This window comes from Cupressus sempervirens, chromosome 1, assembly GCF_028749045.1.
Source record: "Cupressus sempervirens isolate cs-2001-9-10 chromosome 1, ASM2874904v1, whole genome shotgun sequence".
In the NCBI taxonomy this organism is placed as follows: domain Eukaryota; kingdom Viridiplantae; phylum Streptophyta; class Pinopsida; order Cupressales; family Cupressaceae; genus Cupressus; species Cupressus sempervirens.
This window is the reverse complement of record NC_143118.1, coordinates 196,933,466-197,005,554: the sequence shown is the minus strand read 5'-3', so window position 1 is coordinate 197,005,554 and position 72,089 is coordinate 196,933,466. Positions and strand designations below refer to the sequence as shown.

Sequence of the window (72,089 nt, the reverse complement as noted above, 5' to 3'; positions counted from 1 at the left end):
GGCAATGCTAATCGATTCCTCGGGAGTGCTGGCAGTCACACATTTCCCATATCATCATAATGTTAATACTCAGCATGGCAGGGCGCGCATACACCTTCCTCAAAACAAAATTACCAGTATAAGTTGCAGAAGCCCAAGAATTGAAGGGTTAGAAGGAAGAGGTGAAGCTCGAGAGGCAGAGAAAGAGAAAGATTATGCTTGGCTGTTGCAGCGATGCACTGCCTTGCAAGCCTTGACACAGGGAAGACAGCTTCATGCCCACCTCGTTAAAACAGGACGCAACTCCGACACTCATTTGGAAACACAGATTATGGTTATGTATGCTAAATGTGGTGTTCAGGCAGATGCATACGAAGCATTTGTCAAAATAAGAGAACCCAGTGTTGTTTCATGTACAGCTTTGATTGGGGTTTATGCTCGAAATGGATGTGGCGAAGAGGCATTTGCACTTTTCATTGCAATGCTGAAGGCGGACATCAAACCAAACCACTTGTCTTTCGCCAGCGTGCTCACGGCATGTGCCTCTGCAAAGACGAAGGCATTGGGATGGGGTAAGCAACTTCATTGCTGTGTGATTAAAAGCAGGGGTATATTTCTACCCATGGCCGATTTGTGCCTAGAGAGTAGCCTTGTTGACATGTATGCCAAATGCGGTAGCCCGACGGATGCACGCCAAGTGTTTGACGTAATGACTGAAAGAGATATAATCTCTTGGACTGTGATGATTAGCGGCTATGTTCAACAGAGTCAGGCTGGGGAAGCCTTGGAGGTTTATAACCGAATGCTGCTCAGCAAGATGAAACCGAATCAAAATACCTTCACTAGTGTTCTCAAGGCTTGTGCGGCCATAGGATTAACCGCATTACAGCAAGGTAAGCAAATACATGCCACGATTGTTAAAAGCACGCTTGAAAAAGATGTTTTCGTAGGAAGTGCTCTTGTTGATATGTACGCTAAGTCTGAAAGTTTGCATGACGCGCGCCAGGTGTTTGACAAAATGCCTGAGAAAGATGTGGTATCTTGGAATGGATTGATCTCTGCCTACGGGAAGTATGATACAGGCATACATGCTTGCCATATGTTTGTAAGCTTGCTGCATTCAGGTGTTAGTCCAAATGAGTCTACCCTTGTTGCTGTTCTCAATGCATGTGCACGCTTGGCAGCCCTGGAATTCGGTAGGCAGGTTCATTCTCATTTAATTATGAGCGGGTTTCAGAATAATGTTGTTTTGGGGAATTCTCTTGTGGATATGTATGCTAAATGTGGAAGTCTTGTGGACGCGTGTCAAATTTTTGATGAAATGCCTGTATTAGATTTGGTTTCCTGGAATACAATAATTCAAGGCTATGCGAAACATGGAATTGGAAAGGAAGCACTCCTAATTTTTGACAGGATGCAAAACGCAGGCTTTAAGCCAGATTACTTTACTTATATTGGTCTTTTATCTGCGTGCAACCATTCTGGTCTAGTGGATGAAGGTTGGCACTTGTTTTACTCTATGAGTAGAGAGTACTCCATCACTCCTACAGCTGAGCATTATGCCTGCATGGTTGACATTCTTGGACGTGCGGGGCGCTTGGGTGAAGCATGCAACTTTATTAACAAAATGCCATTTACACCTGGTGCTTCCATTTGGGGAGCTTTGTTGAGCTCCTGCAGAGTTCATGGTAATATTGAGCTAGGTGAGCTTGCTGCAAAACATCTTTTTGAGTTAGAACCAAAAGGCTCCGGATCATATGTGATGTTGTCCAGCATGTATGCTGCACAAGGCAGGTGGGAAGATGTAGCAATTGTAAGAAAAACTATGAGAGATAGAGGGGTGAAAAAGGAACCAGGATGTAGCTGGATTGAAGTTAATAAAATCGTATATAAATTCTTTGCTGGCGATAGATCACACCCACAAACAGCTAAGATATATGCAACATTAGAGAGGTTGGATTTGCAGATGAAGGAAGCTAGATTCTTTCTTAATACTAGCACCATGTTTCATAACGCGGAGGAGGAACAGAAAGAACACCTTCCTGACCACCATAGCGAAAAGTTAGCTATCGCATATGGGCTGATAAGCACACCATCTGGCACACCACTTCGAATATTCAAGAATCTTCGTGTGTGTAATGATTGTCATGCTGCTTCGAAGTTCATTTCAAAGATTGCTCAAAGAAAAATTACTTTAAGAGATACCAACCGCTTCCATCATTTCACGAATGGTGTGTGTTCTTGTGGAGATTACTGGTAGTTCTAAGCAAACAAACTGCAAGGAAAAATAGCTCTTGATGACTTTCCTGTTTCATTGTTAACGAGGAACTGTAATGTAAGAGTTTATAGGACTACTTGTATATTACTGTTATAGGGAATTTTTCCTCATTGTCAAACTTCATTTGTGCACCCATGGCGACCTAGTTTAAAATGCCCAAGTCTCTGTCTTCCTCCCAGTCCCGGTACTTTGCCCATCGGAGTGTTGACTTGCTATAGGCAGTTATCGCTCATCTCCGCACAGCAATCAAATGCGAGTGTATGTGTTTTCTATGCTTCTTGGCAAAAAATGTGTTTCGCACTACATCACTGTTGGTGAGATTTGCAGGCATCTTCAACGTGGTATAATTCTTATGTATCTCACATTCAGTAGTTGATGGCATGTACAAGGACACTTGAATGTGCTACATCATTAAGAACCAGTTTGGTGAGCCCAGTCTGTCTTGGAGCAATTCCTTTGCAAAGACGAATTTAAATGGCTACATGATCATTTTTCATTTGGTGAAGGCAAAATAGCTAGAAGTAAAATTAAAAAGCTTGCATGTTTGACCATAGCGTTGCACCCTGGCTATTAACCTTTGACAATAAGCTTGGGATATTTGATCTGCATGGTCTTCACGGATCGCAGCAGTGAAAATAACGACGAAGGTACTGCCTTCGATGAGCATTTGACCTCATGACTTTATAGTCTAGTGGTGATTATGTGGATGAAGGATCTATGTCATACAGACTTGTTAACTGTTAGGTTGTCGTTGCATCAAAAAATTGATTTGTTAATGTCCAATACAACCACTAGAATTAAATAAGATATAGGAGGCTATTAAACCATGTTACAATCTAATGAGGGATGTCAATCCAGTGAGGGATGTTAATCCACTGCCAACAATTCCCCTCCCAGCGTTATTCGTCATAGCCTACAAAGCTTCAAACGTGTGACCAAACTCTAATACCACTTGTTAATTGCTAGGATTGTCATTGCACCAAAATATTGGCTTGTTATGTCTAATACAAACACTAGACCTCTAAAAAGACATGGGAGGCTATTAAACTATGTCATGAATCCAACAAGGGACATTGGCCCGTTGCTAATAGGACTAATGGTAAAATGGCTTACGATCTAATTATGAATTGCCACATGCTCCACATGATGAAGTTGTCTCTGGCATTTATTGTGTACTCACATGTGTTCTATATGAAGGCATAAGAGCGTGTGGGCTATAATGTCACAAAATGAAGGTATGGGTTGTTGACTTCAATGGTTTTTAACATGAGGAGCATTTACAATTTGGCATACAATGTTAGAGAGAAAGGTACTTGGGTTCTTTTATTTACTAAGCACTTTTATCTACTAAACACAGGCTTGCCTATATCTCATGCCTTCACAATGATATCAAAAACAAGTTATGTGTAGGCAATGTAAGGAAACTTGCAAGAAAAATATTATTTTTTTGCACATAATCCATAATAGATATGAAATAAATGTGAAATTAAAATCCATATGCAAAAAAATAGACAAAATACTTACAAAAATGTGATACAAGATACAGTTTGGGAAATCCTCATTGAGTGAAAAAACTCAACTTTCAAAAGCATCCATCACCATGTATTATTCTGCAAAAAACATCATTGCAATACAACCATGGAAGTTGTCAAAGTCATAGTCACAACCAAGCAATCCATGTGAACAAGCATGAATCCACACCTCATGTCAAGCATTCAACCTTCACAAATGCTCTTTTCGCTAATCTGTCAAGTTTTTTCTTACTCATTTTCATTTTTCTCTTTTCTTTCTCTACAACTACCCTTTTAGTTGTTTATATAGAAGCAAGTCTCACAAAACCACCAAATAGTCTTACATAAACCATGTGCTAAAACCATGTGCTACCTAAACCATTGACTTCACATTTGATATTGAACATTTAATTATTTTCTCCAATATTAAATAATTACATCAAATAATAAAAGAAAATAATACAATATAACAATATTATGCAATGTGTGCAACACCCATAATTTCAACAATCTTCCACTTGCATACATTGCATAGTTTCAACCTGTAGTCACATTAATGAACAATAGAACAATCTCTCCTAGCACATCGACATTATGGATCAAAGTACACCAAGTGCTCCATCCTAGTGCTTGCAACAAAATCAAAATATCCAGCTTCTCAAACATGAATGAAGTTGCCTCCTATTATGCCACTGACATTAGACTTACATAGAAGTCATCCAAAGAAAAAACCACCCAACCTTTCACATTAGAAGATCATAAAATCTTGTGCCAACTAAAATGTCAAGCACAAACACCTAATCCAAAGGTAATCACATGTATTCGTAGCTGTTAAAATCCATAGCTAAAATAGCACCCACAACAAATGTTAAACCCATCCAACTCTCCATACTTCAAAGGTATACCAAATGAATCTCACATCATCAACATATCTAATCTATAACTTGCGATCACAAGCCTCAAAAGCAATACTTGCCACATATATATCAAGAAGCTCCCACTACAAAAGATAATGTCAAATCTGTAACTAATCCACTCATGACATCTCAAAGAAGTCAATGCATGTAGTATCAAGGGCATCCACAATACATAAACCAATAACCTGCAAGAACAACTCTCATAACAAGTCTTCAATGCTCTCTCAAGTTCTTCACAACCAACAAAGGAATGAGATAAAAGAATAACCACGTCATCTCTCACATGATATACATGAACGAAAATTAGTGATCACAATCTCCAGCCAATCTCAAACCCAATCTAACTAAAACCAAACATCTAGAAAGATAACCAAGACCAAAGGAAAATCATGCAAATAATTTGTATCATGTCCTTTTACACACACCTCAAGATGTAAATTGTGTCAAGTAAGATCTCTTTCATAAAACCCCAACCAAGAACCATATCATATCACTAATCATGGATGTAAGTCTCTCACAAGAGCAAACTCATAAACCATTTCTAAACCAAAGAATAACCCTTTTTAATCCAAGTAATGTGCCCAATATAAAACCATCTCTCAAACTCAACCAGCATAACAACAACATATACACAAGGAGATAACTAATGATGAGCTATCTCTCAAATGAACCCTCCAGAACTAGCTCATGTACCATAGCTCAAGATTCATATCAATGAAAGATAAGCAAAAATATAATGCACTTGAGAGAAATAATGGGCTATACCTCTTAAATAATAAATCGTCGAGTAGTCCAAGAGTGGGGAATGGGAATGTTTATCAAAATATCCAACTCTCCAACCAACACTCATCTAAGAACAATCTCCTCTCAAGCCATATCAAGTGAATGCCCCTCAGACTTCTTGTTGAAACCAAATAAATGTCCCAACAAATACTTCTCTAATCTAAGAGAAATTAACATCACCACCGTCTCTAAGTATTCATGAGCACCTGTAATCAATCAATATATGCCAACTCCAAATGCAATATAGCAATATCATGAAGTATCCAGCAAATGATCAATGTACACAATACCAATAAACTAAACCAAGATCAATGTCAGAGTTTCAACCATGGTCTCAAGAATATAAACATAAAAACACGATCTAAATCATCTCAAAAGAGACAACATGCTCTATATGAACATACCATAACATGTCAAAACTCTAAACATGTATGAAGAGTATACCATGACATAATACTGAAAACATCCTAACACCAAGGATAATATGTCAAATGAAAGCATAAACCACTTCTTTACCAAGAACTCCATGAGCTCTCAAGATGCAACCATCTCCACACACCATGCAGAAAATCATCTCTACATACCATGAAGAACTATCTTTACACACCATAAAGAACCAAGTGCACCATGTAAATGTCAAAGGCGCTTCTATAGCAATAGGATCTAAGATAAACTTCCAACATTTGCAAACACTCAATAAATATATCAATGCTAATAACTCTCACTCAATCGTGGTACCGAGTCACCCATGGCATCATAACATCCATCTCCTACATGAGGATCTTTCAAGTCTACATACACAACCAAAGTGTCGGTACTTGAAATCAAGATCTCCAAACCAAGAAAATATAAACCAAACTAAGAACTAATCTTGCACTTCCACTTCATCACTATCACAAGCTCCCATTAAATCGTGTATCCAAGCTATCCATGACATCATAATGAAAAAATTGTCCTCTAACCATGATAATCAATCAAGGCATTAAACCATCAAAAAACTCAAAGTTCACATCATGAGCTCCCCAAAAAAAATTAGATAACCATAATCCTAAACTAAAAAGATATACCACCATAACCAAATCAAGAATCCAAAACAATGAGCACTAAGGATGTACTTGTATATCCAATCATGTCATGTCAAAATCTATGGCACCATGATCACATCTATGAAATGAGTATCTAACACTCAAAGTGTCCAATTGTAATATGTTAGCATAAAATAGTCAACCACAATCCTCTACCATGATTGTGCCTAATGACAACATGTTGTCCCTACTACATGAAGGAAAAATCAACAAATCATGTGACTTAGGGCATAGACAACCTAAATCCAAACCACCAATATGAATATGCATCAATAATGAAATATCAATGGGCAAAGATAACTCATATCCAAGCCATAAATGCAACCTGTAAGTATAGACTGCTTACAATACTACACAACTTGTAAACCCAACAACTCATCATACATTTCCAAATCAAATACTGATAACTTTATCATTATGAGATCACTCTGAAAATATAAGCTAAGTATACAATGACATCAAATCACCAAATCTTCAAAATATATGATATCATAAACTCACAATGTTACCATACTCAGTATTTATCATAAACCATTCAAATCAATATATTACCAAATAAACCATGTCAAACCTACACAAAATATAAACCAATATGTAGAGATCTCCAAGAGCTTTATGTTGACTACTCGAAGTCCAAAATCTGACTCAGTATTCCCAAGTTACGCTCAAATTTATGCTCAAAATAAACAACATCTAACTTTCAGGCTCTTAAAACCTAACAAAATGTCAAAATCGCAAGATTAAACCTGCAGCAAATTGTAATGCTCTAAATTAGTTTTCCAACAAGTGTAAAAAGTCTAAAATTCAATAGCTTGAGAGAAAGTTATGGTCATTTTACCAAGATGGTCTTTGAACCATTTTCACTGCGATTTTTTCTTTTTTTACAAAAATTTCCAATGGGATTAAATTTGGTGGTCATCATGAGTTGAAACTAAAAACTTTTGCCATTTTCTATTAGCATAACCAAACTAGGAAATATTATATATCAAAATTTATGGAAAAACCAACCCAGATCAAATGGTGAGGTTTGTTTTTTCCCAAAAACGTCATTTTTGCAAAATCTCCTCAAAAACCCTCATTTAAATGAAACATTTGAAAAAAAATCTTTTGACCAATATTTCACATGCCCAAAATCTATCAAAATCTCATCATAGTTGTAAATCTAAAACCCTCAAATCTGCAATAAATAACTTACAAAACTCATATATATTGTCTTTGCTTTTATCCTTTCATGTATTCTCGTGGATTCAATCTAAAGTTACAACAATAAAACCATAGCTCTAATACCACTTGTAAGAAAATTTGCAAGAAAAATATAACTGTTTCCACATAACCTATAATAGATATGAAATAAATATACACCTAAAACTCACATGCAAGAGAATAAACAACATTCCCACAAAAATGTGAGACAATATATACTTTGGGAAACCCTCATTGAGGGAAAAAACTTAGCCTTCAAAAGCATCCATCAACATGTATTATTTGGCAAAAAACACCATTGCAATACAACCATGGAAGTCTTCAAAGTCATAGCCACAACTAAGCAGTCAATGTGAACAAGCATGAATCCACACATCCTATGTCATGCTTTCAACCTTCACAAATGCTCCCTTGGCTAACCTATCAAGCCTTGTCTTGCTCGATTTTCATTTTTCCCTTTTGTTTTTTTCTCTACAACTACCCTTGTAACTACTTATATAGTAGCAACTCACACAAAACCATCAAGTGGTATTACATAAACCATGTGCTAAAACCATATGCTACCTAACCCATTGACTCCGCATTTAATTGTTTTCCCCAATACTAAATAATTACATCAAATAATAAATAAAATAATACAATATGCAATGTGTACAACACCCATAATCTCAACAAGCAATGTCTATACAGACATCATAAGTGCCTCAACAAGACCATTTATTGATATTAAATAACCGATTTGTATTCTATTTTTTTATTTTAATTATTTGATGTCAAAAAAAAGTCTTATCAAGGCACTTTTGATGTCTATATAGGCAGTTTCCCAACTGTACGATTATTGTTGGCAATGACAAAAGGATAAGGACCCTCCTATGCTTTAGTCATTTTGCTCTTGGTTTTGAAAGTGTTGGCTCAAAAGGAATGTGAAATATACTTTAGCAATGCATAAATGATTCATAGTGGTTGAACTACCAATGTGCAAAACTTTTAAGGGATCTATCTCTACAACAACAAAGAGGGGAATTCCAAGTGACTCTAGGTGGCATATTGGGTCCTCTTAGTCCATTTGGTGTTTGGCTCAACCACATGTTTGAAGTTTCTTAATCATGTAAATCAAGTGATATGGCATATTTCTATTTCTATTGTACCATGGGTAATGGATAAATGTTGTAGGAGCCTTCATATTGCTCTTGCATATTTCATCATCAAACATTGATGTTTTTTATTAAGGTAAAATGCGTTTTGAAGGGACCCTAAAACCCTACACAAAAGAGGACTAAAGATTTATAACATTACAACCCATAAGGAGAGACATGACAAAATAGACCAAGGTTAGCTAGAAGACAAAAAGCCAGCCAATAAAAAACAACAACAAAAGGACAAGACCCAACAAACAAAGAACCAAGACAAAATCAAACTCCAGACGACACAGACCCACTAGCTCAAATTCTTTAGAAGCTTAACAGCCTTCAGCTCAAGTTTATCCATCCTATTAGTTGATTGCTTGATTTGCTTGATATCCACAATGGCGATAGAAGTCATCTTCTTGGTGTTGAATAAGGTTCTCTTTCCCGGACCAGTGTAACTATCAACTTGCTCCTCCTTACCATCTAAAATCTTGACAATGGCCTTTTCCTCAGAGGTACCCTCCAACTTGTTGATGAGGTTTTTAATATGTTCATTAGAGACTTTCAATATATTAAATCTATGATCAGTGATTCCTTTGAGGGTATTCTCAATGCTTGAAACATTGTCATCCAAATCTTAATCTTTGGTCTCCATCTTGTAAAAGATAGCGATATCCATCACAAGCCTCATATTTTCCCTAGCTCCCTCAGCACTATCAGTCTCCTTTTGATTATTAACCCTAGTCTCAAGGACATTCGTCCTTCCATTGATCTCATGAAACAACCACTTGATGGACCTAAAATTATCCACCAGGCTATTCCTAGGAGTAAGAAGGACATCCATCTTTGGTTCTTTGTTAAAGTCTCTCAGAATTAACATACAGGGGTCAATAAGTTGTTTGGGATCAACATCACCAATCTTCTCACCCCTAACAACCAAGTTCATCTTCTCTCTAGCAATTCCCAACTTCATCATGCTCGTATCAGTATTTTTAAATAATTTCCTTCACCATTAGGGGGACATCTCTAATAGGGGAATGGGAGGGGTTGTCTGTAGCAAGCTCATGGGAAGGCTCTAGAGGAATCTCTTTGGAAACCTTCTTACCCTCTCTCTTGGGAATGTTCAAGACAACCTTCTTCTATTGTTTGTTCTTCATAGTAGGGGAAGGGGAACCCTTTTTCTTTATGTGATTGTTCAACTCTTTTCTATCTGTCTTAATATCCTTTTCCTCTTTATTTTACTCCTCGTCATAGGAAATAACTACCATAGTGATTCTTCATTTCTTACCTTCCTTCTTGGCAATCTTCAGGGGATGCTTGGAAGAGGTTCCATATCTTTTGTCTTTGGTGGTAGTGGCCTCAAGGTCCTCAGAATGCATGCCTTCACTATCCTTTGTCTTCAAAAAATCCTGATGGGAATCAGAATCTTCATACTCTTCCCTAGACTCCTCTATGTCCTCAATAGCTTTCCCCACAAAATGGACCTTAATATATTCATAAATAAGAAGTATGAGGCCATCATGCAGATGAGGGTTGATAACCACCCTTTCCCTAATCCTATTGATAATGGTATTCGTAGAAGTCTACAAATAAAAAGGAATGGAGATTTTGATAGAATGTATGAAATGATTCAAAATAACAAAGCGATGGGTGCAAATACGAGAAAATCTCTCGTCCACAATGACATAATAAAGAATGGCTCTCAGCACAAACCTCCTAAGCTTCTTTATGGAACTAGGAGGATAATACTTCTTATCATCCTTAATCAAAGCATTGTGTTCCTCATCATCCTTAGGAAGCTCCTCAGCAATAGACTCAGAAATCTTCCTCTCTTTGTAAAACTTCTCATCAAACATTGATAATGACAACTCTTGTCATTGATTCTTATAGTGATTGAAAGGCTTTATGTCAACCTACTAATATAAAGCAGTAATTTTCTAATGTAATCAAAGGAATAGTGTAGAAAATTGAGAGGTACATGAAAAACATTCTTATGATTAAAAAATTCTATTGTGAAAATTCAAGTTTAAATGTCTAATTGTTGATAATGTGTCTATTTATAGAAGTAAATATGATGATTTCTTTAGAATGCAAAGATGGTAGATGGGGTGTTGATAAAAATCTTGGAGTACCAACGTTTTGTGAAAATAAAAGGGGGCACTAATTGCGTATCCAAATTCATAATCAAAATGTGGAAAGAAAATAAAAATTTAGAATTATATTTTAAATTGAGAAATATCTCAAATAGAACAATAAAGAATGTAATGAAAGTTATAATCGTATGCAAACCTAAGATGTGCTCTTGGATGAAATGTAGGCACTCAAATTAATAGCATTCGCCTATAAAATGTTCATTCAAGCATTTTTAAATAAATGGGTTCATATATAGAATTGGAAAGGGAGATGTGAACAGTATAGATTCAATCTTAATAGATTGTTGAGATCAAATGATAGAAAATAGGTATATTCATTGGCTAAGAATAATCATGGAAGATATAATTAGTTAAGGATAACTATGTTGGAAATTTTATGACAAGTTACTAAGAGGGGAGGAGTGAATCAGTAACTTCTAAAACATTTATCTAAATTAGTAATTAATCCTTTATATGAATTTTGATCTAACTTCATGCATGAGAAAACTGAAAAACATGAAAGCATACACAATGCTTTGACACAAGATTTGGTGACCCAAAAACCTTCCAACTAGAAAGTAAAACTAGGGTGCGAATGATACCCAAAAGCTTTAGTACTGCAATATAAATTTGGCCTATTAAGGCTTAGAATGATCACTTCTGATGATTTGCCCTGTTAGGAGCAATAAGGATTGTTAGGTCCACCTTGCAAAAGGATTTACAAACATACAATGAAGTATGCACTCGGTAAAGAGATTTATATAAGACTATTAGGTCTACCTTGTTAAAGGATTTGACTAATCCACCTATTAGGATGAAATAGTAGTTGATCTCTGATCTACAACTTGGTTTGTTGAATAAGATTCCTCTAAGTGTACAAATCACCTATTGTGATAGATGAATCTTTGATGTTCCTTATACCCTTTGTAATTCACTCTTCTACTCTTCTATGATGATTACATTACTTCCTTACTTGATTATTTGGATGTGATACAATACATTATATATATCAATCCGATTACATAATTACAAAGTCGGTCACAATACAAGTTTACACAAATATCATGAAGTTGGCCAAAGTGTAGAAACTCAAGCTCTGAAGACTGACTCAGTGAGGTTCTGATACTCAGCATCCACTATCAATGCTCGGCATTATCATGCACTTAGTAGACATAGAAACTCAGTCCATACTAATCACTTCCAAGTAGTCTTGAACTCAGTCTACATTGGTGACTCGGCGGACACTGTGAAACTCGGCATATATATTGTCTCTTGATTCATACTATATGGCTCAATAAATACTGTCACCTTGACCTCGGTATAAATCGAGTCTCTTAGTTAACACTAAGAAGCTCAGTTAACACTAGACTTATATCACATCAACTACGAGCTCGGTAAACACTGTACAACGTAGTTTTCACTGGTAATCTCAGCATATACTGAAATGCTTAGTTTACATTGTTGTTCATCAACTCTGTAGTAACTACTTGGTTCAAACTAAAATTTGTCCATAGGACTCAGTAGCAACTGAAATGTTTTGTTAACTGTACAATATGCTTGGTATGAACTCACAATCTGAATAAGTGTATGTCACTAATAACAAACATTACTGGAATGTCAACAATCTCCCCCTTTGGCATTAGTGACAAAAAAACTTATTAGTCAAAATTGAATTATCCACCACCTTATATCTCCAACTTGGTAGAGTATACTATTTTTGAGATTTTTCAAAACTTTTTTTGTAAGTGGTACATTCCTATACATGGAGATGCTTTCTCCATAGTATAATATACAGTATACTATAAATACAATATACATTTTCTTTACACTCTTCTTACAATTTTCTCCCCCTATCTTTTTACATCTTTCTCCTCATGACTTCTATAGTTTCTTCTTGTTTATATCATCTTCTCCCCCTTTTTGACATTAATGCCAAAGATTTATACTATATATATTTACATAGTAATGTCAAAATGAGACAAGAATTTTGAATGTACCTTTAGTATGAGTGCTAAAGTATTGTCTCGGTTCTCTTGCAAGACCCTACTTGTGTGCAATGCCACCTACACTTCTGCTAATATTTCAATCATGCGGTCTACAATAGAGAAATTATTATCATGAATGAGAGTTTTTGAATATGTAATATGCTTTTGTAGTTCATCCATGTTAGGGAGAATCATATTTCAAATATCTACTAAAGTAGATCTGATTCTGGCTTCTTCTCTAAGCAATTTTGCCTATATATCTGTCAAAAACCTGATCTTTTTGAAATGGGCAGAGCTTGAACTCGGGTCAAGCTGCAATTGTTGAGCACTTGCCTTAAGATCTTCATCAATCTTAAATAGTTTGTCTTTTATTTCCTTTGTAAAACTTGGAATGTCACATAATTTACCAAAAAGTAAAGTTACTTTAGTACAAGAAGTTTCCAAAGAACTTAAAATAGTAGATAACTCTACTTGGTAAATGGAAATCTTTTGAGCAATAAGTTCTAAGACCTTATTCTCAGACATTTTCTCTACTTTCTACAATAACTTGTCTTGTCCGTCTAAATCTTCATTATACTTCTGGACTACTTCTGTCAACTGATACAAAACTAGTTGAGAAGAATCAACCTCTACACCTAAAGCCTCTGTCAAAATATTATTGGCATCCTTAATGATTTTAAATTCTTTGTCTCTTTCCTCTTTTAGCCTCTATTGCTTGGCTTTCTTTTGAAGTAATCCTCTGAAGGTCTGCATTTGATTAGGATTGAGTTTTGAAATATCCTAAATAAGGAATCTCAATTTCCTCATCAAGATCTACATCCTCCTGCTTTTCTTTACTGTTACCCAAAAATTTTGTTCTTGGTTGAGGCTTGCTCTCAACTATCCTTGCACTTATTGCATGTGTTCTTGGAATGGAAACAATAGTTCAAATAGTAGGGCTTGCTGCGAAAATTGATATTGTACTTATTGTAGAAATACTAGTGGTACAAATACCTAAAGTATCCAAAACTATTGTATCCAAAATTGTTGAAGAGGGAAGAGTCTATAGCTTAGTGGATGAAGTAGTTGACATTTCATTCAATGATGTGTTGAGCTAAACTAGTGCAAAGATTGATTAGATGTTTGTGCTTGTAGTGCTAGTCACAATCAATCCTATTGAGGCTATCTCTATGCTTGGTGTTGTCAATATTTTTCTTGGAGAATGAGGAAGTGAGGCTATAACTGCTGCAACAATCTTAACTAGGTCAATTTCCTCAATATCCTATGTACCTTTCTTGGTAGCCTCTTGCTCTTGTTCCTCTTCATCATCCTCATTATCAAAATGTGTTACTTCCTCATCATCTTTCTTTTCATCCTTTTCTTAATCATCATTATCTTTGTCACTTGTACTTACTGGAAAATCACTTAGTTTATGTAGAAGATATGCATTCTTCCATGAATTTGTTGCATTCTTCACAACATGCTCTATTTCATTCAACAAAATAAGATAGGTATTGAATCTTAAAGTCAATTTTTCTTCATTTTTCTTTAGAAATTCTTTCACTTCCTTATCAGTCAAATTTGGCAAGAGTTGCTTCAAGGTTTGCTCATGAATGTGCTTTGCAATTTTCATTGCTTGTTCCCATCTTGGCTTGATTTTTTCCATTAATGCATTGGGAATCTATTGAGTGAGCTAGTTAGGTGAGTATTTCCATTTTCCCATCTTGGATATCAACATATCTTCTATTTGCTTCTTCTCATCAATTGTTCTTATCTCATACTTAAGTGATTTGAAGTTTGTGATACCTGCACCTGATTCCATTGATTTCATCTTCTCCTCAAATGTGGGTGGAGACCTCTTGAAAATTATATCTCCTCCTTCTTTATCTTATTTCTTGTTGGAGGATCTTCTGGTGAATACTATAATGGTTTTCTTGGTAGGCTTAGCAATGATTACCTTACTCTTTTTCTTTAGTGGCTCCTCTTCCTTTGATTCTTCTTCCTCTGCTTCTTCATCAGTATAACTTGTTTTCAACTTAGCAATTCTCTTCTTGCTTTTTTCAACTACCTAAGGGAACTTGATCCCCTATTCTATCTTGGCCTCAGCCTCATCAGGTGTACCAAAATATGCAGCCTTGGGGTCAACTGGTTCATTAATTAGTGCCTCAATTATATCTTTTGTTTCATCAATGTTTACCTCATATCATAGAGGTTTCACCCATGCAATTCTAGGCCTAACTGCCTGAATGTATACCTTATCACTATCCACCATAAAACAAATATAATCTTTATAGTCCTCAACTAGTTTCTTGGGGATCCAATATCTGTTATTCATTTTCTCCTTGAATGCATTGAAATAATTATCCATGATACTAGTGTAATTTTCTCCCATTTTAGCAATATATTTGTTAATCTGATAGAGTACTGGCTCTTTCCTCCAAATGATAGTACCTTTTGATGGAAAGAAATTCTAAACATAAAAGAATAAACATGTCAAAAGTGAGCCAAATATACATGGATTGTTCTTTGATGTCCTAATGCTCTCTATGTTTTTTTTGAATTGATTCAACGGTAGCTCGGCAAGGTCAAGAGATAGGTTATTCTTGACCACCTTGTATGCTAGGTCAACTGCTTCACATGACACATTATTCAACCTAATTGAACTATAGATCTTGTGTGCAATGACATGAATGTCGAACTTCAACTCCATGTTAGTGACACTGCTAATTTTTATTCCCCTACCATCCCACTTGGCTAGGATTTTCTTCTCTAGTTCGACTCAACCTAGAGTTTTAGTCATTTTCACTTTAGGCAACATAGGGAGACAAGTGATCCTATGGATCATCTTCTTGGTAATCAATATTGGTTTTTCCAACCACAACTGTCCATTGTGCACATGACTAAGGATAAACCTAATCCACTTAACTTGGAAGTCACGGGGCATGTGAGGAATATGGGTTAAACCTTTAGCTTCAAGATGTTGGTGCTCAGGTTCCAAAATTCCATCAACACATAACTCCTTTAAACATTCATCTATTTCAAGTGTACCAATATCTTGAATCACATATTTAAAATGAGAAAAAATATCATTGATCAACAATACCTTAGGAGGGATTTGCAACTATGCTCCACTCGAATCTAGGGTTTTAGTGACGGTAGGAATGAGCTTGAATCTAGTGCTTTCCATTCTACACCACAAACCAACATGTCTAATCCTCATTTTTCTTTGCTACTGGTAGCTACCATCTTCACTCAAATAAAAATTCACTCAAATCACTTGAATGTTCTTGAAGATTGCTATGCACAATTTTCTCTCAAAAATTCACGATAAAAATGACTTCAATTTCTTTCCTTTTATCAAATTTCCCATAAATTATTGGTATGAATGTTAGATCAAATTGACAGACTTTCATCCACTTCACTTGCATTGATTACTCGGTAGAGTCTTTTATCATTCAGTAGCCATATAAAACTTAGTTACTCCTAACCTCACTTGGTTGAGTCTGTGACCCGACGTCACTCGGTAAGGAAGGTAACTCGGTAGTAACTAGTACCTCTTACTCAGTGATCCCTTTGCATCTTGAATGCTAATATGGATCTTTTGTCCTGTCAACTGGAACTTATTTAGATGTCTTCTTTGGTAGCCTAGTTCCATTTTTCCTTTGAGAATTTAAGTGGAAATGGTGGAGTCACCCAATTCTTGAGTAAGTTTATCATCATTGCTCAAACTTGCATTCTTGGTAGACTTTGGAACCCATTATTGTCTCATTCTTTTTTTGATGTCATCAGCTTTTTCCTTCTTTTCATCTTCTATTCTTCCAATATTCATATAGTTCTTGGCAAGATGACCAAGTTCTATACAAATGAAACATCTTTTGGTAGTATCTCTTTTCCTCATGTGATGCTTTACACAATTCATTCCAATGTGTCCAAATTTTTCAAAGTAATGACATCTGCACCAAGTGTTATAGTCTCAACCAAATATAGCTTTCACAATTTGTTCTATTGGATTCAATATCTTGGTTTTGCATTCTAATGACTTGTGCCCATGCTTCTTACATTTATGACATTTAACTTCAAATTATGGTTTCTCTTTGCATTCATTTTCTCTATGATTATGTTGATTACAATTGTAGTACCTTTCCATTGAATTTTACTTTCTCATTGCTTCAACATTTGTTTGAAGTATGACCTATCTTACCACAGTGATTGCAATTAGGTTTTTGGTTCCTTTGAGCTCCTTTCTTGGATGATTCTCCTTCTTTTGTATATCTAATTCCTATTTTTCCTTTTTTTTCTGAAGTAACTTTGTTCATTCAATTGATTCGTGTCTACTTGGGATTTCAACATTCTTTCATTGGTTTGTCTTTCAATGTTTAGATCATTTTGCAATCTTTCATTCTCTAATTTTAGGTTCATGATTTCTTCATTTGAATTAGTGAGTTGATCAATGAAGTTTGATTGCTGAAGGGATAGGTGTTGGATTTCATTGTTCTTTCCTTCTATCTCTTCGCTTATCTTTTTTTTTTCTTCCATGACTTCACACAATCTCGTTGACTAAATTTCTTGCTCTTTTTTTAGTTTTCTTACTTCTTCTTGAAGAGTACTATTATTTTCCAATAGTTCTTTGATTGCTTCATCTGAATTGTTTGGGATGATGTCTTCAAAAAAAATTTCAATGTAGAGTGAGTCATTCATCTGGATTGCAAGATCTTTTCTTCTTTTTAGGGATTGGGAGAGTTGCTCTTTTTCTTTCTTGAGTTGGCCAATGGCCAATTCCAATTCTAGCTTTTCATTGTCAATAGCTTTGTCAAGTCTGAATACCTCTATTGACTTTGATCTTTGCTCAATATGTTAAACTTTTCACTGAGAACCACAATGCTCTGATACCAATTGTTGAAAATATTATGACAAGCTAAGTTAGTAAGAGGGGAGGGGTGAATCGGTAACTTCTAAAACTTTTAACTCAATTAGCAATTAATCCTTTATATGAATTCTGATCTAACTTCATGCATGAGAAAATTGAAAAAATGAAAGCATACACAACACTTTTACACAAGATTTGGTGACCCAAAAGCCTTCCAAATAGAAAGTAAAACTAGGGTGGGGATGATACCCACAAGCTTTAGTATTGCAGTATAAAGTTGGCCTATTAAGGCTTACAATGATCACTTCTAATGATCTGCCCTGATAGGAGCAATAAGGACTGCTAGGTCCATCTTGCAAAAGGATTTATAAATATAGAATGAAGTATGCACTCAATAAAGAGATTTATATAAGACTGTTAGGTCTACCTTGTTAAAGGATTTGATTGATCCACCTGTTAGGATGAAATAGTAGCTGATCTCTGATCTGAAACTTGGTTTGCTGAATGAGATTCCTCTGAGTGTACAAATCACCTTGTTGTGATAGATGAATATTTTTTGCTCCTTATATTGCTCTAGCCTTTCTAATTTTCTCTTCTACTCTTCTATATATATATCCAATTACATAATTACAAAGTCGACCACAATACAAGTTTACACAAATATCACAAAGTTAGCCAAAGTGTAGAAACTTGAGCTCTGAAAACTGACTCGATGAGCTTTTGATACTCAGCATCCACTATCAATTCTCGGCATTATCATACACTCGGTAGATGTAGAAGTTTGGTCCGTACTAATCACTTCGAAGTAGTCTTGAACTTAGTCTACACTGGTGACTCGGTGGATATTTTGAAACTCGACATATAAACTAAGTCTCTTGATTCGTACTATATGGCTCGATAAATATTGTCACCTTGAGCTCAATATAAATTGAGTCTCTTAGTTAACTTTGAGTAACTTGGTTAACACTAGACTTATATCACATCAACTATGAGCTTGGTAAGCACTGCACTACTTGGTTTGCACTAGTAAACTTGACATACACTGAAATGCTTGGTTTACAATGTTGTTCATCAACTTTGTAGTAACTACTCAGTTCAAACTGAAATCTATCCATAAGACTTGGTAGCATCTAAAATGATTTATTAACTATACAATATGGTCGGTGTGAACTCACATTCTGAATAAGTGTATGCCACTAATAACAAACATGACTGGAATGTCAACAAATTATCTCACATTGTTATTCATTTTGGACAAATAGGTTTGCATGGGGTAAAAATAGTGGCAACATAATAAGGGGGGTTATAAAGGAACATTGAATAGTTATTTTGGAGTTTATTAACAATATATATTATATTTATTTTGACACTAGATAAATGAATAAAAAAATTATTTTATAATTATTTATTAAAAAAAAAAACTTATGGAGACAGTCATCTTATTAAGGGTGGTAATGAAAGTGGAATTTGGAAGGGGACCAAGGAATGAGAATGGATTATAACTAGGATAGAACATTAGGTGATGATTGAAAATAATTGTCTATAGAAGTACTTGAGGCATAGGGATATTGCAAATTTTTTTTTATAGCAATATTGTAAGTTTCTTTTTAGCACCAAGAAACATACACATGTATACATGAACAATATATTCTCTCACTTCAGAGATTTTATCTAATTTAGATTGCAAGTAATGTTGAGTAGAGTACTTGTATCAACAAAAATGTTGTTGTAAATTTAATTATACAAATAGTAGCATTGTTATTGTAACAAGTGACATCAAAAAAAAGATCTTGGACATAATGGTTGACTATGCATGTAAATTTCCTAAAGAGGACAACGTTTGTGAGAATTATGGATTCTCTATAATATTTTATAGGTGTCTAGTTTAGTAACTTTTTAGCATCAAATTTAGTATGTCTACTATTAACTTTATGACATTTATTTATTTGTTTGTTTGGGGGGTGCCTTTGTGACCTCGCCCAATGACCTACGACCAGTGGCATGTGTGAGCTAGGGCAAGACTAGTCCCCCATGAATGAGATTAGTCCCTTCCAAGATGTCTCAACTCTTAAATCTGGGAGAGAGTTTATGCCATTTATTATTTATAAAATTCAAAGGTGTTACCTAGTAAAAACTCATTGCCATAGTTTGGATGTCTCCACAAATGATCAGAAGTTTGAACAAATTATGAAACACATTTCTAATGTTACATTTGACAATTATTCTTAATTAGTTAAAGATTTTAGTAATTGTAAAATATTTTGTTTATCTTTAAAAAGCTTTTTTCAAAATAGTACATGGGATTTCTTTAAGTGGGTGGATTATTAAAGTAGATCTAGATGTGAAATTTGTTTAGATGTATTACATCTAGATGAAAATACAAGATTAATGTGATTTTGGGCTTAAGATCAATTCTTTGTTTTGGATTTCCAAGAGCATTTGCTTCTTTCTTCAAATTGTAACTCCATTAACTAGTGAATTAACATACTATTAAACTCTTAAATTTAATGTCCTTTTTTGCTTCCTTTATATAATATTATAGAGAAGAACTCACTTAAGACAATAGAACAAACTTGTGCCGAATTATTTGAGATCTCTTGCTCAATACACTTTAGACATGTGTGCTTGTTTGAATTTTCATGTTATAAATAAGTAAGAAAAGTCTTAAGGAAAATTCTTTCAAAAAATAAAGTAATTTTACATCTTTAATTGCATATGTAACAAGTTTTCAATCTAATAATAGAAAAATCTTATATTTAGGAGACCATTAAGCTATATGACTATTTATTTATAAACAACTAGGATATCCTTGCACATGGGGTATGGCTAAGCTATGTTCCAGAATATAATTTATTCTTTCATTTATTTGTGATTTTCTTGTCAAAGACTTTTAGGAATACCTTTGTTAGTTCTACATATAGAAAGAGTTGCCTATAATCAATTGGTTGGTAATCAATAACAACCTAATCATAAGTCTTATCTTTTTATGCTAAGTAAATGTGGTTGCCCATGTTTAGGTCTTGAGTGTCTTCATTGGGTTTTCTTAATTAATTTGGACAAAAAAGCAATAACATTGTTACTAAGAACACTAACGTTAATTGCTAAAATAATTTAATGTTAAGGATCATTATGTGGGAGGTGTTACCTTTATGCACCATCACCAATAGAATGGCATTATTGCTTGATTAATTTAATCTTAACCTAAAATACCATATATATTATTTGTTTTTTTTTATAGTAAATTTTATATGTGCACACTTTGGGTATGGTAGTTTCTCTCTACATAATTGTTGGTGAGATTTCAAGAAGTTTAAACACGATTTAAGTCTTATCTAAGTCATATTCAATAGTTGAAGGTAGGTACGTGGACACTTGAATGTGCTTCATCATAAAGAACCATTTGTAGTTTGCAGGTAGGGCCATGAAATTTGTGTTTGGTGAGCCTTGTCTGACTTGGTGCAATTCCTTTGCAAAGATGAATTCAAATGGCTACAATATGATAGTTTTTCATTTCATAAAAGTAGAATGGCTAGACAACATACTAAAAAACTTGCATGTTTGGCTATAGCATTGCACCTTTTGGCTATTGACCTTTGGCAATCAACTTGGGATATGTGATCTACGTGGTCTTATACAGATCCCAATAGTGAAAATAAGGACAAAGTCATTGTCTTCAATGAGCATTTGGCCTTATGACTTCATTAGTCTAATGGGGATCATGTGAATGACTCATATGGACCTATGCCATGTGGTCTAATGGTAAAATACCATTTGAACTAATTTTGAAATGCTACATGTTCCACATAATGAAGTTGTCTCTAGTATTTTTTGGATGGTTAGGTGTGTTTTATATAAAGGCATAAGAGCTTGTGGGCCACAATGATAGAAGCAAATGTATTGGTTCTGCAATATATTTTTGGGATTGATTGTGTAACTTTTTTTTTAGCATCAACATTTCAAATCATACTTTCAGATCCATCATTAAGATGAAAGAGATCGAGGAAACATAAAAATATAGGTTGTTCACTTTAATAGGTATTTAACATGAGGAGAATGTGGCCCCACAATATTAGAGAGATTGATAGTTGAGCTTTTTAATCTACTTAGCACAAGCTTGCCAATATCTCATGGGTTCACAATGATATCAAAAACAAACCATATCTACAATTATTGTTGGCAGTGACAAAAGGATAAGGGCCCTCATATATGCTTCACTCATTTTACTCTTGGTTATGAAAAGTGATGGCTCAAAAGACATGTGAAATATAATTTAGCAATGTGTAAATGATCTATATTGGCTGAAATACCAATGTGCAACACTTTTAAGGGAATTCATCTATGCAACAACAAAGAGGGAATACCAAATAAGTCTAGATGGCATATTTGGTGGCCCTCTTCATCCATTTGGCATTCGGCTCAACCACATTCGTAATTATGTAAATCAAGTGATTGTCCTATTTCTATTTATACTATAAAAATGGAAAAATATTGTAGGAGCCTTCATGTTGCTCTTGCATATTTCATGATCACACATTGATGTTCAAGTGACCAACTTTTGTCATCGATCGTTCTAGAGATTGGAAGGTTTTACTAATAGAGAGTGGTAATTTGTGAACATAAGCAAGGAAATGGCGTACAAAACTAACAGCTAGATGAAGAATGTAATGACACTTCTAAATTTTTATTATAAAGAGTTCAAGATGTAAATTCTAATCATTGACAATGTGTCTAGCTATGGAGATAAATATAATATAGTGTGTCTTTTTTTAGAATGCAAAGATGGTAGATAGGGGAGTTATTGAAAATCTTGGAGTGTCAATATTTTTTGGGGTTGAAAAAGGGCATAAAGTGCACATTTAAATTTTGAATCGAAATATGGAAATAAAATACAAATTTAAGAATCTTATTTTGAATTGAGAAATGTTTCAAATAGAAAAAAATGTGAAAGTAAAGCATAAATATGAAAGTTCTTTTTCACATGAAAGAACATAAGATGTGTTAGATGTACCCTTTAATGAAATATAGACATTCAAATTAATAGAGTGCACCTACAAAATGTTTATTCAAGGGTTGATAAGTAGAATTGGAAAGATGAATGTGAACAATAGATATCCAATCTCAATCAATTGTTTAGATCAAATGAGTGAAAATGAGAATATTTGTTGGCTAAGAGTAATCATGGGAGTTACAAATTGTTGAGGATAATTATCTCCTATCATTATTCATTTCAGATGAATGGGTGGCATTGGGTAAAAATAGTAGCTCATCATAATGAGTAGGGTTACAAAGGAAGTTTGAGTGGTTATTTTGGAGCTTGTGATAAATGGATTCTATATTTATTATGCCAGAGCATCTTGGGTACTTTGGCAATCTTGCATCAACCAAAAAGATTTCCTTTTATTTTTCTTGTATGTTATTTATAGAATGCCCTTTGTTGGTTGTGTCCTTTCTTTTTGTGTAGTTGGCTACTTAATGTGGACCTATCATAGATCATGATCCTATGTTTATAGAATCTAATTATGTCATATGGGGGAGTTATCCTTCTCTTTGTTCGAGTCATGCTTATTTTCTAGTAGCATGAGTAACGTGTGGGTTTGGCTTCAATAAGGTTACATGAGGAATAAAGACTTTATGTGGCCTTGGGGATCTCTTCTTGGATCACATGTGGACCTCTTTTTGTCTCCACAAACATTAGTATGCTAGATTTTGAGGTCATTGATTTCTCCTTTGGGGGAGGACCTATATTTTGTAATAAGTTGCTTGACATTTCAACTTGTGATCTTGTTGGCTATATAATTTGAGATCTAAGATTATGAAATTGGAATGGAGTTAGATAGAGGGAAGATAATACTTTTTGGCTCTATAAGCCTGAGCTTCTAAGCTCATATATTGTAATTTGAATATTTACAGTTGCAACTAGGTAGGTCTTATGCTTGGCATGTTGAAAGAATATTGTCTTCTCATATCTACATTGGAATCTTTATAATTTCTTATGCTTTCTCCTATATTGTTGGCTTCCATCTATAACACTAGAAAGGGTAGCTTGGGAGTGGTTTTGGACCCTCAAGGCCTTGTCTCAAGTCATATCAGAGTTGAAAGTTTCTTTCTTTGCAAAGTTTGGGATCATGGAGACCATTATTATGGATTCATTGTAGGGCGAAACACTGAGTTCTTGACTTATGAATGGTAAAAGGTTATGATTCTTGTAGGAACTATTGGAAAAATGGTTCAAGGTAGAGGAAATGTAGATAATTCTACTATGGACATGTTGAGACAAATTGTAGCTAGACTTAAATTTGTTGAGACAACACAGAGAAGAGGAGCACATCTTGATGATGTTAGTGATGAGGAAGAAATAGCGACACCTAATCTCGAACCTGAGGTAGAACAAGATGAATAAAGATGCTTGAGAGCCTTGAGTAGAGAGAATTCTAAAACCTTTTATTTGAACTTTTTTGTTATAGTGGAAAGCTTGATATTGATTCCTTTCTGGATTGGATCTTTTTGATTGAGAAGTATTTTGATTATTAAGTATTCCTAAAGATATAAAGGTGGGGATAGCAAGCACAAAGTTGAAAGGACATGCTTCTCTTTGGTGGGAGCACTTGCAAATTGATAAATAGAGAAGAGGAAAATAAAATATCAAGACTTAGATGAAGATGGTTGGTAAGTTAAAAAAATAAATTCCTTCTTGTTGATTATCAATTTAATTTGTTAAGAAGAATGCAAAATTTAAGGCAAAAGGACATGACTATGAAAGAGTATTGTAAGGATTTGGCTTAGGCTAGAATTCACCCAAGACCAAGGAACTCAAACACAACCACAATAGTAGACCAAAGAGAGAGTATGATTAGAATGATGATATATTCATCCAATATGCCATATGCAAGTACACTAGGAGTGTTTGTATATAAAGGCCTTTGGAGAGCTTCTAGAATACATAGAAGTTAGCAACATGATAAGTCATACAACCAGGCACATGTCCACTAGATATGGGTTATCCTCCATTAAGCATGGAAGTAAGTGTGAGGGTGAGAGGATAAGCCTACAATGGTGTATTAGGCAAATTAGTGTTGTAGACAACATGTGCTAAATTAGGAGTGCAAATAACGATGTTGTCAACATGACATCTTAATGAATGATGCAAACTCTAGTGTTGTAGACACCATGTGCTGAAATAGAGTTGCATACTTTTATTTTGTCAACATGACAACTCATCAGAGTACAAAAACTCCTAAGTGTCTCATCTAAATAAATAATAAAATAATGCATTAACCTAAGTAAACTAAAGTAAGTGTAAATAGTAAATATGTATTTACACCACCACCCCCCCTTAAGTGCAACTCAGGGGAATGCCCTTAAGCTTACGAAATTTAGGATGCAATGCATGATGGGTCCTGGCTACTAGGCCATGTTAGGTACCCATGTACATAATGAAATGCAATCTCTCATAAAGTAGAGAAAGAGGGAAAACCTCATGGGAAAAACCCTCCCCCAAAAAGAGAGATAAAACGATGTATGGATGGATGGAGTAATCAAGACCCCCCCATTATGACATACATCCAATATATACATAAGAGAATGATGAGAGGAGGAAGAGAGATAGGATAGGCTTCCCCCCCAAAGAAGAATGCTTGCTAGTGACTGCTCCAATGAAGAAGTTGATCCAAGACTGTAGAATGGTGTTCCTCCCCTTAGGAAGAAACAATGCCAATGGTACAAATGAGATGCTTCCTCTATGCATGGAAAGAATCCCATAGTTAAGTGATGTCTCTAAAACTAGCTCAATTGGATGAAGAACCTATATCAAAGAAATGTCTATCTCCTCAGCTAATTAAGAAACCCTCTGTAACTGTTGATCATAAGTATCCACAATCACTTCAACCTATAGCAATTGATCATGTAGAGAATGAAAAAGAGGGTCGAATGGGGCCCTCATGACAATTGAAGAAGGTGTTTCTGCATCAAGAAGAAGAGGCAGAACATCAATACTGTCTCATAAATCTATCACTGAAATTGGACCTAGAAGACTAGATGTACCCTGTTGTGCTAGACCTATCACTATGGCAATATATGCATGTGGACTATACTGATGTAGTGACTTCTCGCTACAACTGTCGATAGAATCCCATGTGTCTAAATCTGTTGAAGCACTATCGCTGGTGTCACTATCAGTTTTCACATGATATGATGTGTGGAGAGGATTAGAGGACAAGCTTGGTGAGCTTTCCTCAAAGTGTACATCCTTCTCCACAAAAATTTGATGTGTCTCTGGATCCAATAGTCTTTATGCCTTCACATTGTCTTCATAACCAATGAAAGTACAAGGTCGAGGTGACTGTGCCTTGCATCCCCTAGAAGATCTATTTGCCGATGCAGGACAACTGAAGACTTTGAAGTGTGTCACTATAGGTTTTCTGCCACACCATGCCTCAAAAGGAGTCTTTCCATCTAAGGCTGGATGAGGAGATCTCTTAAGAATGTGAGTGGCATTACTAATTGCTTTGACTTCAAATGATGGATCTAGAGACTTGGCTTGTATCATGCAACTTGCCATAGACTTAAGAGTGTGGATCCTCAAAGCTACAATATCTATGTTATATGGACTAAATGTTGGAGGAGTCTGAAGATCAGTGCCCTCAAGTATGCAGAAGCCTTTTAGTCTTTTGTTCACATAAATGCTTCCATTGTCCATTCTTAGAACTTTGATGGCTTTCCACGATTTCTATTCAAGATGAGTCTTGAAGTAGAAACTTGTCCAACACTTCATTCTTATGATGAAGAAAGTAGACCAAAGTGTATCTTGAAAATTCATCAATGAAGGTCAGTATATAGTGACCCTGGTTGACTGCAAAAGGTCCTACTAATACCATGTGAACTATCTGTAGAAAAGCTGGTGCTCTTGAAGACTTCCCTTTATGTAACTTCCCCCCTAGATGTATATCCACTAAATCTATTGAACATTAACCATGGGAAAAGTTGATGTTGGGTAGACCTTTGACCATTCTATTTGTGCAAATTTGTTGAAGATAGTGGAAGGAAAGATGTCCAAACCGTTGATGCCATAATTGTATTTGAGAATTGGATTGAGATAACAAGGCCTTTGAACGAGACTTGGGTACAAAATGGGAGAAGGAGTACAACCTTTTGTTACGATTCACTTTCCCCACTGCAACCAATGAGTCATCATTTAGATTGTGCACCTATACTGAGTCAAGAAGGAACTCAACTCTATGTCCATCTCTGAGTTGAGTGATTTGGTAGATTGATAGGAGATTAGAACTTAGGTTTGGAACATAGAGAACATCTTGAAACTCTTCATTTTCAATTTCCATGTTTCCTTTTCCTTCAACTTCCATTTTGGTATCATCTCCCACAAAGATGTGTGGTACCTTTGACTGCTTCATCGAAGAAAAATCCTCCTTTGAAGAACCCATGTGATAAGAGGTGCCTGAGTCAAGAATCCATTCCTTTGAAGAATTTTAATTTGCCATGAGTGCTTTCCCTTTGCCTTTTGAATCTGAAGAAGACCTTTTATCCTTATAAGCATTAGGCAATGGAACATTATGTTTCTTCATGATGTTGGTCAACTCATCATTCTTTTTAAGATAACACTCATGTTCTTCATGACCCATTTTCTTGCACTAGGCACACTTTTTCTTCTCCTTATTATTGTTGTCCCCCTTCTTGTTGGAATTTGAGGAAGACCTGCCTTGTTGATTGGATTGTGGTGTTGTCTTTTCTGCATCCTCTAATTTGTTCTTCCAATTCTTCTTCTTTGTCCAGCTGAATTTTGAGAACCCTCATTGTTGGCCACTAATGCTTTAGACTCAGGTGAATTGAGAATCCCCATTGACTTCAACTTATTTTCTTCTGTATCCAATAGATCAGCATATTCATCAAAAGTGACTTTCTTATAGGTAGACCCTAAGGTAGTCTTTGATGTTTTAAAAGAAGGAACAAATGTGGAATACTATGATGGCAGCTTGTTATGTATGAGATAGATCAATCTGTCATCTTTGATAGAACTCCCACAATCAGTAATCTTTGTCCTTAGTTCATTCACCTTAATGATGAAATCTTGTATAAAATCAGATCACTTAGGATCTAAGGAGACAAGCTCGTCTTCAATTTTGAAAATATCCTCTTCAGACACTACCATATAGGCTTTTAAGGGTATCCCAAGCTTCCTTGGATGTAGAACACTTCTTAATTTGATACATGATCTTATCATCAACCCCCAAACATATATCAACTAAGGCTTTCCTATCCATTGCCACCCAAGCTAAAATATCACTTGCTAATACATTATCACCTACTGGTTTAGGAAGAGTACCATCTATATATTGTGAAACTCCATTGTGCATTAAATGATACCACATTTTGATGGACCATGTAGCATAGTTATGTGGAGTTAATTTTGGAAACTTAAAATTTTCCATAATGCAAAAAATGAAAGAAAAGTGCAGAAAAGAGAACACAACACCAAGAACACCCCCCCTTTTCACTAAATCAAGAAACCCCCCCAAAAGAGATGCTTTTGGCACTTTATTAGTAGTGTGATTACAATAGCCACTTGCCAATTTTGGCCTTCATGGACTTCTAATTTTTCTTGTTACAAGCTCTTAATGGATTACAAGTTTGGAACTTTACAATGTGCTACAATTCTAAAGCATTGCAAAGCAAAGAAATGCCCTATTCTTGAAAGTGACACTTTTGTCCACACAACCCTATAATTTGACTAAAAATCTGAAAAGTAGATTAAAAATAATGCACTTTCAAAAAAAAATAGAACCTATTTTCGAGGCCCAATGTTCCCATACGGAGCATTTGAAGTCGCAAAATGTAGGATTATGCAGGTACAATTGCCAAAAAATGAAAATTTTGATAAATCTATGCACCAAAACCAAAAAAGAGACACACCACTAAAAATTTTAGAAAATTCTACCCAATTTCAAAAAAAATTACACCTAATTTGGAGTCTGGATGACTGAGACATGGCCTCCCAAAGTCAGACTGCAAAATCAAAAATCAATCTAGAGAGGGATTGCATCAGCAAAACATGGGGTTAAATTTGACGGTCATATAGCTGTCATAGCAGTTCAAATTTAGCCTAGAATGATGGTCATATGGTGGTCAAATTTAGGCACATAGAATGATGACATCAGTGCACCCTTAGCCTGTGATGACATCATGATGATGTTAGTATTATACAGAATCATATGGTTTGGTATGACTATCCGACATGTATTGTACAGACTGGATGACATGGAACCATGTAAGAACTGATAGGGCTAGTGACTATTCTCCACATGTCAAATGCAAATTGTATTGATGGCTAACTATATTGCCCTGTGTCAGCACAGTTGGTAGTTGTGTGTCGACATGTATGCCACGTATGCTACAGTGGTGAGCAATAAATATGCACCACATTTACCCTATCATGGGGTCATACAAGATTACCATGTGGCAACAGTTTGACTATGATGTTGTTGACTGTGCAGTGGCCATAAAGGACTGTTGGCAGGCCAAAATGGTGAGCACGGGCATAGAAAAATGAGCGGGCGATGGGTTTAAAATGCATCGTGTTGGGAAGATACTTCAATGCTAGAATTCATTGCTAGAGTGGGAGAATGAAGTGCCAAGTTTTTAAAAATTTTGTTAGACTTTCAAATTTTTATCCCACATTTGTGGGAGGAGCAATGTATGCACAATTTAAAAGGAAAACCCCCGTGGGGTTAAATTAAATATGGAAACCCATCGGTGGTTATGTGGGAAGACAGTTGTCAGTCAGTGAAAGTCTATGGTCTTCGTCGGATATTATAATGTTGGAATAATAAATTCCACCACCAGTTTGCAAATCAATGCCTTCAGGTGCCAGTTTACAAAAAAAATTTGCCTCACGATCAACTTTCTCCCAACATAGGCAAATTTATAGTCGATCTTCATCGAATTGATGTTTCAAACGTAATGGCAAGGTTAGATCTAACTCTAGATGCTCCCAGTTTCTACGGATTCTCTAGATTTGGGTCAAGCTGCTAAAGCATGAACAGTCTCAAATGACTATGTATAGAGAATCTCCCCGAGCTCTAATACCATGTAAGAATTTGGCTAAGGCCAGAATTCACCCAAGACCAAGGAACTCAAACACAAGCACAACAGTAGACCAAAGAGAGAGTATGATCAGAATGATGATATATTCATCCAATATTCCATATGATTAGAATGATGATATATTCATCCAATATTCCATTTGCAAGTACACTAGGAGTTCCTATATATAAAGGCCTCTAGAGAGCTTCTAGAATGCATAGAAGTCAACAACATGATAAGTCATACAACTAGGCACATGTCCACTAGATATGGGTTATACTCCATTAAGTACGAAAGTAAGTGTGATGGTCAAAGGATAAGCCTACAATGGTGTATCACAAAAATCAATGTTGTAGAAAATATGTGCTAAATTAGGAGTGCAAATAACTATGTTGTCAACATGACAACTCAATGAATGATGCAAACTCCAATGTTGTAGACACCATGTGCTGAAATAGAGTTGCGTACTTCTGTGTTGTCAATATGACAACTCATGAGAGTACACAAACTCCTAAGTGTATCACCTAAATAAATAATAAAATAATGCATTAACCTAAGTAAACTTAAGTAAGTGTAAATAGTAAATATGTATTTACACCAACAAGTATATTGGGGAATTCTATAAGTTGGGCATTAGATGTGGACATTTTTATAATGAGGTTGAAAAGGTTGCTAGATACTTGAATGGTTTGAGGACTTATATACAAGATCATATTAGCTTTTTGAAAATGAAAAGTGTTGAGGACGCATACATGTATACCCTGAAAGTTGAAGAAAATTCTGCAAATCAAAATGGAAAGAAGACAATGCTAGCAGAGGATGGGGTAACTATACTAGAGATAATTATTTTGGTTACTCTAGGAATAACAATATTGGTAAAAGAGAAGATAGATCTTGTTTAAAGGTATTTGTTTTAACTACAATGAAGAAGAACATAGAGCCTTTGAGTGTACATTTTCTGGTAAGAAGACGTGAAGTACTAGCAAAAATGCTTTAATTCAAGAAGAAGTTGTTGATGCACCTAATGAGCCTAAAAAGGGAGAGAATTTAATGTTTAGAAGAACCTTTTAGAATGAGAAAATGAATGAAGAACTTGTTTTGAGAAAAAGTCTTTTCAAAACCAAATGTAAGATTGAAGGAAAATGTTGCAAAGTGATCATTGATGATGGCGGTTTTGATAATTTGGTATCTAGTGAATTGATATCTAAATTGAAGTTGCAGAGATTGAGACATCTTAATCCTTATGATATTGCTAAGGTTAGGGATGAGCATAAGTTACTAATAAGTGAATAATTCCTTGTGAAATGCAAGATTTAGAATTACTTTGATGAAGTCTTGTGTGATATTATTCCTATGGATTGTTGTCATATTATTTTGGGAAGACCTTGGCAATATGATAGACAAGCCTTATATAATGGCAGATTGAATTAATGTACTATTTGGGATAATGGGAAGAAATGAGTATTGTTTCTTTTGATTAAGAAACTTGAGGAGAATCAATGTACTACAGTTAGAGTTTGCTTGGCTGAAGGAAATCAATTTTTGAAAGACATGAAGAAACATAATGTTTGCTTTGATTTAATTCCTAGGAAGACTGAGAAACAAGATAAACTTGAGCATGTACCTAGGGTTAGATCTTTGTTGGATAAGTTTCAAGATTTTATTTTAGATAATGAACCTAATGGATTACCCCATGTAAGAAGTATTCGTCATTGTATAGATTTGATACATGGGCTTTCCTAATAAAGCACCACATAGACTAACACCTACATAAAATGAAGAATTGAACACACAGGTGGGATAATTGTTTGAGAAAGGTTTGATTAGAGAAAGTTTGAGTCCTTGTACAGTACCTATTGCATTGGAACCTAAAAAGAATGGAGAATGTACATTGATTCTAGAGTTATAAATAGAATAAAAGTTAAATATAGATTCCCCTTGCCTAGGATGGATGACATAATGGATTGTTTGAGTGCAACAACATATTTTACAAAGATTTATTGAAAGAGTGGGTATCATCATATTAGAATCAGAGAAGTACATGAATAGAAGATTGCTTTTGAGACTAATGAAGGTTTGTATGAGTAGTTGGATATGCCTTTTTGTTTAACTAATACACCTAGTACTTTTATGAGATTGATAAATGAGATTTTGAAGAATTTTTTGGGAAATGTGATTGTATATCTTGATGACATGCTAATCCGCAGTAATACTAAAAAGGAACACCTAATACATGTCAAAAAAGTGTTGCTAAGGTTGAAAGAGGAAAATTTGTTGATAAACCTAAAGAAATATTGTTTTATGAAAGAAGTGATTATTTATCTTGGTTTTGTGATTTTTGTTGATGGTTTGGATCTTGTGAATGTAAAAGCTATTCTTGAGTGCCCGAAACCTAAGAGTCTTGGAGAAATTAGATCATTTCATGGATTGGCACTTTATCAAAAAATTTAGTTTAGTTTGTAATGCTATGAAAGAGACAATGAGAGGAGCTAAAAAATAATCTAGATGAACACATGGAGCAAAAAAGATCTTTGAAGAATTGAAAGAAAAGCTCATTGAATTACTTATGTTTTCTTTATTTGATTTTAATAAAGTTTTTCAAGTTGATTGTGATGCTAGTGTGGGTGTAATTGGAGTTGTTCTGAGTTAGGAAGGTAAGCTTATAGTTTTCTATAGAGAAAATTTGACTGATGCTAAGAATAATTATTCAGTCTATGACCAAGATTTATATGCAATTATATAAGCTTTGAAGAAATTGAGACATTACTTGATGCCTAGAGAATTTTTATTGCATACTGATCATAAAGTTTTATAGTATTTGGGAAGTCAAAATAAGTTGAACCAAAGACATATGAAGTGGGTTGAGTACATGCAAAAAGCTTCTTTTGTGTTGAAACATAGAAGTGGATAGTCAAACAAGGTAGCAAATGCATTGAGTCAAAGAAGAAGTTTGTTGACAGAGATGAGAGTTGAAGTACTTGAATTTGAAGATTTGGAGAACATGTATAAAAGTAAACCTAATTTTGCATAACCTTGTAATATTGTAAGAATAATATAATTGATGAGAAAGATAAGTGGATTAATTATTTCATTTAGGAAGATATGTTGTTTGAAGGAATTTAGTTATGTATACCAAGAGGATTTATGTGAGATAATATCATTCATAAAGACACTTTTGGCCACATATATATAAGGATGTTCAAAAGATGTTGAGGAGTTATAGAATTTTTCAAGTAGCTAAGGGTCCATTTGGTTCATGGAATTTAAAAAACCTGGATTTCTACAAACCTTGGTTTTGTAAATCTTCATTCCAATTTTTGGGATTTTACATGAACCATTTGTTTCACTCAAAAAATACATGTGAAGACACATTTTTATGTGTAAACTTGGAGTTGAAGGAAAATTTCAAAAAGTAGTCCAATCTATTGTTTTTACACTCATTAAAAAAACATAACTAGGTTTTGATTTTCAATTCCTACTTGCTAGTAGGAAGTTGGAAAACCTGGTTTTGGGGAAAAATTGTAAGTTTGGTATGCTAATTCCATTTTAATAAGGAGATCAAATTTCTACAATTTGTGAAAGTTATGGTTCTTAGCTTCTGGATTAGATTGTGTTGAGATTTTTATCATCAACATTTCGAATCACACTATGTGATCCACATTGTTTTACATCTCTTGCTCTCTCATCCTAATGATGGATCACGTAGTGTGATTCAAAACATTGATGGTATAAATCTCAACACAATCTAATCCAGAAGCTAAGCACCATAATTCCATTTTTCCAAATTTGAAACAAACATAAAATTTTTCAAATCCATATTTTGAAAAAGTCAATTCCTATCATCTTCTAGGAATCAAACGGAACCTAAAGGAACTGGTCAAAATATTGGATTGTATTCACCTTTTCCCATTCCTAGTAAGCCTTGGGAAGATATTAGTATGGACTTTGTTCTTGGATTACCTGAAACTCAAAGAGATAATGATTATATCTTTGTAGTGGTTGACAAAATTTCTAAAATGACACATTTCATACCTTGTAAGAAGACATGAGATGCAGTAAATATAGAAGATTCATTTTTTAGAGAGATTGTGACTACATATATTGCCTAAGACTATTGTTTCATACATAGCTATTAAGTTAACTAGTTATTTTTGGAGAACATTTTGGAAGAAGTTGAATTCTAAGCTTAAGTTTAGTTCTACATTTTATCCACAGATTGATGGGAAAACTAAATTTGTAAACAAAATTTTGGATAAACTATTGAGATGTTTGATTGGAGATAAACCTTCTAATTGGGACTTGGTTTTGGCACAAGCATAATTTTCATATAACAATTTAGTGAACAAAAGTACTAAGAAGATACCTTTTGAGATTGTGAATGACATGAGTCCTAGAGGAACTACATAGTTGAGGAATTTGGATACTAAAGTAAGAAATAATGTTGAAGCAAAAGAATTCATGGACTTTATGAAGAAATTGCGTGAAGAAGTAAAGAGTAATTTGAATAATAGCAATAAAGAATATAAAGAAATAGTAGATAAGAAGAGGAGACATATAAACTTTAAAATTGGAGATGGGTAATGGTATATTTGAACAAGGAACAAATTTCCTATTAGGACGTATGGTAAGGTAAAATGAAGAAATTTGGGCCTTATAAGATCTTGAAGAAACATGGCAGTGGAAATGTTTTTAAGGTTGAATTTCTTGAAGACATGAGTATTTCACCTATTTTAAAAAAATTTGACATCTTTGAGTATTATGAAACTGGTGGAGGGACAAAAAATAAACTTGATTATCCTAAGAATAAGAGAGAAGGAATTTTTCAAATTTTGGATACTAGAATTAGAAAAAACACTAGGGGAAAGGATTATAAAGAGTGTCTTGTTTAGTGGTAGAATAAACTAGTTGAAGATAGTTCTTGGATATCTCAAGTTGGGTTGGATCTTTATGATACTTCTTAGATCATCAGGATTTCCTAATGTGGACACCATCCCTTATTTAATTGATTTGTTTGATGCAAGAGCATCTTGGGTACTTTGGCAATCTTGCATCAACCAAAAAGATTTTTTTTTATTGTTCCTATCTATTGTTCATAGAATGCCCTTTGTTGTTCATGTCCTTTCTTTTCGCATAGTTGGCTACTTCATGTGGACCTATCATGGATCATGTTCCTATGTTTGCATAATCTAATTCTATCATATGTGGGAGTTATCCTTATCTTTGTTTGAGGTGTTCTTATTTCTTGGAAACTCAAGTAACATGTGAGTATTAGCATTGACAAGTTTATATGAGGTATTGAGGCTTTTTGTGGCCTTGGGGATATCTTCTTGGATAATGTGTGGACCTATCTTTGTCCCCGCAGATGTTAGTTTTTCTAGATTTTGAGTTCATTGATTTCTCCTTTGGGGTAGGACCTATACTTTGTAATGAATTGCTTAACGGACTGATTTGTGATTTATTTTCTATATAATTTTTGATCTAGGATTAGGAGATTAGCATGAACTTAAATAGAAGGAAGATAATATGTTTTGGCTCTATAAGCCCGAGGTTCTAAGCTTGCAGATTGTAGTTTGAATGTTTATGGTTGCAACGAAGTAGGCCTTATGCATGGCATGTTGAAACAAAATTGTCTCATCACATCTACATTAGAATCTATATAATTTCTTATGATTTATCTTGTATTGTTAGCTTTCGTGTGTAACTCTAGCAAGGATATCTTAGGAGTGATTTTGAACTCTCTTGCTTTATGTCAATTTATCTAGGTATTAGATAAATGAGTAGTAAAATTAATTTTAATTATTTAATAGAAAATCAAATTTATTGAGGTAGTTATCTTATCAAGAATTGTAATGAAAAGAGAATTTGGAAGGGAACTGGTAAATGAGAATTGAGTACAACTAGGATATTTAGGTGGCGATTGAAAATAGTTGTTAAAACAAGTACATGTGTATATGGACAATATTTTTCCTAACTTTTGTAATTTTATCTAATTTGGAATACAAATAACATTGAAGAGAGGACTTGTATAAGAAAAAATGTATTGGTAAATTTAATTTAAAAACTAACATTGTTATTATTGTAAGAAGTGTCATCAAAGGATCTAGGGAAAAATGGTTGATTGTGTATGTAAGTTTTTTAAAGAGGACATCATTTTTCAAGTTTTTGGATTCTCTATAATATATGGACCTTTATGCCAAATTGTATAGGCATCTAGTTTGGTATTTTTAATGCCAAATGTAGTATGTCTAGTATTAAGATTATGTCGGCTATTTTCTATAAAATTTAAAGGAAGTGTTACCAAGTAAAAAAATGTTGTCTTTGTTTTGATGTCGCCACAAATGACTAGAAGTTTGAAAGGATAATGAAATACATTTTCAATGTTACATTTAACAATTATTCATAATTAGTTTTTAAAATTAGTAATTGTAAAAAAAAATTTGTATCTTCAAAAAGCTCTTTTCAAAATAGTACATGAGAAATCTTTAAGTGGGTGAATTATTAAAGTAGAGGTAGATGTGAATTTGTCAAAATTGTATTACATCTAGATGTAAATATGAGATGATTAATAGGATTTCAAGCTTAGAATTAATTCCTTGTTTGGATTTTTAAGAATGGTTGCACCTTTCTTCAAAGTATAACTCTATCAACTAGTGAACTAACATATTACTTCTCTTTGTTGAAAATATTGAACTCTTTACTTAAATATCCCTTCTTGGTTCCTATATATAATATTATAGATAAGAATTTTCTTAAGAGAAGAAAATACAAACAAAGATCACTAGAAGTAAGGATAAACATAGACTAACATATTTTTTTGAAACAACTAAAGTATAAATATTAACATAAAACAATCATAAGATCACAATAGAAGATTAATAACTAGACCACCAAAGATCCCCAAGCATTCATCACTTACAAACACACACATTTCCATCTACGTGTATTAATAAAACAAGGTTCATTTTCTTAATCACACTAACATTAAAACTGGTGTTCAATTTAAATCCCAAATACAAATTCCTAAATGGTTGTCATACAAGTCCATTTTCTAGGAAACATATTTCACAAAGAGAAGATACAACTCCCAAAAGGGTTTCTGAAACACATGATCACATCCTCCAAACATGTCAGGAAGTGCTCACTATTTGGGTACAAGATTTCTGAAAGAAAACCATGTGATGAAACTCTGGTAGGCATATGATGAAATACTTTAACTACATATGATGCACCAAAAGTATCGTACGATGAGATGCATGGTCTGGGGTAATGATGAAACCTCAAACTATAAGATGAAACTCCAAACTGGAGATGATGAAACTCTACATCAGGTATGATGAAACTCTTTCATCATTTCATCATATAAGATGCTGACCCAAACTCATCTAAGGACTTCAATTATGTGCAAAACATCAAATATAATCTAAGGAAAGGTTAGAACCTCCATATTAGGGAGTACTAGATACACATTTATGAAGGAGTGAACACTTGATGCATTAATATGAATCAACAAATCTAATCATTCTAATCAATGAAGTGTATTGCTACACTAAGCCATAATATACAACATCATATTAAAGTAATTATAATATGCACCAGTATGTCATGTGCATTGGGAATACATAAACCCCAAGTAATTCATAGGCATCAAATCAATATAATCAAGGACATATAACATGTCATTCCTTTGACAACATCTCTAGTCCACAATAGTGATAATATGACATCCAGTTAAAGAAAATGCAGAAGCAAGAGAGTACATTACTCGTCTAATACATAACCAACATTGAAATAAAGGAAACATAACCATAAGATACATCAAATAATTATGATATAAAATAATCAAATAAACAACCTAAATCATAAGGAAATATACTTTGGATACATTGAAGGATCCAAAAGAACATCAAGATCTATCCCTAAACTAAAAGTAGACCATCCTTTATACTAGTCCCCAGTAGTGGTATAGGTAGCTACACCTCCCAACCACCTAGTACCCTCAGGCCCACACCCATTGTGCTAATGGAGACAGTGACCCAACCACAATCACAAAAGAAAATCATTCATGGCTCTCTCACACACCAATCAAAGTATGCTACCAATATCTATATGATCATGAGTTAATGTAATACATTAGGTCACTAGCCACTATAGGATAATTATGTAGGGACTCTAGTGGAGTGTAATTTTCTTGGCATCATAAAACCCAATATATATGTGATATGGTAACACACTCCCCCTGGGAGGCCCAATACCTGGTGTGGTAACACACTCCCATGGGAGACCCAACATCATTCCCTCGCAAAAACTTCCATAGAAGACTATAAAATGTACAAACACTACACCCTCACATTGGCTTCCTCAAGATGCTAAGAGAATGTACAATTGTGTACTTATCTTAATATTAAGTTTCATTACCCATTAGTTAATTTGATTATCACTTGTTATAACCTCTTCACATTATCTTATTGACCCCTCTATACCAAGGTACACAAGATAAGCCACTCCATATATCTATCCTACATACCCATTCTCATCACATGATGAGTGACCTTAAGCAGTGCAAGTTCCCAACCCAACCCCCAAATGAACAATCCCTCAACCAACCTATATCTAAGAGTTTGAATCTTGCAAGATCCTTTCATATACATGCACACATGTTTGTGTGTGGGCACAACCAACCAACCTCACATACAATATAACTCTCTCAACTAGCCTAAACCTGGTAGTATAGATTCCACATGAATCCCAAGGCCCATAAGATATAAATAACTCACTCAAGTGACCTAAATTTAGGAGTGTGTATTCTACATGAATCACAATATCCATAAAGAAAAAGCATTACATGAAAGGAAACATAGAATATAATCCATTTCCATAATATAAACAAATGCTTCCAAAATCCCAATAAAATATAGGTTGCACGTAAAATAAGACAAGGGTAAAATACCCAAAATTTAAAATTCTCAGAAATCAATAAAAATAAAAGCCCATCTTTAGAATATGGTCACAAGACCAAGGGTCAAATAAAATCAACAGACTAAGCTCATAATCATAATCTAAAAATTCCAATAAGGGTTACAAAACCATCAAAACCAATATGAAAACTAACATAAGGAGGGATGATAACTAGGGATAAAGGCTCATCCAATTACCATGCAACTTTGTTGAGTTCACACAATGGAAGTAATCACAAACAGAAAATGCCAGAAATGAGAGAGAACCAACAATCTTTCATTAATTCATCAAAATTTCATCTTACATGCCCAGTTGTGAGGCCTTTTGGGTTACAACCAATACAAATATGCAGATGTAGAAAATATCCTCTAGCTTGTGGGATCTATGATCTCCTGTTCAGATTATAACTCCCATACTAACTAATTTCTCCTAAACCTAGACTAAGACCCCCTATTTATACTTTCCAAAATGACTTACAAAAGATTATAAATCATTATATGGAGAAGGCCAACTAAATAATGGTCTACACGTATCCTAATGATCAATCTAATAAATTAAAATATGACCATGAATTAATACACAACTTGGCTCTCAAATAAGAACCAAACATACAACTCTGTGAAAGTACAACAAAACATCACTGAACAATTGTAGCAAAAAGCCATTGAGATACTTGGTGAACACAAGATAGAAATCCACTAAGTGAAAGAAGAACCCGAGCCACTCAGTGAACGAAGATAGAAACATCTTCACCAAGCCAATCAGAAATGAAGTCATTGAATAGGTTCGCAATGATAACTGAGCACATATCTACTAAGAAGGATAGCAATGTAACCCAGGATACTCTTGCATCAGACAACCAAGATTAAAAAGAAATGATTCTCCTGAATCATGAGTGTGTCACAACTCGAGCTAAATCCAACTCAAATTAAGAAATCCACACAACATCTTCAACTTTTATGTCCTTATGCTTTACCAAATACTCAATGTAATCCTTTCCTCTCGTTCTCTTACCAACACTCCACTAGTATAAAACCAACAATATGTGACTAAAAAAACCACTAAAATTTGTATATATGTGACTAAACTTAGTCACGTGACTAATAGTAGTTAATATCCAGTCATTTATAATCCTACTAAATTTACTACTAAATTATCTTAATCACTTATTTGATCACTAATTTCGATCATTGATTTAGTCACATATTTAATCATATATTTAGTAGTATATTTAATCACATATTTAATCGTATATTTAGTAGTATATTTAATCACATATTTAGTCATATATTTTATAGTTGATTTAGTCACATATTTTGGGGTATATTAGTCGTGTATTAATCATATATATTGTCACATATTGAGTAGTATATTTAGTAGCATATTTAATCACATATTCTATAGTGTATTTGGCCACAATAGGGCACGATGGAATTGAACCACCATCCTCCTGCTTGTAAAACAGGGTGCTCTTCCATTGAGCTAGAACCCTTTACAGAATACATAATAAATTATTATTTGTTGCTTTCCATTCTCAATATAACACCCAAAAAGGTTATGGCCTTGTATTTCTTAAAATGGGAGCAAAAAGGAAACATCCAATGACTATGCCTCTAATATCACTATTACCAATTTAGTCTACACATAAATTGCTAAGACTTTACATCAATATTTGTATTCAGAAAAGTAAACTACAAAGTACAACAATCATGAAAATTGATTACTAGTATTCAAAACTGAGATATAATTACAAAAATTGTAATTTTCTTGTGTAGTTTTCTTGTGTAATAGTTTTCATTGTTTTTTGTTTTTGTTGTCGTTAAAATTTAATCTGAAGTCTACAATGATTGTAGACTAATAAATAATGTGTGTTTGGCAACCTTTTTGATAAGCCTTGAAAAAAAAGTACTCTCTAATAATAAGAGATTGTTGTGTAAAATTATGTGATTAGTTTTTATGAAACAAAGCTTCCTCTATTTGTCCATTTTTGTGGCCACCTTATTTTACTTCTTGTTGTTGTTCAATTGCTACGTAGACATCTATTGGAGTGCATGGATATTGGGATCTCTATCAATCACAATTATCCAACATCGACATAACTGAAATGGAATTCCATGGATGATGTTGAATCACAGACAATGTACCAATTGTTTGAACAAATGCATTGAAAAGTTGTAAGTGGATGCAATGCAGCTAAATGGTTTAACATAACACATTCATGATGATTGCATTGATACACAAATAGATTTTTTGACCAAGCCCAACTCGTAAAGGGGCATTCCTATTTCAATTTAGTGTTGGTGTCCAACATAGGTGGTAGTGGAGACGTAAGGAATATGTGGATCAAAGGCCTAGATCTTTCCTTGAAATCTTTGTGCACAAATTTTCTCAGGCTTTCCCACTTATGTGCATATCATGGCATTATCATTATATGGGAGAACTTGTATTCCTTGAGTGTTTACCACACAAACACAATATTCTTGAGGCATTCTGATTCTTTACCATAGTTATTTCATCTCTAATTTGTGGCTGAAAATTATATCGAGTTTTTCTACGTCTTTTATCCTTTGCTCGAATCTATCCCAACTTTTGCAAAGAATCACATCTAGTGGTATCAGTAATGATTGCTGCAACTCATACGAACAACAGAATATATATGGAAGTATTTTTCTCGACAATATTCTATATGTTAGTTTTATTTCAAATCAATTTCTATCTCTTTTTATCACTCATGAAATATTTTAAAACTCACAGGCCTAGTAAGGAGCCTACTCTGATACCATGTAAATTTTTATCAAGTTTATTTCAGATTTAGAGAATGTATATGTTTTCAAATTTAGAATGTTACCACTTTAATGATTGATATATTAAAGATTCAAAGTTCAATATTTATATCTCTAATTCACTCAAGAACTTTATATATGTATTGTTGTGTCAAAGATAAGAAATGCTTCAATGACTGAATTGTTTATTATTCTCCAAATCTTGCTTTGTATTGATTGATTTTGATGCCTCTCTTGGTTGTTTGGTTGGGTACAAGTGTTGCTTCAAAAAGACATGAGATCAAAAGGCATGTCATGAGAGGACATGTCTCATGTCCACTCATGACAGGACTATTCATATAACCAATTATTAATCTTATACTAATCAGTTCTGTTAATACTTTACTAAACAATATCTATGTCAAGTCACTGATTTGCATTTGCTTGGAAAGATCATTTGCTCAATCCTCAAGAAGGCTTATCATTGATATGTCTGATCATTATTTGACTTGTTTGATAAACTAATAAGATCATTTATCGATCTTTACCAAGAGAGAATAATTTTATATATAGAATCTGATAATATAGATTAATGTATACTTGATCTTAGATAGAGTTGTGATTTGGATATAAGGGTGATAGATTCATCTTCAAAGGTTTGTAATGATTATTCTTATTGAGCATGCTAGTCTTGTATGTATGTATGTATGTATGTTAACTGACATGCATGCATGAATGCACATGAGTGTAATGAGTACAATTTATTATATTAATAAATACATGTAATAGCATATATTATGACTAAAACATTATAGAAGGGTTAAAACATTGGACACATGATCAAGATATTAGTGGTGAAAGTATGCAATCACCATAATAGTCATTTTGGTAATTGCAAGATTAACAAAGGACGTATTAGTGACATCAAAAGTTGTGTGGTCATGGGATACATCCCTTGGACAATGAATTAATGATCTAGCAAGAGATATAATAAGACATCTAGTACATTGATTGAGGTGGGTGGGTGGGGGATAAGAGCAACACTCATCATAGAAGAGATTTTAGTTGAAGGAACATTATAGAGTAGCCTGGAACTAAGTACCAAGGGTTTAATACAACAATGGAATTGATTCTGGAATGATTGGAGAAGCCAAGTGTCCACATAGAGATATTTGTGGAAGACTCAAACCATCCTATAAACTAGTGTATAGTCTCAAATTTTAATCCAAGAAGAGAGATGTGAATCAACATCATATTTCTCATTGATGTGCTACCTAGTACCACTCAAAATAATGACTATCTATGAGATTAAAGGAGACTACAAATTGAGAAAGTTCTAGCCAAATAGATTTACATAGGAAATAGGATAAATTACTTCATATTGAGAAAGAGTGATGGCCACCAGAGACCATGGGTTCGAGCATTATGGGAAATAACATTATCAATGCATACATATTTAGAATCTTACATGGATGGATTGATTCTCTTGTTACTCATTGAAGAGAGTGGAAGGGGTTTGGTCGATATTTCACCATCATAGTGGTCTTTGACAGTCAAGATCAACAACAAAACCAATTGAAGCCATAGTTGATTGTCATTCCACCAATGCATGCCCTTCTATATGGGCTTGAGGAGGAGTTAATCATCAAATCATACAAATCATTCAATGAACAAGTAAGAAGGGATATATTGGAGCCACAATTTCACAGGTGAAGTATTTTGGTATTGGTGTTGCTGCTGATCTAACAATGATTAAATTGTGATTCTAGATGATGCAATTGTTGTTGGAAGAACCAAAAACAATATTGAAAATTGAAGTGATTACTAGAGGAATTCAATTAGTCCTAAAGAAGTTAACCAATGGTAGTAGTTGTGTTTGACAAAACAGATGATTAGTATCTAAGAGACATAATTATGAGCATGACAGTGAAGCAAGTAGGAATGAACAGTTTTAAGATTAACTGAATTAACTTATGGTGAATGATCTGTGTGGAGAAACAATATGTATTATTAATAACAATATATATAAGTAGTAAGAATTGTGCAAGAACTTTTTTATCAACAATAATGCATACAAAATCGCCCAAGAAGTATGGTTGCTCCTTGATTAAGGCTCTTAGCATTGATGTAATTAAAGTAGTGATGTATAATTAATATAAACAAATAGTTAAAGGTAGATTTAGACAAGGTTAAGCAGAGAGATAAGTATGAAGCATTATATTTGATAGAGTAATAGCATTTTCTGATACACCAACATTGGTTCATCACCATTTTTTTTTAATTTTCAGTCTTTTATTACAACTTTTTTAATTGAAAGAAGTTTCAAATGTGTAAGATGATTTTTGGGAATTAACTATTGATACTTTAGATTAGTCACTCATGAGAAGTGGATGAAGGTGTTGGGTTGTGGACTGACTGAGAAAGCAAATAATAAATGCCAATGACAGGCTAAGAATCATTCCGTGGGCTTTGGACTTGGGCTTGAAAGACTTGCAATGGTTCTATTTGATAAGTGTATTGATCTCAACTTCTTGAAGATTGACTTTTGTGATGATATACCTTCTTTAAGACTAGGGTAAGTTGTGTATCCCTTGTCTCATTTTGTTCTAACTAGACTAGAAGCACCAAAATAACTAATTTTTTGACACTCATGTAGGTTGAATTGTTTCATAATATTAGATGATGCATCTTCTGCATTTACTTATTTTTCTAATGGATCCTCCTTGATTTATTTTTTGAATGTTGTATATCATTGAAAAAGCATTCATGCACTACTAATATTGAAAAATGCACAGTTGTGACAATGGAACCAACTAAGTTCTTCATCATACCATTGGGCTTCTTGACTTTATCCAAGAGTATCAATGCTTTTAGACTGCAACTTGTGCCCAGGTAATTGTGAATAATCCGGATGATGCCAATGAACTCATTGATCATGCCATTTCTATAATTCTTATGGAGATTAAGCCAGTTTATATTAGCCTTAGCTATCATATCCCTAGAATTCCATACCATATGTTCACTCATGAGCTTGTTCCATTTTGTCTCACTCCCAGGCTAAGCAATTCAAGAAGTTTGGAAGCAATTGTGGAAACTACTATAGAGTTCCTAAATGCAGTAGTTAAGTTAGTGTTGGTTGGTGGTCCAAAGCTCATGGTTGCTAAGGAAAATGATGCATTTATGGAATTGGCAAATGCTTTAGGTTATGTTGTGCTTGCAAAGCCATATGCTAAAGGTAAGGTTTTAGAGACTCTTCCACACTACATAGGGACTTACTGGAGTGCAGTCAATATTGTATTTTGTACTAAAATAGTTGAGTCTATAGATGGTTACTTATTTGCAAGACCCATTTTCAATGATTATAGTTCAAAGGGATATTCATTTCTATTGAAGAAGGATAAAGCTATAATTGTGCAACCTAACAAGATCACTATCGTAAATGGACCTATATACTTTCGGTTGTATACTAATGAAAGACTTCTTAGAAGCCCTTGCAAAGAAGTTGAAGAGAAATACAAAAGCATTCTACAATTATTAGTGTATCTTGGTACCTCATGGTGCTCCCTTAAAAGGTGCTCAAAACGAGGCTCTTAGAGTCAATGTGTTATTCGAACACATGCAGGCCATGCTATTGAATGAGACAACTATCATTGCAGAAACTAGTGACTCTTGGTGTACTTTCCAAAAGCTTAAAATCCCAGAGACTTGTGGTTATAATCTCCAAATGTAGTATGGATCAATTGTTTGGTTTGTTGGAGATACACTAGGATATGCTCAAGCCACTCTAGATAAGCGATTCGTTGCCTGCATTGGTGATAGAAGCTTTCAGGTAACAGCCTAGGATATTCCCACCATGGTTCAAGAAAAACTACACATTGATCTCAATTTCTTAAGAATCATAGTGAATCTGAAGATAACCTCGAGATAAAGGTGTTGGGTAGAAGATTATCCTAGATAATACATTGAGAAATCTCTACATTCACATGCTGAAGCAAGATATTCTAAACCCTTTCAAACCAAGTGTAGTCACAAGAACCCAAACTATGGATGGAAACGTTAAAAAAATAAAAAGTTGAAGCTGAATCTTTTTATAGGAAGGGTGCATCTTGTAAGGAATGACCATGAAATGTAACTTAAAACAAGGGAACTCAAAAGCAAAGAGCATGGTGTCTCCCTTGTAAGGGAAAGACATGCAAGTTGGTAGGAGAGAGACCCATAAATTGAACTCCTACGTAAGTATAATAAATGAAACCTAGAAAGAGCATCCTTAGAGGTGTTGAAGACTACGAATTTAGTTTTATCTAGGTTGGTGAAGATTATGAAACTCAGAAAGGGCATCAAATTGTCCTTGCAAACTGTCAGCAGAATTCGATAGGAGGAACACATTATCAGCAAAGAGTAAATACCAATCAGAAAATGGTAAAGAAGCCAATCATCATCTGCAGGGGTACCTTGTCTAAGAAAATTATCATAATCATCAATATAGATACCAAAGAGTGTTGGTGGGAGAGGGAAACCCTACTTAAATTCAACGTAGTCTAGACAAACTCAAAAAGATAACAAGGATGAAGGAAACTCCAACTAACTTCCTTTTAGAGCTGAATGTTGGTGGTAATAAGAGTATCAGAAAAACCTAAGTTTCATAGTTGCTAGGACAAAGATATCATGGGATTTATTAAATGGATTTCCTCAATTCCATAAAGAAATATAAGACTTTAAAAGATCAATGATGAGACTTCTCAATGAAAATAAACTTGACATTAATGTAAGATATTGGCTATAATGGATAGATCTAATTATTTGCATGCAATTACCAAAAGATATGCTGAAACACATTGTGCCATAAATCAATATCATATATTTGACTCCATTTTCTCAGAGAAGGAAACATAAGAATTGATGATAACAAAATGTCAAAGAAGAAATGGTCGAGGTGAAGGTATCAAGCATGCACTCTGAACTTATTTTAAATGTACCCAATTTTATCAACTCAATATCAGGAAAAAGACAATATCTGACCTTTGACACGGGGAGATTTACAAAGCTCACCAAGGAAATCTACAATGCGTATAGAGGAGATTGAGTTACAAGTGTCCAAGTACATGGCTGCTGCTTGAGAATGACATGCAATGTGGGAAGTAGCATGTAAGTATATCTGCATTCAATGCATTTGTACCACAAATATTAGCAACAACAGTACAGGTAAAGATTTGATAATAATTTCAACCGCTTAAAATTTAAATTCTAAAATTAGCTGAAGAATCAATGTAGGTAAGGGTATCTGACAAAGAATAAACAATTATTTCATAACCAAGCCCAAGATGAAAACAGGTTTGCCATAAAAAACATAAACAATTTGGAGACCTATCTAATATAGTGAAAGAATATTCAAAATAAAGTACATGATGTTAGCATTATCTGGTTTAAGTGCAATATACAATAAAAGGTGCAAATCACACTTGGATTTACCAGATGCTGAAGGGCCAAGTAGCTCTGTGAGGGTGCCTTCAAGTAATCCACCTCTAAGAAGTGAATCCACCCTACCATTCCATGCATCAAAATAGGACAAGAATTTTTCATTGAACTCATTAAATTGTAAAGCATTAATAGAAAGAAAAGGCAGTATTGCATTCCAGCAAGAGGATTTCGAAGGTGAAAATATTATTCAAACATTAGGAAAAAAAACATAAGCTCCAAAGTGAAATACCCTTCACAACAAATTTAGAACATGTTTTTTTTTTGTATATCGTCGACTAATTGAGTTCTAGTTAACCATTGGGCATGTTGCTTATCAGCAAAAGATAAAATTTCTGCAATAGCCTAAAAAGCCATAAATATTAATAGTTAGCATGATAAAAAATCATAGCTTCTGTTGATATGTGTTTCATCAATCAAATCATGCCATTATTTAAGAATACAGAATTACAGTAGTTGTTAGGACAAAACTAAATAGCTCTTGGAACCCTGAGTCATTGATTTCTTCAAAAATGGACCACTAATGGATCAATCTAATCCCTGGTACAAGTCACTGCTACACTGTACATTTAATATTTCAAAAATTAACAGTAGTTCAAGGTCTATGCACATTGTTCTCTCTAGCTCAAATCAAAATATCATTTTGAAAAGTGCCAATGATGTTGAAAATAACCTGCTTCAATACTTCAGAGCTGCCCTGATGCTCTGCAATTGCTGCCAATGTATAAAGATAATGGAATAAAAAATCCTCAATGGAAAAATGCAAAACATGAGTCAATAACACACTTCACAAATCACACATTAATCATATTATGTGTAAAAATAGAACCTAACATCAACCATCCACTTGTATATTCTAAGAAAAATTACAAAATCCAAATCGGAGTTCAATATCCTCAGTGTTGGGCATCAGGCTAAATGCTTCTCATAAGTCGATGATTAATTTAAAGAGAAGCCATAATGATGCATTGATCTGCAGTATATTTACCAGCATCGGATTTCTGCAAGACCTATTTGACAAGACAAAAGGTCCTATTTTCAGCTTTAACTTAATATACTTTTGACTGAGTTTAGAGGAATTTTTAAGGTTGCTTAATATCACTAACTTTGATTTAATAAAATATAATTTTTAGTGTGGAAATTATGTCTTTGATGTAATGCCTTATTCTTAATATTTCAGGCCAACTGTCACATGAGGGACGTTGGTTACTATGAAAGAAGTTTGCCAAAAGTCCCAATAGGGATTGTGTCAAGAATAACAGAAGTTTATAAAAACTAACACTTTTGTGGAAGGTGGCATACTTGTAGATGAGCAAATAATCCCTTACATGGTGATGGTAGTGTAATTGAATTTAAGAATAACAGAAGTTTATAAAAACTAACACTTTTGTGGAAGGTGGCATAATTGTAGATGAGCAAATAATCCCTTACATGGTGATGGTAGTGTAATTGAATTTAAGCGTGTGTGTGTGTGAGAAAAATAGCCATAATGTCAGCAACCACATTTGATTTTTCCTGTAGAAGAAAGAAAGAATAACAATGAAAATCAAACTGAGTTATTTAAATAAAGCATTTCATTAATCCAAAAATTAATATTGTTTCATCTTAGACATTATATAATAACAAAGAGATGATATAGCTTCAAAGAGAAGTTAACAAATTTGAGATCGACTCCATATGCATTTTTTAGTCTTTGATTGAGAGCCAAAACCAAAACCCAAAATGTCATTATTAGAAGGAATGATACCTCCTTATAATAATCATATTTTATAATATATTTTACTGCAAGGGAAATTTATAGGAAATGAAATCACAATTCTATGAAGCGTATACAATTTAGTAAGCCTCTTCAATATTTGTTTTTAAATTAACAAGACTGCAAATTAATTGATAATCAAGATGCACACATGAAACATGATTCATCTCTAATTCTCTCTCCCTCTTGAATCTCTATCAAGTTCACTCCCCATGTTTTTTATTCAAATATCTTGAAATATTGTATCAATTCCAGAAATTGGTGAGAGGAGAACTCAAATGTCTGTACATGTGGCTATTGCTGTGTGGATCTCTTAAAATATGAACCTTAGATCATTTGCTGGTTAATGTCCATAGACTATTGTAACAGCATGAGGCATGTCCCCTATTCTTGGAATATGCATCTCAATCATATTGTATCACTTGAAGGAGTTATTGAAGCTTGGTGGGCATCATTATGTTTTGGCAATGGGGTTGTTCCAAAAACTATTCACAATACCTTTTGTTGGGTGTCTATATATGTTTGGTGGACATTCATTTACTGCAATCTCCATACTGGTACTGGATTGGGGAAATCTCCACTAACTCTAAAATAACAAGCTTATTTTTCTACCAATGGATGTTCACCATTTTCCTGAACAGGGAATACTTTCACTATGATTGCATCTAAATACCTTGAAACATATCACTACAAGTACATGTAGGTCTTCTGTAGATGAATGATGGTGATACAAGCTTCCAGTAACCTCTTAAATCTTCATTTCATCCTCATTTAAAGCCTCCAATCTGATACAAAAGATAGAAGACACCAACTGCATCACCCAATGTTGATGAAAAATCCAGAGAATAGTGATTACTAGTCTTAGTCAATGGAGTTGTTTATCATCATGGCTGGAAACTTTATTTCAACCTCATGTACTAATAATTGTAGCTTCAGTCTTTGAGACTCAATCTAGGATTCTTCATACTTATAATTGCACTGGTGATTGATATCATTCAAAGATTATTGAAATAAGCATTTGTGATTCTAAAATCTGGAACAACTCTTCTTTCTTCATTATTTCCAGCACTCTTGAACATTTTTTGACTGTTCAAAAGTCTGATAATTAGAGGTGTTGTGACTGGAGATTACAATGTGAACTCCTTTAAGTAATTGGGATGTGCTTCATTCCATCACCGTGGACTCAGTGTTTGAAAATATGCATATGTGGAAACTAAAAATGTGCATTATTCTTTGAATAAATGAAAGATCTAAAAATATTGTCCCAAGCAAGAAGAAAATAAGGTGTCTTTAAAAGTAATGAAGTAGGGGAATGGTGAGTTAAATTTGTGTATCCATGTGTATTAAGATATTCCAAGTGTGCTGGATGCAAGGGCACACATGGTTTATGTTATTTTATTCACTATTTCATAGGATATGGGCAACTTTCATAGTGGGGAAACAAATGGGTTACTGACTTTAATTTCATTAGAATGAATATTGCTGAAGGTGTTAAAGGGTTTAATATTCTGAAGTGGTAAACATCATTTAGTATTGTGGGGAGATATGAAAACCCAAGGTAAAGGATTGAATTAGTTAAAGTTTGTAGTCACATGAGATGTCAATGTGTGAGGAAGTTGCAAGTTATAAATCTGTGTTGTCTTAACTAGTATAAAACATCATCAAATTCATGAATATGATCAGAGAAGTGTAATATCGAATAAGAATTGAAAGGTGTTAAATTGAGTAGGCTTTATAGGGTACAAAGGAAGTTTCATGCAACTAGAGGTCATGAAGGCTATGAATGGAGTCATTAAGTGTCGTGAGGACATTCAGCGAGTGTTAAGGTTATAATTGGTGAATGAGATGTGATCAACAAGTTAGTGTGATTGTGTGTCAGTATGTGGAGTATTGTGGAAGGGAGAGTTGGCTGAAGAGAATCTTAACCTTGTATTGTTCCAAGTTTGTGAGTCTAAATAGTGTCTTTGAAGACGATATGATGTGAGAATTTGTACCTTATCAAGATATTGAAGAGTTTATCCTTAATGAAGATCATTCATGTGAGGGTCCACTATGCTCTGCATTAGAATGACACAAATAGCACAAGCTTTCATAGTAGTTTGAAGTTATCAGTTATAGACAGTTTCTCAGTTTTGTCAGACATCTTACTTGCCTAACTATTGTTAGTTAGAAGAAGAGTTAAAAATTGTTAGAAAAACTCTAAATTCCATCATGTACAATGTCATTCTAAGTGGGTGTTATGTGTTTTTCCATTGCCAATATAGATTATTGTGAGCATTGTATCTTCTCATTCTTCTTATGATGGGTCAATTGTAGCTTATATGGAAAGCAGTATCAAATATAGTAGGATACAGTTATTGATTAACGGATACTTGATATTATCTTTATCATATATGGGAGCCTTATAGACAACAAGCACCCTATTTCTATTTGGGAACCAGTTAAATATATAATACCAATAGAAGGCAAAATGGTCACACAAAAAGTAGAAACAATTTCAAATTTTAGTATGTGAAAATTTTAAAAACATTGAGAGATAAAAGCATTCCTAAAACTCCTTTGCCTCTATGCACAAACACTTGTAATAAAACTAATACCTTACACCAAAAAATAAATTAGGTTTAAAGAGGAGAATAAATTGTTTAGGATAAGTAGAAGCTTAGTTCTACCTGTCTTAATGTTGTTGTTGCTTGTTCGTTTGCAGTTTCATATGTTTTAGCCTGAAAAAATAGCAATCCAATTGTGAGTTTACTCAAATAATCTTCTACATTCAAGTTTTACATATTAGAAATCCCAATACCCTCAATATATCTACTTTCTCAATCACAAATAAAATTCTATCAATACAATTTTAGCACATTGTCTTCCTTCTTATAGCATTAACATATTGATATATATAAACATTGCATATACAAGATTATTAATGGAAAATTTTATGTGAGATCATAATATTTATGAATCCATGTCCAAACTTTCATATGCTGGCACGAAACTATAGAAACAATCATTTCCATCTGAAAATGCTAATGCTTGATGTTGAGATTCTCCATTAAGAAATGCATAAAGGATTGATGATAATATAATAGCACAGATCCATGCACAGATCCATCTTATAGTGCACCTGGAATATGGACAGAGAAGCATTCAAACATTACTGGTACCAGTCCTTATAATTTCACATCTGCTTGTTTGTGAAACATGCATAAATATTTGACCAATCCTCAAGCCTTCAACAAAAAATTGACTTTTGCTTCCATATTTATATTACAGTTTGATTGTGTCATTGACTAGAATATTTTAGAAATAGCTTTTATTGTGTCATTTTTCCAGAGCTATAAAATTGATAATATGAATCAAGTTATGTTCAACGATTAAATATTTAAAGGGAAGTTCAATATAATCATTACATTTAACTTAAAAAGTGGTTTTAACACTTAATTGTAAAGAGTAATTTTAAATATTTTGAAGAGAAATCTTAATCGAAGGGCCTTCTTTGAAAAGGTTTGAAATATAATGCCTGGCTTCATTTTGCATTTTGTCTTAGAGCAATTGAGGTCAAATTCATTACCTAGGACAAAAGCTTTTGGCTGTTTACACTCTTGAAGGATGAAGCCCTCTTGGACTTCACTGTTGGAATTAAGAATGAAAAAACTAATTTCCTTCTAGGGAATCCTCACATATTCATTGCATTGGAGCTAATTTTGAAGACTTTGTGTCAGATTTCCATCTAGGCAAGCTGATTTTCAAGTAACTACAAAGGATGTCATAGCTGGTTTAAGCATTTACTACTGCTTGGAGTGGCATCAATCATCTACATTTTAATATCTCATTGAGGAGGTCACAGTTGTTATAGGGATAGTTTAGGGTGATTTGCAGCTCACAACATTGTAGGCAAGAAGGGACAACATTAAGAATAAGTACAGATGTTAAGAAGGGTCAACAAGTTGTTGTTTATTGCCAATTTTGCACAGAATGGGATAGTTTTTTTTATCAGGAGCTAACTTGCACCATCTTTGAAGGCCAAGCCAAAGGTTAAATAATCTACCTCTTGGGATTACCAGTACCATATCGCCAAAGAAGTTAGAATTATTGCCACTATCTTACAATGGAAAGAGTGCAAGGACACTTGAAGACTAATAAGGGATTTTAACAAGTTCATGGTTTGCTCTCATATCAAGATTTGGTTATAAGGAGTATAAGAAAATGAATTCATGACTAGATAAGGATGATTGCAGACTTGCCTTTATCCAAAATTAAAGGTAAACTTCCATATTAGGGAGTTGTCTCTTTCTACCAGTTGGATCTGATCATTGCCATCACACACCTGTTATTTAATAAGTTTTTATCCACTCATATTATCACTCCTCCAAAACTGGTTAGCGCTTGTACCAAAATAATATTTGGTAGTTTGATGTTTTTATTGAGATTTATATGTTCAAACCAGTGCTAATTAATCACTAATCAGCCATATTTTTTATGTAATGCATATTACATTCCTTCCTTGTGAATCTTTTATTTGAGTGACTATTATAGCAATTTCATATTCAATGTGATGAAAAATGGTTATATGACTTTTCAGTTATTTGGTTCATAAATTATGACAACGAATGGCTAAATTTTACTATTGCATTTTTCTAATAAAAAATTATTATATGATTTGAATTTCATGTGGAATATTTGGAAAGAGATAATAGATGAAATAGGCCAACCAACAAAGTTTGGTTCAAAGGAGGTTTAATGGTGGTTGTAAGGATTTATATTCAGTTTCTAGTGATAGAATATGCCCATATATATTGTCTATTCCTGAAAATATGGAAGATTGGTCAATGTAACAAGTCTAATCTCAATAAGAGATTCTTTTCTATTCTTTTCATTATTCTGCCAGCATATTTCAGTCTGATTGCAGACACTTTTCACATCACAAACTTAAGTAAATTGGCCAAAAACCTACTTTATTTCATGGATGTGTAAATCCACTTCAGTTTGGGTTTTGAATCACTTGATTCCATTAAATATTGGAAAAGTTATTCAATTTTTTTGTGCTGGCTGTCCAAACTATTACTCTGTCCAGATTTTGAACGTCTAATTTTTGTATTTTTCATGGTAGGAATGATCTGTATCTGGTGAGCCATCTAATTTGGATGATATATTAATAAATATTCTTCACTTTGGTTTTTATGGCTCGTGATTTCATGCATTATTGACAAAGATATAAGACTTTTTCCGCAGACTATCAAAACCCTCATCTAGGGTACGTAGGGCGCAATAAAAAATATAGTTTCTTCTATATTTCAGATATGCTAAGTCCCTAGATTTGGTATAGTGATGGGGCACAATATAATGTATCACCATTTGAGATTTCAGGTTTCCCTGCAGCAAGAGGAACAAGATTGGATTGAAGAATGTTGACTGTAACTATCTCTGAAATAGCAAAACAGCGACAAGAGACCATAAGTGGATTTTTTCATACATTGTAAAAGGATATCAGGTATGATGTTTGTCACAAGGTCATGGGAGAATCCCAAGGAAGGAACATAAATAGAGGATTTTTTGTATTATATATATAGGGATTGAAGAAAAAGTTGCAAAGATGTTGTGAGTTCTGATTTTCTAAGCATTTCCAGAGTTTTCAGTCTGAAATATTAATGTTTGAGGGACCAAATGGACTTGAAAAAATATGAGATTTTTGGATATGGTAGGTATTTAAGTTACTCAAAACTTTCATTCTTTCCAGTAAAATTATTTTTGACTTTTAGAGGGACAACCGAATGGATTTCTAAAAACTGTCCCAGAAGGTCTGAATTTAGGACAGTCAATAAAGTTTTGATTGTGTAGGTTGATTCAAGGGGATGAAAGGCTGTTCAATGATTAAAATGAAATTGGTAATTTCCATGGATTCGATGGATATGTCTCTAATGAGTTGGGGTGTCGAATAAAAGCTTACGTAAAGGAAAGGTGTTGATGAATGGACAAGGGGAGAACACCTTAGTTGCAGATTTGGGACAGAGAGTTATTGGGCACTTGGGGAGAATCTTTGGTTCTTGTTTAAATTTGACAAGTCACTCCTCATCATATTGGAGCAGGGTATCCATGAATTCAAATGAAAAGATCAGTAGAGTTGTCACTATCACAAGGTACCTCATCTGTTGTAACAGTCAAACACACGACATCAGTATTTGTGATTAAAAGCAGTTATTCAAGTGGCATGTACTTCACATTGAGGTTTTAAGTTTTTTTTTTTTTTTGTAATTCATTTGAAATAATATTAACTTTTTCAATTAAATAGTTTATTAATTTGATTGTAGACAACCAACTTTAAAAATAATATGCTGTGACACAATCCTCTAATCAAACTTACAGTAGAGTATCTTCGTCATTGTTTACTGCCATGGCTGCTCTCATCCATGGTGACATTTATTCTATTGATTTGAATGATTTCAACTATAAGTGTAGGACAATACTGTTATTCAAAGATACCCACTCATCTTTTCTGTTCAAAGGCGAACATTTGATTTCAAAGTCAGAGCAGCAGAAACAAACACCAATGAAGTCACATGTAGAAGCCCAGATAAGGCACTGGGCACAAATGCAGGATCATCTAACATCAATAATCTTCTTATAATGAAAGTTGAAATACAAGAAGCGGGTAAGTGGAAGATTCACTTACAACTTACAAAGCTAATTACAAGCACCAAATGATCTAGGGAGTAGTCTGTGGTGCTGCTACCTCTGGTAAATTCCACTAAATTGTTGAAGAATTAGCAAAGTCATTAAGTTGGATGACCCTTTCAAGGCCCTTTCTTACTGGTTATACATAGACCTTAAATTATTGGCATGATAGAAAACTAGAAACAATCAGTAAACCTTACCGACTGATCCCCTCAGAAGCAATTTCTGAGAATGAAGTTATAACCCAAATTCGGGTACTACTTCTGGGAGGCCTGGGCTTAGCAGTTGTTTTAGATATATGTGCAGGGCATAATTTTACAACTTTTTAAATATTTTTTTGGTGGCTCTTTTCTCTCATATACATACTCTTCACCACCTCTAAAGATCAAGTAGAATGGTTGGATATTTAACAATTTCGCCCTAGGTTCAAGCTACATATGTTTACCTTGTTGGGTTGGTCAAGCATTTGTTGGAACACTTAAACCTGACATAATAGTGCTAATTATTTTGTACAGTATAGCAAGATTGGGTATAGCTATTGTAAACTATTTCAAGAGTATTAAAGAAGATCAAGCTATGGGATTGCACTCACTTCCAGTTTCATTTGGAGTTGAAACTGAAAAGTGGATTTGTGCAGAGGCAATTGACATCAGCCAACTGTCATTTGTAGGTTGTCTTTTTGCAACAGGGAAAATATATTATGCCCTGGCCCTTCTTCTGGTTGCTTCACAAGTTATACTACAATTCTAATACCTACTTAAGGACCCTATTAAATACAATGTGAAGTATCAAGCTAGTGCACAACCATTTCTTGTTCTGGGTATGCTTACCATAGCCCTGGCAATGAGGTATTGATATGGGGGCTATTGTCTTTCAATTGGAGGGTCGCGTTCCTTAAAATATAAATGCTAATCCATCTTGTTTGTTTTCCATTTTTGGACTATGTTCAAGGATATCTGGCTGTGAAATTGGGCTAATGGTTTATTCCTTTAGCTTTTTTGTTTTGTTTCGTTTATAAATTTATAGAAAAAATTGGGGATTTCAACTAAGGATGACAAGGCATCTCTATGTTTCTGTTAATTTTGAGATTTTAAAAACCATGGGAGTGCAAGCCTATGGTCACAACCCTAAGAATCTGAAAAGGAAATCGAAACCTTAAAGGACCAAATGGGCTAGTGACAGACGTTGATATAATCATAGCCATCATTGGGCCAAGGCAATAGGGTTTTGACTTGTTGATAGTGGTGATAAAAGGGAAAATTTGACAAGGTTTAAAGCTCCTCATAATTACCAAGGTCTAAAGTTTGTTAATGATATCTAAATCATGCAAGAAATTTCATATTTATGAAGGGAGCAAAGTAAATGCAAACTACCACATTAAAGACAAACTGTCGCAAAAAACTTGAGTGTTGTTACAGAGGCCATATCTCAAAAGTTCACCAGGGGATGTGGCTTGATTTTGGATATGTTGTTAAGGGTAAAGTTGTCTACTGATTCAATGGTGTGATTGAAGAGTTCGAATACCATTCAAAAGTTAGAGACCTCTGTGTACAGGTCTATCAAAGAGGACAGCAAGAATGTATGTTTTGATGATTTGTTGCTAGAGTTGTGTTTGATGGATCAAATAGGCTTTTAAGAATTGGAATCTTGATAAGGTTTAGTAAACCTTATGTAGGGAAAAGGTGTTGATGAATGGAAAACACCTTACTAGCAGAACTGGGAGAGAAAGTCCTTGAAGAGTTTTGGGTTTGTGTGGATGCTCTGCATCAATAATCTTTTTGACAATACTTAGTAAATGACATGAGACTTATTCTAAACAAATAAACAAACAAGACATCACTAAATTTCCCATTTAGGATGGTAACCATAACTGTAGCTTCAACATTAAAACAAAATTGTTTGCTAGCTGAAATTTGTTGTTGGTGTGGTCAAGTACCAAAGACTCAAAAGACATCTTTGTGTAGTGTCAATTAAAAGTGCCCTTTTTATCTATATTTATATGAACATATCCCAGTACCTTAGCCCAGAATCAAAGCATATGCACAAAATGAATTTTCTCATAAGCACTAACGAAATAATGAACTTTATCCATGGTACCATTTAAATTTGAATTCAAGGATAAAGATAGGCCAAAGAACTAAAGTCATTTAAAGTCTGGCTGGAAATTTGAATTGTAATAAACTGTAACTATAGGCAACAAAAGTTGTAAGAAAGTGCTTAAGAATGTTATTGTTTGTCATGCCCAAACCCCGAGGGCAAAAACACACAAATTTTATAAGATTGAATTTTCGTTATTAAAATGTTATCAACATAAATCACGTTATTTTATTAACTACACAACAAGATATGAAAGTTATTTAAATAACATCCTAAAAGAGTTCGGGTTAAGATTAATCTGAAAATATCTAATCAAATAAAATCTACATTTAAGCTTGATTTAAATAGCCAATTAACCTTAAAAAATAAAACTACTTAATACTCAAAATTTAAATTTTATTATCAATGTAAGACTAACTTAGAAACTATATTAATTTAACTATCATCACAACTTACAAAATTCTAACTCATAAAATTTAAAACTAACTTAATAGTAAACAATCCTGACTAAATATATATATTAAAATTTAAAACAATTAACCTAAAACAAATAACAATTAAACAACACAATGAATAACTAATCTTGACAAAACAAAATGAAAATCGAAATAATTTAAATTAAATACTTACTAACTCATAACGTTGACTAAATTTAACTAATCATTAAATTAGCACTTTCAAAAATAATTAAACCACTAAATTAATTAAAACTATACTAACTAAGTTTAAACTTAATCAAATTTAAACTAAAACTAAATTCTAACATTACTAACTACCGATACTTTTTAACACATACTAATTCTTATAAGGAATTCTATTAAATCACTAATAAAATTTAAAACTAACAATTTAACATAGGCTAACTAGGACATAACTAATCTAACAAAATAAACTAATATACTAAGAATTACCCAAACAAAATAAATTAAATAAACTAAACTAACATACTAAAACATAACTAAACTAACTTAACTCTAATCTACTTTCTAAAACACATTACTATAATCTAACCTTAACCTACTAACTTACTAAACAACTACCTATTAACATAGACTCTACTAAGCCCCTAACTCCATCTTAACCTTCCCTACACCCCCTACACATCCTACACCTCATGCCAAGTGGACGTGACAGGGGGGGCCCTCTTCCCAATGGGTCGTGCGCTGCCCAAAGGCCTGCACCCGCAAACCTGTCCCCTTCCCATTGACTATGCATGGGATCACGTAGAGGGGAAGGATGGGGATTAAAGTGGGGGGGAAACATAAAGTTTTTTTTTTTTTTTTTTTTTTTTTAACTTTTCAATCAAGCCCATTTCAAATGCTAAGACCTGCGCCCAAGGTGGATGTGACCGATGACGTCACCTATGATGATGATAATTGACTTTCAAACATTTTTTTTTTAATTCCTCCTTTTATACTGACGGCTAAGCAAGGAGATAAGGCATTTAAGTTATAAAGTTTTATGGGTAAGAAAAGATATTTAGTTTATATTAATTTTAAATTATGCTATACACAATTTCTATTATCATTATTATTTTAATTTTAATTTACAAGATTTTACAAATTGTTAAAAAGAAGATATTTTAAAGAATATTCTCTGTAATGAAAGGGGCATTTAAGTTGCTTCCCTGTACAAATTCCAGAGACTATATGGCTCTTGGATACAACTTTTTTTTTTTGAAATTTATCTAAGTATAAAAATTTATATATATATATATATATATATATATATATATATATATATTAAGGTGAATAATTTTCTAAGTATAAAATTTTAAAGTGATATATTACCAAGAGGGGATTAAATTTTTCTTTCAAAGCAAATCTATAAGAACTTGTTACAACTTAATATACCAAGATTTTGGATTATCCGTTTTAATCAATAATGCAAGGATTGCTTGATTTAAATATTCATGCAAACTGAATCTACATCCATGATCATAATTTTCATTTTCAACATAAGGGAAAACTTGAAAATTTTACCAAATTGAACATCATAAATTCCATCCTATTTGTGATATGCATCCATCTAAACTAAAATTACGATTAAAACACAAGATAACCAATTATACTTAAACACCAATTTTATTGGTAAACCTGATTCAAGGGCTCAGCCGGGAAAGAATCAGCAAGAAAACCCGGCTTCGTTGCCAATCCAACAAGGTTTGAAATACCAATGTACATAGGATATCAATCCCAAATTTCAAAAATTTAATCAAATTTTCTTCATGACCCTAATCAAGGGATTTATAATGTTTTCTGCAACTCATTTCTAGAACCATGGAGGGAACAAAATCTGATCAAGTGATAACAAGAGAGACCAAGAACAATTCAACCATGCATATTCACACAAGGTTTCCACTATAAGATTCACAATGAATCAACACTAGGGAAAGGTGGATTCTTCCAACCAAGAGAAGTCAAGCACAACCTAAACAGATGCCCAATCGGGGCTACAAACCAAGAACTTTTGTTCTTCCATTTCAACATACCATAATCATACAAGGTTTGTGCTGACAGGTAGGGGCCCATAACACCCTACCCTTTCTCCCTCTTCTCATCCTGAGAAAAGACTCTACACTGGTTGGAGTCCGACAAAACAGACCTTTCCCAAAATTGGTCACTTTTGCCCTCTCCAAGGGTGAGTAATACCAAAACACCCATGCAAGAAAAATCTCAAAATTGCAAACATAAACATGAAAGGAAATCATCAAAAAAATAACATGGTTTTCAAGCTTCCCAACATACCCACAAACATACAAACATTCAACAACGACAAGGTAGCATAAGCATGAACCAAGAATGAAATCTGAACAAGGGAGATGAGAATTCCAACCTTCACAAGAGGTAATGGCAATGAACAATTTGAGTAGAGTTTCCACTTCCTTCCTTCAATCTTCAAGAACTCTTCTCTAAATGTAGAGATTGGGTAACAACCCCAACTAGACCAAGAAAGGTCTCTAAATAAGCCTCAACTCAACCACCCAAAAGGATCAATAACTACTCTTACCCACTTACAAATCTAAAAACTCCTAAATCTACCCTCACTATGGTTAGACCCTAAAAGGAGGTGAGGTGAGGTGACTCAAGATAACCACTTGCAATTTTCGCACAAAGGAAAAATGAGACTTTTTGAGTGGCCTCAAAAGTCAATAAAAGGGGCTTGGGGGTTGGAAAAGACCCCTAACCCATACCCATACCCTTTGGGTATAATTATTTCAAGTTTTAAAGCCTTCGGAAAGGGTTTAGAGCCAAACAAAAGCTAGGTAAATAAATAGGACCAACTAAAAACTCTAACAAGGCAAATTAAGCACTAATTTGGATTAGAGATGACTAACCTCAATTAAGAACCAATTAACAAACTGACACTAACTTAAACCAACTTGGGTCCACAACTAACCCTAATCAACACACTGAAGAACATAAACAATTCACAAGTGTCAAGCGACACTTAAAAGAACATAGTTACGAACATTAACATTCACTGAACACAGAAATAGAATACATACATCTCACAGTACAATACTTGAATTATGAACAACAAGGTTTCCAAAATTAGCACATAGAGATCAGTTCTGTTCCTCCGTCGATTTCCTCAGCTAAAATCTCTGCACACTCATTGCACACATCAGTAGTCCCAAAAATCACATGTACATATGTATGTATGTATGTATATGTATATATATATATATATATATATATATATATATATATATATATATATATATATATATATATACGTATTAGGAATCACATAAATTAAAACATACATCAATCAGGGTTTCTTGCATCCTACTTAATTCTTAATCATTTAAAATCTCTTAAATCAAAGTATCAATCCTACTTTTACTGATTTCATCGACATACATATACATAAAGCATTAAATGATGGATATCAAATATTTGAAAATATCATCACACAGCATGAAATAATATAATATGTTCTAAGCATCAGATAATGTCTCGACATCTCGAATCATGAGTAACAAAAAGATAAAGTAACAACTAAGGCCACGAAGGGTTGGGGCGAGGCCTCACATTGTTCTCGATTTAAAAAACCATTTTCTCGGATGTTATCAAAGAAGATGCACTGAATAAGTAATATCAAATTGTTTCTAGATGCACGAACCTAATATTATGGATGTCATTGGAACTAGTCTTGTTAAATATTGTGATATTTTAAATTTTTGTGAATTGAAAAATCCTTTGCATTTGAAGATTGAAATGATGGCTTCTATGTGCAAACAATTTCTTTGTGCCTCCATTATCTCACAATATGTGTAGACCAACTTCCAAACAAGTCATTTGAAATATGTTATATTTGGATTTACTTTGCCGCTATCCAATCCCAAGGTCACAATTCGTACTATGATTATAAAGACCTCTTTTATACTTCCTAGATGAAGTATGGGGACTTTTGGGATTCCTGGCCCATAAAATACATTTTTTTGGTCCCATTATTTTATGAATATTTACAATAGGCTTATTTTCTAACCATGAAACAAAACTTTTGTTACAAATTTGATGAAATGTGATCCACCAATGGAGAGATCTATGTGAAAAAGAAAAGAGTGTTTCCTTGTCAAAAAGACGAGTTCTAGACCAAACCACCTGAGACTTATAATTTGATTGAGGCTAAACATGCCAATAGATGTAATAGGTAATGAAAGTTGCATTTGATCTTCTATTATTATTTATAATCTAAGCATTAGATTATAGTTTCTTTTGACATCTGCTTTGGAACACCCCTCCAAAGTTTGGTTAAAAAGAAAATTCCTAAGCAAGAAAAAGTAGTGAAAGACAATAAATGAACTTCTCTTTACTTTAAGATCTACAATAGCATAAGAAAAAATAACAATATTAGAAAGGCAATAAAAGCATCTCTGAAGTGTATCTCTTGAATGTCAATAAATGCATCTACTCCAACAAATGTTCATTGAAAGAACATTCAAACATGCCAAGTATTACCTGAATGATCCTATATTTTCTTCAATATTTGAAAGGTTTATTTTACTACATGAAAATTGGAGGGGTGTTCTTACCTCTTTACTACTGTAAAGCCTACATCTTTTGCATCTTCGACTCCCATACTTGCAAGACATTTTTCATCATCCTTCTAATCAGGTAAATTCAAGAGTCTTAGAAAAGTGCATGAATATCTATAAAAACATAAAGGAAGGATATTTACGATAAAAAAAATTTAAAATTATATGTATGGAAAATGTGTAATTATTGACAAGGCATATATATAGTGTATGTGATTATATGTGACATACTGGAAAGAAACCCATTAGAACACATCCTCTCTCATACCTTATTTTGGTGCAAAGGTCTAGGGTTTAATAAACCCCTCTTAAAACTTGAAAATTTCTATTTAGCTTCAGATAATAGAAGGAACTCATTACTCATGGGTTTTTAAAATGTATAATCATTTTCCAATTTTGTCGGAATCGGATATATATCCATGATCAGCAAGCACATAGGCTATTCTAAAGCTATCATCAGTGGGAAAAAAAGATGTTTAAATTTAAGTTTACCTGGCATAAGCAAGTGTGTGTGTGTGTGGAGGTTGTTTCAGAGTCATAAGTAGAGGGACCTCCATTAGTTGAAAACCTAGTTCACCAAACAAAGAGAGAAATGCAATGGTGGAGCAAGTAGGAGCATCAATCATTGATGCCCTTATTTTGAAAGTAGCCCTCCAATTTCTATTTAGATCCATAATCCATAGACATGCCACCATCAACGGATCGAGATTGAGTAGATTTTGTAGAATCACTGCTCCAAATTTCATGCCCAAGAAGACCAAAGTCATACTTTGGTTTTGTTTGTGAAATATGAAAGCAAAAGTTATTTCCTTCCCTTTCAACATTGTTTTGGAGCGGGAAAATATATTTTCACCATTTTTTTGCTTTAATTTGATAATCAAAATAGTTTTATTTTATAATTTAAGCTTAAAATAATAATAATAATAAAATATTTATGACAACATATAAATTTAAATTTTAAAATGAAAATGTTTCTATCAAAAACACAAATTGGTGATTTGAAATTTTGATTTTGTTGTTAAATAGATATATGTAAAAAAAAAGGTATAGAAAACTTTTGAAGGTTTCAAATTGTTATATAATTTTAAATATTTGAGATTAAACATTTATTTTATTTTAAGATATATCTTAAAATACCCACTTTTATAGTAGTGAAAGGGATTATATAATTGTATTTGCAAAAGAAAATATAAGAAAAAATATGAATCCAGTGCAAATTGTCCTAATTTTTTTGTTTGTAGAATAATTTTGATATCGACATTACAAATGCTCCTAAAATTTCCACAATAACCAATGGTTGTAACTAAAAAATATGAAATATAGTTTTGCCCCGTGTCTACTACAAAGAAGCAAGAAACAACTACTCAACAATAATAAATTTGACTACTAGAATACAACCACCAAGAAAGTTTATACCTAGACAAGGAAGAGATGGGAGAAAACAAGGTAGACTATCGATAAACTGAGACAAATATAAGGGAAGGGAAAGGGTGGGGCGAGGAGAGGGGGAATTAAGGGTGGTAAATATTGTTTCTATCTACTTATAGCTTGTTTGTAAGATTTGATAGGTTGCAGGTCAATATGGGGTACTTGTAATTTGAATGATGTTGAAACTTCTATGTAGTAAAATACAATATATATTACAAATAAAAAAGTATGGAGAACTAATTCTCAATTATTATTTTTTATTTTCTAATTACTTTTTATTTTTATTATAATACAAACTTCTATGTAGTAAAATACAATATATATTACAAATAAAAAAGTATGGAGAACTAATTCTCAAGAAACTTCTATGTAGTAAAATACAATATATATTACAAATAAAAAAGTATGGAGAACTAATTCTCAATTATTATTTTTTATTTTCTAATTGCTTTTTATTTTTATTATAATATATCTAAATGGTGTTTGTCAATATTTCATTTTAAAGTCATGTAAAATCCAATATTTTGGCATGAGTCAAGTGCGGATGGATTTCTCATGCAATAATCCTATTATCAAACAACCATTTTTAGTGAAATGGAACTTCTAATTTATATATTAGGCTATGATTGCTTTATCAAATGTTATTATAAATTAGTAGTAATATTTTATTCATTCATTTTTGTTTGTGTGACTGACTATTTAGTCATTTATTTAGTAATTTTTGTTTAGGTGACTAATTATTTGTGAATAATTTCTCACTCATCTATTTAATCATTTATTTGATAGTTTATTTAGTCACTTTCATTTGATTGATCTTGTGATTTTTCCCAATGACTAAACTAGTCACTTATTTAGTCACCTATAAATGTAAATTAGAAAGAAATAGTATAATGTGATCGGTTTTGGTCATGTGACTAAAATTTTTAGTGGTGTGACTAAAAGTTTTAGTCACTTAGTCACATATTTGCCAAAATGTACTAGTGCTCTAATCTAGAATCTATTATTTCTCATTAATTTGCTTCTTAGAATAATCACTTGCCACTATCAAAACATCATCATATTCATGATACTTGTACAAATAAACAACATTTAATATATGAGACATATCCATATCATTAGGTAACTCAACTTCATAAGCATTACCTATGCCAAATTTTCTCAAGATTCTGTAAGGGCCAATTTCTTCATTTTCAACTTACTATATATACCAATAGGAAATCTACCCTTATTCAAAAGAACCATCACCTCATCACCAACTTCAAAACTCATATGTCTTCTTGATTTATCTACATTCTCCTTGTATTTCTAATTACTCTGTTCCAACTTATGTTTCACTTCCTCATGCAAAGACTTCATGAATTCAACAAATTCATCAACTTCAACAATTCTCCTCTTTACCAACAATATTCTTCAAATCTGATTTACCTCTAGGTTGCATTACAATAACAATCTCAAATTGTGTCTTTCCAGTACTCATGTTCATGGAATTATTATACGCAAACTCTTTTGGTGCTCATACTAAATCCTAGTTATTTGGTTTATTTCCAACTAAGAATCTCAACAAATTACCCAAACTTGTGTTCACAACCTCCATTTCTCCATCAATTTGTAGATGAAATGTAGAATTGAACTTCAACTCAGTATCCAACTTCTTCCACAAAGTCTTCTAGAAATAACCAAGAAACTTAGTGTGTCTATAAGATATAATACTCTAACAATCTCTTTGAAGAAAATCTTAGCAACTTGTATTGCATCAAATTTTTTACCTACATGGTATGAAATTTGTGATCTTATAAAATCTATCAACACCAACAAATACATAATCATGCCCTCTTGCTCTCCTTGGTAATCCAAGAACAAAATCCATATTGATATCATTCCAAGGTTTCTCAGGTACTAAAATAGGTGTATACAATCCAGTATTCTGACTTACTCCTTTTGAAACTTGACAAACTCCATAAATTCTTACAAACTTCTAAACATCCTTATCTAAGTGTGACCAATAATACTTCTCCTTAAGCAAATTCAATGTCTTATCAATACCAAAATGTCCAGCAAATCCACCAATATGTTTTTCCTTAATCAAATTAACTCTCATTGATCCTCTCGATATACATAACTAAATACCTTTAAACAACATACCTTCTTGAATAAAATAATCAAAAAATTTACTTGTTTGATTTAGTAATGGCACTTTACACTCTCTCTATGCCTCAGAAAAATTAGTGTCAGTCTCATACAAATCCTTCATCTCATCAAAGCCAAGAACTTCAACTGTCATCATGGTCAACAAAGATCTTCTATTTCTCAATGTATCTACAACTTGGTTAGATACTCCACTCTTATGTTTGATCACAAATGTGAAATTCTACAAGTATTCAACACACTTCATATGTCTTTGATTCAATTTATATTGACTTCCCAAATATTGTAAAGCTTTATGATCAGGTTAAGACACAAAATCCTTAGGAATCAAATAATAACTCCACTTCATCAACGCTTGAACAATAGCATAAAACTCTTGATCACACACCAAGAATATTTCCTTTTAGCATCATTCAACTTCTTGTTGAAGAAAGAAATGGGTTTATCTTCCAAAATCAAGACAATTCCAATGCAACTTCCACTTGCACCACATTCAACTTGAAATGCTTTACTGAAATCAAGTAAAGTCAGCATAGGTAATTCAAGAACCTTTTGTTTCAAAGTCTCAAAACTCTTATTATCTCCATTATCTGCACTTGAATTCCTTTTTATCTCCTCCCATTGTCTTAGTAATAGCATTAAAAACTGAAATAAATTTTCTAATGAACTTCTTATAAAAACTTGCCAACCCATGAAATGATCTTACCTCACTCACATTCTTAGGTATAGCCCACTCAAGAATTTTTTTAACCTTCTCAGGATCCATCTTCAAACCATCCATTGAAATTGCAAATCCCAAATACACAAATTCCTTCTTCAAGAATGAACACTTCTTCAAATTAATCAACAAATTCTCCTCTTTCAATCTCAATAACACTTGCCTAATATGCTCAAAATTTTCTTCCATGGTTTTAATGAATATCAAAATATCATCCAAATTGGCAATCACAAACTTATCCGAGAATTTATTTAAGACTTTATTCATCAATCTCATGAAAGTACTTGGTGCATTAGTCACACCAAAAGGCATAACCAACCATTCATACAAACCTTATTTTGTCTTGAAAGTAGTCTTCCATTCATCACCTTCTCTAATTTTGATATGATGATACCCACTCTTCAAGTCAATCTTTGTAAAATATCTTGTTCCACTCAAACAATCTGTTATATCATCCATCCCTAGCATATGAAACTTGTATTTCATTGTTCTCTTGTTAATAGCTCTAGAATCAATACACATTCTCCACTCACCATTCTTCCTAGGTACCAATACAATAGGTACAACACATCATTGAAAATTTCTTTGATCAATATTTTCTATAATAATTCTTGAACTTGCATGTTAAGTTTATCAATCTTGGTAGGTGTCAATCTATAAGGTGCTTTGTTCGAAAAACTAGCTTCAGGAATCAGGTCTATACAATGAGTTATACTTCTTACTATTGGTAAACCATCTGGTACATTATCTAAAATAATTAATCAAAATTTTATTATACATTCCCAACTATGAAGTCTTCTAGGTTAGATCTGATACAAAGATTCAAACACACAAAAAACCCTCTAGCTTGTGATATCTACGATCTCCTATTCAGATTTTAACTCCAATACTAACTACTTTCTCCTAAACCTAGACCAAGATTCCCTTTTATACTTTCCAAAACAACTTATAGAAGATTATAGATCATCGTATGGAGAAGGTCAACCAAATAATAGTCTACATGCATCCTAATGATCAATCCAATACTTGAAATTGTGATCACAAATTAAATACACAAGTTGGATCTCAAATAAGAACCAAATAGACAACTCAGTGAAAGAAGAACAAGACATCATAGAGAAATAGTAGTAAAGAGTCACTAAGGCACTCGGTGAACACATGACATAAATCAAATCAGTGAAAGAATAACTCAAGACACTCGGTTAACAAAGAAAAAAATACCTTCATTGAGCCAATTGACAACAAAGGCACCAAGGAGGTTCATAATGATAACCGAGCACATTTCTATTAGAAAGTAAAATCCACCAAGATAACTGGGGAGGAGAGTGAATCATTTATGTAATTAAAACAACTCTCAATATCCTTATTAATTCTAAAACATGAAAAAAATAGGTGCAACAACCATAGAAAGATAACCATGCACGATAACACCAAATATATTAAATAGGGAAACCCTTGAACGGAGGGAAGACCCTGGTGGGGATGTTACCCAAAAGATGATGTACTAATATAAAAGTTCCTTGTGAAAGGATAGACCTTATTAGGAGTCAGTGATACGAGTCTCTATTAGGAGACTTTTAATCCCTTTTAAGAGATTCCAACCATGTTAGGAGTTGTGCCAACCATGCTAGGAGTTGAAAGGAAGACAGATGGACCCACTGTCTAAATAGCTTTAGTACTATCCTCACTAAATAATACAAGTGTACATCAATAACTATCCAACATCTACTTCTCTTGCAAAATAAAATTCCTTGTAAGCTCATCCTTCCTCAACTACACCAATCCCTTCTCTAATCCAATAGATATTTGCATTCAAGCTCACACAAATCACCAAATAGATATGACTGCATATCACACTTTACACCCAAGGAAATGACCTTTCCTTTATACCATTTCCTAGAATAAGTTAATTAGTCAACATTAAGGTTTTCCCAATTTACAATAATAACATAGGACCAACTTAAGATATTACATTACATGTTATATTATAATATTACACCTTTTCATAACTACAAGTCATTTGCTAGATCATATTCTTCATAACATTCTACAATCTGATCATATGAATGTGCATGATTAACCAAAGCATCTTCAACATGTTTTCAACCTTTATCTGAGCTCACTCAACTAGATTCCATCTCTATTAAGAGATATGATCCAAACATCAATACCCACTTTCCAGAAATGTTGTCTGAAAGTTGCCTTCACTAAATCCTTCATAACTTTGTCTAGTTCTCATATTTCTCCATGCATTCTTAACTATGGCATCTAGAAATATTCTAGAATATGATCCTATGAAGCTAATCTTCAATTCTCAAACTACGTGAAGCCAAATTATGTATTTTTCTTTACAAGTCTTCATAGAATAACCAATATGTTGACATCAAGGACAAACACAACCACTGAATCATGTCTCCAACAATACTAGGCTACTCTCTCATAGGAATACCATTAGCATTCATGCTAGCAATCTCCCCCCTTTGGAATTGATGGAAACATAGATGAAAAAATCAAAGTTCCATGAATATCAAATGTGTATCGGTTTCATTTACTCTCACATTCATGTTGTCCATGAATGTCATCTATACTATAACCATCATGCAAAAGGAAGGTGTTAATCTCCCCCATACATCAACATCTTTTCAAATCATCTTTATCAATCAAATCCTCTTCATTAATCAAAATGAATCTCTCCCTTAAGCATATCTCTCCTAGAAATTTATTCATGTGCTATTTCTAAATATTAATATCAAAGGATGTTATTCATGTGCTAATCTCCCCCATTGACATAAATGAAAAAGGTATCATTATGTCAATCCTCTAAGTATGGTGTGCAATAAGATCACGTGTCCAAAGATACTATTAAATATAAATTACCAAGAGTCCTTCATGACTCATCTCAAACATAGATACTCCCTAATAGGACAAGCATCAAGAATCCAGTCTAGATAAAAGAAATAGTGTTTTGCTACCACTGGATTAATACAATCTTACATCAACTACTCAAAAGTAGGTTGGGACATTACCCCGAGCATACCTCTCAAGTATTCAAATCTTTCCTTCTCAAAAGATTTTGTAAATATGTCTTCTATCTACTTCTTTGTGCTAACATACTTGAATTTGAACTCTCTCTCTCTCTCTCTCTCTCTCTCTCTCTCTCTCTCTCTCTCTCTCTCTCTCTCTCTCTCTCTCTCTCTCTCTCTCTCTCTCTCTCTCTCTCTCTACAACTTTTTCTCTATAAAAGTGATACTTAATAGATATTTGTTTTGTTTTTTAATGTAATGTTGGATTCTTTGACATACTTACTATTCGATAATCATGTGTACCCTTTAAATATCTAAAAAATTCTTTTTACTATTGCATAATGTGTCTCTTTAGGATCTTCCTGAAATCTTGCCACAATTCTAGCTACATTAGCTATACCAGGTCTATTATGTGTCAAATATTGTAACCCACCAATCATAGATTTGTACTTTTTATGTTCACCGGTAGGGGATTCATCTTTGCTAGATAATTTATATCCAATTATCATAGGTGTTCCAACAAGTTTACAACTTTCCAATCCAGATATTTTCAATAAGTCTTTAAGATACTTAGCTTGTGATATGAAAATGTCATCATTGTTATGTACTTCATCTCAAGAAGTATGTCATCTCACCAATCATGCTCATTTCAAATTATTTCTTCATTTTTTTTTAAATGCCTTGCTTTGTCATTGCCTCCAAAAATAATGTCATCCAAAAATACTAAAATAATAAGTAATCATTTATCATCTTTTCTCATATACAAGTTACTATCAGGATTACCTTTCACAAATCCCAAAATTTTCAAGTGTTTTTCCAATCTTGGGTACCAGGCTCTAGGTGCTTGGTTTAGTCCATATTATGCCTTCTTCAATCTACAAACCATATCATCTTCATCTATCAAAGGAAAACCATCAAGATGCTCAGTATATATCTCTTCTTCAAGTTCTTCATTTAGAAAACATGATTTGACATCCATCTAAAAAACTTTAAAGTTCTTATTAGCTATATATGCAAAAAAAATTCTTACTGCTTCTAATCTAGAAATAGGTACAAAAGTTTCTTAAAGTCAATTCCTTCTTGTTGTGAATAATCAATGAGGGCACAACCCAAGACAAAATGAACACAATAGGAAAAGGGGAATATTATTATCAGAAGTGATATACTATTACATTTAGTACAACAAAAATAGACTCCACAACATGCCCTATGGGCTTACAATATTATCATATTCTAGAGAAGAACCCTTCTTAGAGTACCTTCTCTCGAACTCCACCAAAAAATTGTATTTACAATGCTAGAAATGACCTTAAATAACTAGAATTAGGTTTAGGGTTAGAAATACATTCTAGAATATGTCATTTGACATCCACTGCCAAAATAAAAGGTTCTATAAAACACATCAAAAGTTAGTGTAAAATTAGAAGAATCCAGAAATGGTAGTTCAACTTCTGTGAGGCATAACTTTTGATCTAGGACTCCGATTGACAAACTATTTACATTTCTGGAAAGCTCTCCAAGCACTCTATAGCCCTATAAACCATATTTTCTCATCCCCCATTTTTTGAGCCTACATGAGGATGTTTAGTGCCTCAAATTTGACTTTGGAGCACTCTTAGGGGGTCTCTAGGCAACTTAAAACTACAATAACTTTCAAACCATAAAGCCTTTTGACCTAATTCTTTTTCTAGAGTGATTTAATTTACAAGTGTAATAATCCCTCAAAATTACACCCTCTAACTCATCATAATTATGGATCAATTAAAAAATAACATTTTTTTCTACATTGGCACATATCCTAAGGTGCTAAAAAATACTAACTCAAAAAACCAATAGTAGAACTATAAGAGTTGAAATCTCTATTTGACCCAAATGGGTATCCAGACATAAAAACATATTAGAAATCTCTATTTGACCCAAATGGGTATCCAGACATAAAAACATATTAAACAAAAACTAACACGAAGCATATTTTTGGGTGATACAAGATTGCCCTTACACGACTGGATGTTCCTACATCAGACACCCAGGGTAAATTGAAAAGTGACCCTATCACTTTATAGCTAGTAGAGGAAAAC

At 33.4% G+C, this 72,089-nt stretch overlaps 1 long non-coding RNA gene and 3 pseudogenes across 2 annotated transcripts in view; 3 read left to right on the top strand and 1 right to left on the bottom strand.

Moving 5' to 3' along the window:
• LOC149576790 (putative pentatricopeptide repeat-containing protein At3g13770, mitochondrial pseudogene) overlaps positions 1–2,753 on the top strand; it is a 2,886-nt pseudogene extending 133 nt beyond the window's left edge. The window contains exon 1 of the transcript XR_016362277.1: positions 1–2,753. This exon is cut by the window's left edge and continues 133 nt beyond it. The product of XR_016362277.1 is annotated as a putative pentatricopeptide repeat-containing protein At3g13770, mitochondrial pseudogene (transcript).
• A 41,699-nt stretch (positions 2,754–44,452) lies between these two features.
• Positions 44,453–45,584, top strand: LOC149576789 (pyruvate decarboxylase 2 pseudogene; annotated as a pseudogene).
• Positions 45,585–51,571: 5,987 nt separating this feature from the next.
• LOC149576787 (uncharacterized) lies at positions 51,572–63,452 on the bottom strand. The gene is made up of 3 exons (XR_016362681.1): positions 63,190–63,452; positions 62,695–62,768; positions 51,572–51,607 (listed from the first exon to the last, which is right to left on the bottom strand). It is a non-coding gene; the product is annotated as an uncharacterized LOC149576787 (long non-coding RNA).
• LOC149576788 (chlorophyll synthase, chloroplastic pseudogene) lies at positions 55,276–56,411 on the top strand (annotated as a pseudogene).
• Positions 63,453–72,089: the final 8,637 nt, after the last annotated feature.